At 47.0% G+C, this 72,089-nt stretch overlaps 3 long non-coding RNA genes across 3 annotated transcripts; all 3 read right to left on the minus strand.

Moving 5' to 3' along the window:
- Positions 1–2,303: 2,303 nt before the first annotated feature.
- On the minus strand, positions 2,304–2,738 carry LOC109945479 (uncharacterized). The gene is made up of 3 exons (XR_002268677.2): positions 2,657–2,738; positions 2,535–2,574; positions 2,304–2,458 (listed from the first exon to the last, which is right to left on the minus strand). It is a non-coding gene; the product is annotated as an uncharacterized lncRNA (long non-coding RNA).
- A 52-nt stretch (positions 2,739–2,790) lies between these two features.
- Positions 2,791–26,062, minus strand: LOC103652854 (uncharacterized). The gene is made up of 3 exons (XR_565112.2): positions 25,967–26,062; positions 25,708–25,884; positions 2,791–2,893 (listed from the first exon to the last, which is right to left on the minus strand). It is a non-coding gene; the product is annotated as an uncharacterized lncRNA (long non-coding RNA).
- Positions 26,063–71,686: 45,624 nt separating this feature from the next.
- Positions 71,687–72,014, minus strand: LOC109945480 (uncharacterized). The gene is made up of 2 exons (XR_002268678.1): positions 71,915–72,014; positions 71,687–71,815 (listed from the first exon to the last, which is right to left on the minus strand). It is a non-coding gene; the product is annotated as an uncharacterized lncRNA (long non-coding RNA).
- Between the last annotated feature and the right edge of the window lie 75 nt (positions 72,015–72,089).

Raw genomic sequence — 72,089 nt, forward strand, 5'->3', positions numbered from 1 at the left:
TCTCACAATTGTGATCAAGATTTAGCACTCGCTCCCCCTGACGATGACATCCGTCAAAGTCTTTTTCCCTCATAACTCAAGCATATTCTTCAAGATATATGCCTCATTGTTTATCTGGAATAACGAGAATGGATGAGGTTAAGGTGCTATCATTTTCTGTCTTACACCGCAATTTATACATAGTTGTGCAAAGCAAGTAACATGTCCTTCTATAGGACTTAGTGGATAATATAGTTGCAATAGTATATATTTTAAATATGACACATCGCTCCATGCGTTCATCCATTGCAACATTTATGATGGTGTAACAAAAGTCCATCAAAGATCGTAATCCATCAGAGATTTTTCATCGATCAGATACATCGTTATAGTCTGTCATTCTGGCACAATGGGGATATTTTTACCAGTAACACCTAAACCTTATAGGTTTCTGCCATCAGGGCTTTGAGGATACCACAATTCCACATATGGTGAAATAAACGAGTGTACATACACTCGGTAAAACTCGTGACATGCACATGTGCTTATCAAGCAAACTTCAAGTCCTTTGGTTCCTCATTTCATTCATTCTCGGGCCTATATGGGTCTTTATCCATTTATAGGGATTATCAAACTTTGGTGTTTAACACAGACTTTATTTCTTCTGGAAAGGTTCCATCAAGGAACTACAATCTCATCTAGGAGATATTCTCTCTACATAGGAGAATGTTCATTCATCAGGAATGTATTATTCGGTATGATATTTATATGTTGCATATTTATAATTCAAAGATACGAGTCCTCCTAGGATCTCATGACGGATCTTCAGAATCCTATTAACTGCATATTTTAATTCATGCCATTTACCAGATATATTACATGCGGAACAGTGTTTATTCAACACATATGTGGGATGGGTCTCTCACAAGACCACTTGAACCATCGCATTCACCACACATTATTTCAATAGTGCCCATAAATGTTTGAACTTCAAGCTCGTGTCTTTCATTTTGCGATTATTGGTTTAGCCTCGATTGCATTTATCAGACCCGATAAGAGAGTTTCAAGCACTCATTCCTAGAACTTTGTTTTGGATCCCTTTGCAATCTAGAGAGGCAATATATGTGTCGACACATTTGTCTCCCACATTTAATAATGATCTTCGTCATTTCCCAAAACGAAAGATTCATTGTTCTGTATTCCTAGCACAATGATATTGCGCACATTGCTAGGAATTTCATCATCAAGATGAACCTCTTCGTGAGGTAAATCACCATCAGGGTGAATTCATCGGAGGAGAGTTATTACAGACCACATGAATCTGCAATCAGAACATATGCTTTGACTAAGGCCAATGGATCATATTCACAGGCGTCCCCGAGAATAGATCAAATGGCAATAAGTCAAATGTGGTTATGATATTAATCCCGAGTATATCCACATCTACATCAGGTAGAAGCATTCAAACCAATATCAACGATTTCTAGCAAACTCCATATTCATAGGAGTACACACTAAACGACTTGTTCAGTTTGGCTTTTATGCGTTTAATAGAATATTGAGGCATTACACTATATGGACATACCTCCCCCTAATGCCGAGATGTTCTAAAAGCATACATATAAAATCTTCAACCACAATCATCCAGTTGTGGCCAGTGTATGCTATTGGTTGTGGAGATTTATTTGGGAAATCTTACGCACATTCACTACACGACGGTTCACTTACAGCGACCTACGGTTGGTTGCTAAAACGGCCTTCATCGACCTACGGTTGGTCGCTAAAACCTTTTAGCGACCCATAAGGATGGTCGTTGTAAGTGCAGTCACTAAAGGCTTTAGCAACCGACATCTTTTTAGCGACCGACCGTCCGTTGGTAATATTGTATATTTAGCGACTAACCGTGGGTTGCGGTACTATAGATTTAGCAACCAACCGTAAGTCGTCATACTATACATTTAGCAACCAATAGAAAGTCACCCTTTTTACAGTTTTTATCAATAATAATATACATTTAATTAAGCACCACAAATCACAGATTTTTATACACAAATCATAAAGACATACACAGTTAATCAGTATACCACAGTCATAGATCCATCACATAAACACAAAAGCACCACAATTATATGACAAAAGCATCACAATTATAATATCATTCACAACTAGATCATTTACAGATAGCTAGCTAGATCATTCACAAAAGCTCCAGAGATGATTAGTCACAAAAGCACCACAGCGACATCACTCCAACTTGAAGCAGTTCAAAAGCCCACAACTACATCACTAATGGTTCATATCACTCCAGCTATTGTTCAAAAGCCCACAACTACATCACTCTAGCTGCTCCAGAGCTGATCAGTCACAAAAGCACCAAAGCTACACTAATGCTTCAAGCAGTTCAAAAGCCTTCAGACAACCACTCCAGCTTCTTGTATCCTCCTGTTTTAAGGTACAATCTTTCTTTGTCCAGAACACCCTAGAAAAAAGTACATCAAATTAGTATATTGTTGCTACATTTGCAAATAAAAATACAGTTTTGATGCCTTATCTACCTCCACTAGACGGTGTTGCAGCCTTATGCACCAACTTCAGCTGGTGCAATCAAGGTTAATCATCATTAAGTTGATGGCTCATATAAATCTAAACATTAACAAGATAAGATATAGACTATTACTTTCTTGTACGGCCATGCAACTGACATCATGTAAGCATCAGCCATAGTTTCCACATTGGCACAAGGGCGAGGCAAAATTGTAACTCATTTTAGCACACAAGTTACAATAACTTCACAATATTGCCTTCCAAGGATCTGGCCTCCAACTGTGGTGCTTGGTTTAGTTGAAACAATTGTCCCTTTAGCCACAGGCAAATCAGATCTCAACATAGCATATAATATGACATCTTTTCCAACCTGGTGCAAACTGTCGGCGTTTCGACCCCGGGGGGTCCCTGGACCGACGAGTAAATTGTCGCCGCGTGTCCCAGCCCAGATGGGTGGGCGCGAGACGGAGCACGAAGGGGGAAAAAGGAGACATGCGTAAAGGGGAAACCCGCGGCCTTCATGTTGCCTTGCGCCCAGGTCGGGTGCGCTTGCAGTAGGGGGTTACAAGCGTCCGCGTGGGAGGGAGCGAGAGGCTTATACGCGCTGTCCCGTTCTCCCGCGCGACCAACCTTCCCGTACGAGAGCCCTGGCCCTTCCTTTTATAGGCGTAAGGAGAGGGCCCAGGTGTACAATAGGAGATGTAGCAGTGTGCTAACATGTCTAGCAGAGAGGAGCTAGTGCCCTAAGTACATGCCGTCGTCACAGCTGGAGAGGTTTTGGCACCCTGTTCATGTGATGTTGTGGCTGTCGGAGGAGCGCTGGAGCCTTGCGGAAGGACAGCTGTCGGGGCTGTCGAGTCCTTGCTGACGTCTCCTTGCTTCCGTAAGGGGCTGAGAGCCGCCGTCGTCATGGAGCACGCGGGGCGCCATCATTATTTGTTTACAGGGGCGAGCCAGATGGGACACCGGTCTTGTTCCCCATAGCCTGAGCTAGCTAGGGGTAGGGTAATGATGGCCCCCCTGTGACATGGTCGGTCCGAGCCCTGGGTCGGGCGAGGTGTAGGCTCCTCCGAGGTTGAGGTCGAGTCTGTCTTCCGAGGTCGAGGTCGAGTCCGAGCCCCAGGTCGGGCGAGGCGGAGACCATCGTCTGAGGCCAAGGCTGAGTCCGAGCCCCGGGGTCGGGCGAGGCGGAGTTCGTCGTCTTCCGGAGCCGAGGCCGAGTCCGAGCCCTGGGGTCGGGCGAGGCGGAGTTCGTCGTCTTCCGGAGCCGAGGCCTAGTCCGAGCCCTAGGGTCGGGCGAGGCGGAGTTCGTCGTCTTCCGGAGCCGAGGCCGAGTCCGAGCCCTGGGGTCGGGCGAGGCGGAGTTCGTCGTCTTCCGGAGCCGAGGCCGAGACGGGGGCCGAGTCCGAGCCCTGGGGTCGGGCGAGGCGGAGTTTCCTATGGCACCCGAGGCCGGACTTGGCTGCTGTCAGCCTCACTCTGTCGAGTGGCACAGCAGTCGGAGCGACGCAGGCGGCGTTGTCTTCTTGTCAGTCCAGTCAGTGGAGCGGCGAAGTGACTGCGGTCACTTCGGCTCTGTCGACTGAAGGGCGCGCGTCAGGATAAGGTGTCAGGCCATCCTTGCATTAAATGCTCCTGCGATACGGTCGGTCGGTGTGGCGATCTGGCCAAGGTTGCTTCTCGGCGAAGACTGGGCCTCGGGCGAGCCGAAGGTGTGTCCGTTGCTTGAGGGGGCCCTCGGGCGAGACGTGAATCCTCTGGTGTCGGCTGCCCTTTCCCGAGGCTAGGCTCGGGCGAGGCGAGATCGTGTCCCTTGAGTGGACCAAGCCTTGACTTAATCGCACCCATCAGGCCTTTGCAGCTTTGTGCTGATGGGGGTTACCAGCTGAGATTAGGATTCTTGGGGGTACCCCTAATTATGGTCCCCGACAGTAGCCCCCGAGCCTCGAAGGGAGTGTTGATACTCGCTTGGAGGCTTTTGTCGCACTTTTTTGCAAGGGGACCGGCCTTTCTCGGTTACGTTTCGTTCCGGTGGGTGCGCACGAGCGCACCCGCCGGGTGTAGCCCCCGAGGCCTCGGAGGAGTGATTTGACTCCTTCGAGGTCTTAGCGCGTTTCGTGATGCTTCGGCCGGTCTGGTTGTTCCCTCATGCGAACTGGCCGTAGCCCGGGTGCATAGTCGAGTCCCAAGTTCTCGGGCTGGTATGTTGACGCTGTCAACGGTTTGGCCGGAGCCGGGTTTGCGAGAGCATCCCCCGAGCCTCCGCACAGAGCAAGAGGACGGTCAAGGGCAGACTCGACTTTTTTACATACGCCCCTGCGTCGCCTTTCCGCAAGGAGGAGGGGGGAAAGCGCCATGTTGCCCTAGGAGGGCGCCGGACATGGTGTCTCCAGTGAGTTGCTAACGGGTAATCCGAGTGGACGCCCGTGCCCCATTCGTTAGTGGTCGGCTAGTGGCCCGGAGGCGCGCTCCAAAAGTACCTACGGGTGATTTGCCGGACCCGGTCCCCTTTTGACGGGGTCCGAGGGCTCGATGCCTCCCTCTAGTGGGATTCCGTTACAAGATCGTTCCCGTTGGTCTCGGAAATGTCCTAGGGTACCTCGGGAGCGTAGCCCGAGCCTTGGTTATGTATCAAACGTACCCAGGGTCATCCCTCGCTCTGCGTCTGAGGCGGTTGTTGAACCCTTCGGGGGCCAGCCTACGAACCCCTGATCAGTAGTGGGCGCGGAGCCCAAGTGGCCTGAGGCGGCCGTTGAACCCTTCCGAGGGGCCGGCCTTCGAACCTCTGACCAGTAGTGGGCGTGGAGCCTGAGTGCTCTGAGGCGGCTGTTGAACCCTTCCGAGGGGCTAGCCTTCGAACCTCTGATCAGTAGGGGGGCTCGAGGCCCGCTTCCTTTGCGGGGAAGGATCCCTTTCGTAGTATCCCCTTTCTCGATCCCTGAGGCAAGAGAGAAAAAGAGGAAGTGGAAAAGGATACGAAATCGAATGACGTGGCGCACCTTTTTTGACGCGGTCATTATGGCGGAGGTGAAGCGTCGCCTGCTTCGCCTGCCAAAGGTGCCGCCTGTCCTGCCGTAGAGTTAATGCGACGGGACGAGTGGCTCGCAGGGCGGTCGTTGTGCGTGCGTGAGCCGTTCGAGGAACGGGCGTCTCGCTTTGAGTTTTGAATCCCGCGGCGGGTTCGGGCGAAGTGTTGAACGGGTCTCGCCTGGGCCTTTATATATTCAGGAGAGGGACTGGTGACAGTTCTTTACTCTGTTGCTCGCCTCCCACTTAGGTTTTTGCAACCCGAGGGAATAGCCAGAGAAAGGAAACCGCGCACCCAGCCCTTTCCGCCGGCACCTCTTCTGCTTGGTGATGGCCGACCAGGTGACCATTATTTCGCCGCGCGACCCGTGGCCTTTCTCCACCATCACGACGGATGACCTGGAGGCCCTTGTTGCTGATGGTTTGCTTCACCCTCTCTCCGATGACTCGCAGCCGGAGTGGATGGCCCCTCCGAGCGGAGCCGCCCTGTCCCCGCCGCCGGGGTATGTGGTGAGTTTCGTCTCCTTTCACGAGTGGGGGTTCGGAGTGCCGGCAAGCCGTTTTATGCGGGCGATTCTGCACGTCTACGGGGTGGAGCTGCACAACCTCAGTCCCAACTCCATCTCGCAAGCCGCCATCTTCGTGGCGGTTTGTGAAGGATACTTGGGGATTGCCCCCCACTGGGACCTATGGACCCATCTCTTCTCCGCGAAGCTTTTTGCCTCGCCGACAGGGGAAAGAAGGGTTCGCATGGCGGTGCGGGCCGGTGCTGCATCCTCCAGCTGAGGCAGGCGCGAGCGCTGCAGTACATCCCTACCATCCTCGCGTCTTCGAACAAAGGGTGGCAGCGCCGGTGGTTTTATCTCTGAAATGACGACGGGAGGCTCCCGTCGTTTTCTCAGCGAGTGGTGACCGCCGCCGCCGATAACTGGCGCTACAGGACCCCGCGCGACAGACAGAAGAATCTCCAGCCCCTTTTGAAGGCCCTGGAGGAGCTGCGAGAAGGAGGGCTCACCGCCGCGGGGGTGGTTGCCGCCATTCATCGCCGGAGGGTGCTCCCCTTGACGGAGCGGCGGCTGTCGTTCTGGGAGATGACGCCAGGGGTCGACTTGGAGGGTTTGCAGATGTCCTCAGACCCCCTTCCCACCGACGACCTCCACAGGCGGGTAGCTGGCATGGTGGGGAAGTTAGAGGCCGGCGCCTTTTCCCAGCCCCCGATGCGTCCCGATCGCGGGTGTGTGTCCCTGGTGAGTGTCCGCCCCTTCTTTCTTCCTGTGTTGGATTGCCCTTGGTTCTCACAGTCGAGACTTTTCGTTCATCTCCAGGAGGTAGGGGCTCACAAGCCTTCCCTGCCACCGGTCTCGGAGGACGCGGTGGACCGAGATGCGCGGAGGGTCGCCGCGGAGAAGAGGAAGGAGAAGAAGGACGCGAAGAAGGCTCAGGCCCGCGAGCGGACGCGGGCACGGGACGCCTTGGAAAGGCTTCATCGTCGGCAGGAGAGGGATGGGCTCCCGAGGGAGCCGTCGTCGGAGACGCCTGATGACAACGACGACGATGAAGACGATGATGAAGATGACGACATGGCGGCCCGCCTCGGCCTCAGCCCGGATCTGAGGCTGGGCCAGGGGTCGTCGAGCCAGCCCCCGAGCGGGCTGGCACCATCGGTATCCGGGGCCGGGACGTCGGGGTCCCGGTCCGAAGAACAGGGGCGGACCGAGGGGGTACTTGACCCCTCGGTCGAGATAGTTGAGGTGACCCCGAGGAGTCAGGCCGAGCTGCCTGTTCCCCGAGAACCGTTGCCCGTGCCGACTGCGCAGGAGGGTGATCCTCGGGTCGTCGTGGCTGCGCCTGGGCAGTCCGTCCCTCGGGTGCCTCGGGCGCCCAAGGCAAGGACGGTACCGAAGCCGACAGCGGGGCAGACCTCGGTGGTACCTTCGGGGATCGAGGTTCGAGAGACCTCCCCACAGGCACGATCGATCATGGCCCGGAGTGGGTAATTATCTCAGGATATCTTCGTCCTGGCTCCTCCTCCGTATGTCCTGATCCTGATTTTCTCTTTCTCCTTAGCAAGCGGAGGAACGGTTCGACCAGTCTGGCTACTTGGTGCCTCGGAGGGAGGGGGCGCGGAACCGCGACTCATCCCGGGGAGCGGCAACCTTGTCCCCGCGCGATGCAGTCCCGACGGGTGGCGTCAGTTGCTCTGGTTCCGAACCCATGGGGCCTCGGATCCCCTCTTCGTTCTTGACGATGAGCGAGAGGAGCAATCTTGGGACGGGCTTCGTGAGTGTGCCGAGGCAACGGTGGGGTCGCTTCGGTCGACCTTGGAGGTCCTTTGCAGGGACGTTCCCAAGACCCTCCAGGTAATGATTTCAAGCATACCTTTCACGTGATTAAGGTGTTCTTTGTGACGCCCCGCTTCCTTCCCTTAGGATCTGACGGATCTGAGCGCCGCCAAGTCGTCATTCATCCGCCGCGAGGCCGACGTCTGGGGTTCGCTGCGGTCCCTGAGGACCACGCTTGCCGGGGCCACCGAGTGCCTCTCCCAATAGAGCGCCGAGGTGGCGGACCTTCGGTTGCTCTGTGTCGATCTGAGAGCAGAGGCAGCGGCGGCACGCGTAGAGGCGCAGCGACGAGAGTTGGAGCTTGGCCAGGTCATCGGCGAGCAGGACCAATCTCGGGGCTGAGCCGCCGAGGCTGAAAGCCGGGCTAAGGCTCTTGGAGTCCAGTTAGCCGAGGCGTCCGCTCGGGCCGGGGCCTTTGCGGCAGACCTAGCCGTGGCCCAAGCCGCATCCTCGGAGCAACGCGCCCGAGCTGAAGGTATGTCTTGGCTGTTTTAAGATTTTGATTCGGCTTCGTTCCTCAACTCGTGTCTGAAGTCTTCTGCTTTGGCTGTTCACAGAGCTCGAGTCTGCCCTTGATAAGTCCGCCAAGGCACTTGCTCAGGCGGCCAAGCAGAGGGAGGCCGACCACGCGGCCATGTCCGAGGCCATCTCGGCCTTCTGCCGGGTCTTTGGTTTCGACGACGTCCCCTCGGGAAGCTCCGCTCAAAGTCGCCTGCAGGCCTTGGGTGACCATGCGCACGGCAGACTCTGCGAGGCGCTGCATCACGGCGTCAGGCGGGCCTTCGCAGTGCTTGCTTCCCACTATGACGTGGATCTAGAGCGGGTCAGCGAGGGGTATTGCCTTCCTGATGAGGATGAAGCCGCCCTGTCTGAAGTCCAGAGACTTGACGCGGCCGCCGCGGGTCCAGGCGCGGTGCTGGCGACCACCTTCGAGGCAGAGATCCTCCCGCTTGCGCCGTCGTCCGAGGCCGGGGCGAGTCTCGCCGAGGGTGGAGATGAAGCCGAGGGCGCGACTCCTTCTCTGGGCGACACCTAATTCTGCCGGAGCAGTTTATTTTGAATGCATGTGTGTCTTTTGCGGCCGCCGAGGCCCGAACACTTTATCATCGTAATATAAGGTTATGTTTCTTTTCCTCCTGTTTTGCGTATCCGGACTCGTTCGTCAGTAGCAGGATTGCTTACCCAAGTAAGAGTTATTTTTCGTGGTAGGCGACGAGTGAGGTATCCGTATCCCAGAGGCGTAGGAATCCCTCGGCTCGGTCGGCCTTGCCACTTACATGCACCCTTATTCGTTTCTTGGGGTCCTGTTACTGATATGGCTGGGAGACGCGAAAGTCTTTTTGATGGAAGACTTTTTTTGAGGGAGGGTCGGGTTTTGCCGAGGCAAAGCTGACCCTTCCTTGATGGTTAGACTTTGTATGTGAACAAGGTGTACGAACAACTTGAAAGCATCTTAAGGGTAGAAGCAACGTAGCTGTCGGATGTTCCAAGCGTTGTTGTAGACCTCGCCTTGACTGTTGGCCAGCTTGTATGTCCCGGGCTTCAGAACCTTGGCGATGACGAACGGCCCTTCCCAGGGAGGCGTGAGCTTGTGCCGCCCTCGGGCGTCTTGTCGTAGCCGAAGCACCAAGTCGCCTGCCTGGAGGTCTCGGGACCGAACCCCTCGGGCGTGGTAGCGTCGCAGGGACTGCTGATACCGCGTCGAGTGTAGTAAGGCCATGTCCCGAGCCTCTTCCTGCCGGTCCAGTGAGTCTTCTCGGTTTGTTCGATTGCTTTGGTCGTCGTAGGCCCTCGCCCTCGGGGAACCGTATTCTAAGTATGTGGGCAAGATGGCCTCGGCCCCATAGACTAGAAAGAACGGTGTGAAGCCCGTGGCTCGGCTCGGCGTCGTCCGCAGACTCCAGACCACCGAGGGGAGCTCCTTCATCCATCGCTTGCCGAACTTGTTGAGGTCGTTGTAGATCCTCGGCTTGAGTCTTTGCAGAATCATGCCGTTGGCTCGTTCTACCTGCCCATTCGTCATGGGGTGAGCCACGGCGGCCCAGTCCACCCGGATGTGGTGATCCTCGCAGAAGTCCAGGAACTTTCTGCCGGTGAACTGGGTGCCGTTGTCGGTGACGATGGAGTTCAGGACCCCAAAGCGATGGATGATGTTGGTGAAGAACGCCACCGCCTGTTCGGACCTGATGCTGTTTAGGGGCCGGACCTCGATCCACTTGGAGAATTTGTCGATGGCGACCAGCAGGTGCGTGTAGCCCTCGGGTGCCTTCTGCAAGGGACCGACGAGGTCCAGACCCCACATAGCAAACGGCCAGGTGATGGGTATTGTCTGCAGAGCCTGAGCGGGGAGGTGGGTCTGCCTTGCATAGAATTGACACCCTTGGCAGGTGCGGACAATTCTAGTGGCGTCGGCCACCGCGGTCGGCCAGTAGAAACCTTGTCGGAAAGCGTTTCCAACAAGGGCTCGAGGCGCTGGGTGGTGACCGCAAGCCCCCGAGTGTATTTCTTGTAAGAGCTCCTAGCCTTCGGTGATGGATATGCATCGCTGGAGGATGCCTGAGGGGCTGTGGTGGTAGAGCTCCTTCTCGTCCCCCAGCAAGACGAACGACTTGGCGCGCCGCGCCAGTCGCCGAGCTTCGGCTCGGTCGAGGGGCAGCTCCCCTCGGTGGAGATATTGCAGGTATGGGGTATGCCAGTCTCGATTAGGCGGGACCCCATTTCGCTCTTCCTCGATGCGCAGTGCCTCACCTTCGGGGGCCGAGGGTGCCTCGGGCTGAGCCAAGGGTGCCTCGGGCTAGGCCGAGGCCTTCTCGGGCTTGGGCGTGTCGTCGGTATTGACTGAGGGTTGATGTAGGTCTCGGGAGAAGATGTCCAGAGGAACCGTTGTCCGCCCCGAGGCTATCTTAGCTAGCTCGTCCGCAGTCTCGTTGTATCGTCGGGCGATGTGGTTGAGCTCGAGCCCGTAGAACTTGTCCTCCAGGCGCCGAACCTCATCGCAGTAGGCCTCCATCTTCGAGTCGCAGCAGTGGGAGTTCTTCATGACTTGGTCAATGACAAGCTGCGAGTCACCGCGAGCGTCGAGGCGTCGGACCCCTAGCTCAATGGCGATGCGCAACCCGTTAACCAGAGCCTCGTACTCAGCCACGTTGTTGGACGCCGGGAAATGGAGGCGCAACACGTAGCGGAGGTGTTTCCCGAGGGGTGAGATGAAGAGCAGGCCCGCGCCCACTCCTGTTTTCATCAGCGACCCGTCGAAAAACATGGTCCAGAGTTCCGGTTGGATCGGAGCTGCTGGAAGCTGGGTGTCGACCCATTCAGCCACAAAGTCCGCCAAGACTTGGGACTTGATGGCCTTCCGAGGGGCGAACGAGATTGTCTCTCCCATGATTTCCACCACCCACTTTGCAATCCTACCCGAGGCCTCTCGGCACTGGATGATCTCCCCCAGGGGGAAGGATGACACCACAGTCACCGGATGAGACTCGAAGTAGTGTCGCAACTTCCGCCGCGTCAGGATCACCGCGTACAGCAGCTTCTGAATTTGTGGGTAGCGGATCTTGGTCTCGGACAGTACCTCACTGATGAAGTAGACCGGCCTCTGGACGGGCAATGCATGCCCCTCTTCTCGTCTCTCAACCACGATCGCGGCGCTGACCACCTGAGTGGTAGCGGCGACGTAGATCAAGAGGGCTTCTCTGGCAGCGGGGGGCACCAAGATGGGCGCGTTCGTGAGGAGCGCCTTTAGGTTCCCGAGGGCTTCCTCGGCCTCATGGGTCCAAGTGAAGCACTCGGCCTTTCTTAAGAGGTGGTACAGAGGTAGGCCTCTTTCGCCGAGGCGCGAGATGAAGCGTCTCAGAGCCGCAAGGCATCCCATGACACTCTGTATGCCTTTCAAGTCCTTGATGAGCCCCATGTTGGTGATGGCCGCGATTTTCTCCAGGTTGGCGTTGATGCCCCGCTCGGAGACGATGAACCCCAAGAGCATGCCTCGGGGGACTCCGAAGACGCACTTCTCGGGATTGAGTTTTACGCCTTTCGCCTTGAGACACCGGAATGTCGTTTCAAGGTCGGAAAGGAGGTCGGAGGCTTTCCTCGTCTTGACTACGATGTCGTCGACGTAAGCCTCGACCGTTCGACCAATGTGTTGGCTGAACACGTGGTTCATGCACCTTTGGTATGTCACACCCGCATTCCTCAAACCAAACGGCATAGTAACATAGCAGTACATGCCAAAAGGTGTGATGAAAGAAGTCGCGAGCTGGTCGGACTCTTTCATCCTGATTTGGTGATACCCTGAGTAGGCATCGAGGAAAGACAAGGTTTCACACCCAGCAGTGGAATCCACGATTTGATCGATGCGAGGCAGAGGGTAGGGGACCTTCGGACATGCTTTGTTTAGACCAGTGTAGTCTACACACATCCGCCATTTCCCCCCTTTCTTTCTCACAAGCACAGGGTTGGCAAGCCATTCGGGATGGAATACCTCTTTGATGAACCCTGCAGCCATCAACTTGTGGATCTCCTCGCCTATGGCTCTGCGCTTTTCTTCGTCGAATCGGCGCAGAGGCTGCTTCACGGGTCGGGCTCCAGCTCGGATATCCAGTGAGTGCTCGGCGACCTCCCTCGGTATGCCAGGCATGTCCGAGTGTAACACCCGGGTTTTAGGGGTCCAAAGCCCGGGCGTAAACATAATCACCAGGTGTGCTGGGACCAAGTCTCACACATATGATGAATCATGGCACAGGATCGAATGTCACATCTTTACTATATAATCGGAGTTCTATACAAAATAAATAAATAATTACATTATATGGAGACAACGGTCCAGCAACCCGAAGTTGACTGGGAGACGACGACCTAGACCACTCACGAACTCATCGCAGCATCCTCCATGAGCATCATCCTGCAGTACCTGGTCTTGACCTGTGGTGTATGTGAGACAGCAAGAGTGAGCTCACATACGTTCAGCGCTCAACAAGTTGTGGGGAATAATGTGCATGAACTCGCCAAAGGTGGGAGCTCACGTGAAGTGTAAGGCTTACCAAAGAAGATGGTTAGAGCTGAGCATTGCTTTTAAAGTTGGTCAAAATTTTATTAGCAGTTACTAAGTATAAGTAAATACCAAACCCAATTAAGTAGTAGAACAAAAATAACAACTTCACCCGCGATGCAATGCATATGACAAATTGAATTTAGTTCCATAATTTAATCATCAGAGAGTCCTGAGCTGCTCATGACCGTGAGCTCGGCTAGTATACCAGTTTTACACTCTGCAGAGGTGGTACCCTTTACCCACAAGTCATGTTACCCATCTGCCAAGAGATCGCGACTTCCCATACACCTCTACCGAGGAGGCGAGGCAGGGTAACACTACGAGGCCTTTACAAAGTTCCACTAGCTTCAGAAAACCCGCTACAGTTTATAGGAAGCTCCAATGCAGGAATCCCTTGCAGGACCGCCATCACAGCAAAATCCTCCCGAGGGCCTCCCCAGGAATCCCTTGCAGGATCGCCATCACAGCAAAATCCTCCCGAGGGCCTTCCCAGGAATCCCTTGCAGGACCGCCATCACAGCAAAATCCTCCCGAGGGCCTCCCCACACTGACCACTCCCCTACTGCCCTTGCCCCTTTCGGGTAAGGTAGTCCTCCACTAGCTTTCCTAATTAGTCAGCCAAGGGCGTCCCATTAAACCCTTGTGGTGGCACGTGGTTCTCAAGTTAAGCTCTATGTTCCAATTAACATTTAATGATCTTGTCATGAACATAAATAGAATAACAACATAATTGGAACATAGATGTAATGAAATATTAACCCAAAACCATATAAAGCAGTAGCAGAACTACCCAAGTGATTCAGGGGTAAACAAGGTATTCAGGACGAACGAACTAGGGTGACCTATTGGGTCCCATCAAAATTAACCTATGCAGATCATTATGATAAATCAGAACATGAGTGGGTAAAGGAAGTGATCAAGGGCACAACTTGCCTGAGACTTGAGATTCCAGGTACCAGGATGATCTTCAGGTGACTCGTGACCTCACGCTAGTCGTAGCAATACAAACAAACAGGGTATAGACAAAATTAACATCACACCAAACATAAGAATACACTGCGTAAAAATAATCTACGCGAAGCTACGAGACTAACGCAACTTGAACGGGTCGAATCGGAATTAAAACGGAGGAGATACGAATTTCCTAAGGTTTTATGTGTTTAAAATAGGAGTAAGTGAGTAATAAATTTTCTTACTGTTTTCATGTCAAAACAGATACTCTAAGTGAAAGAGAATAATATTACAGAATTTTAGCAACTGGAATGAAGTAATTTGGACTAAAAATGGATTTTCTATGAATTTATCAAGTTATAGTAATTATTTTCATATTAAAAAAAATCCATTTCTAATTCATGTATTCGATTTAAAACAGTTCTGGGTCGGGCCACATTTTCCAGGAAAGTCAGGGGGTCACGGGGTAAAATCCCAAGACACAGTGAACAGACAAGATGGACGGCGGGTTGATTCACCAAATCACAGAGGTCTCTTTTGCAAAAACACTACGGCGAAGGGGTATTGTTCAATAAGGACCGTTGGATCAAAACCGGCGGCTTAGATTAAATTATCTTCACCCCGAACCGGTACGTGATTCAAGCCGATGGATCTAGGATCAAAGGTCAGGATTTTAAACGGTCGCGATTCGATCAGAGGCGTCCATGGTCAGATCAACGGCCATCACCAATCCTACCCTGAAATGGTATATACGTCTGATCTCGACCGTAGATTAGTATCCAACGGCCCTGCGCCCTTCTTCCTCCCTGCTAAGGCCCGAGGCGGCGCCGCTCCCAGGCAACCACGCCGGAGTACGTGCGCTGGCGTTCCCAGTGCCCCAAACCCACAATCTAAAATCCTATAGATTCTGCACGGAGAGAAGCTGGCAACGAAATTCACGGTCGGATTCATACCACTGGTTGGAGCGAGGATGGTTCTGCGGTTCTGCCCATGGCGCAAAGTAAATCGGAGGAGGTGGTGACGTCGCGGCGAGAAATCCTTGCTCCTCCAGTTACGGTTTTCGCCCCACCAGGATCCGATTCAACCAAGCATGCTCCTGCGACCCCCCCCCCCCCTGTTCAGTCCCAGAGGGACCGATGAGGGCGCACGAGAGGAACGGCGTTTGCGGCTCCCGCGGTGGAACTCGACACGAACACCCCCAGGTCAAATTTCCCAGCACCAATGACTTCGATCTCCAATGGTGAGGCCGCGCAGTACATTGGGTTGGGGAGGACACCGATTTATACTCTAGACTAAGTCCGAGCAGGAGGGCGAAAGGTGGGCGAAGCTCGCCGCGGATCTCGCGTCCTCTGTTGACGTGCAGCACGAAGTGATGACAGATGGGCCCCATCGGTCGGTCTCAAGAACATGAGAGCGCGCTGGGGCAAGGAGTGGCAAACGGGGCCCACATGCTAGTGAGATGATGGGGAGCGCGCGGGTGAGAGTGGGCCGGCCGGATGAAACAGAGGTGGGCCGAGGCAGGGGTTTGGGTCCATGCAGCAGTTTATTCTTTGCTCTTTTTTTTTTTCTGTTTCTTATTTCAGATTTTTGTTGAATTTGTCTCAAGTTTTGAACTTCAATTTCTGAAACTACTTCAGGTCTAAATTTCAACATGTTTTTGTAGAAACATTTCATTTATTTCTACAACATTCATTTAAATATTTTAAATTTCCTAGTTATTGAAAGGCATAACCCACTTGTTTTGTTATGAGAAATTGTATTATGACTATATATCTAATTCACATGTTTTAATGATATCATTACATATTTTTGAGACTAAAGGATAGTCTCAACTCATCCTACCTAGAGAATATATATATATTCTAAGTTAAGTTAACCCAAAGAAAAGTTCAACACAGAAGCCAAATATAATTTAGTTTTTAAGTTTATCTTCCCACTTCTTCATGTTAAATTTTGAATTCCGGTTGGGTCTAAATATTCAGATTCCCATTATTATGCACTTATTACAAAAAGACAACATCATGCCATGCATTTATCTATTTTATCTTGTTCATAAAGGATGAGCACCCCTATTTACATATTTTAACCCTACTTTCTTATCGCCTAAGAATTGGGTATTACAAATCCTACCCCCCTTAAAAATAATCTCGTCCTCGAGATTAGTAGAAAAGGGATGTTAAAAGGTTTATTTAAAGTTTAGCCTTTAACTTCTAATTAGTTTATGAATAAGAAGTTTCATGTTATTTAGAAAGTGGTTATGAAAGCATGGGTATATAAGTATATAGTCATTTTATTATGTAGGACGAAAGATGGGTAGGTTAGGGCAAGAATAACCTGGTGTAAGAAAGTTTATGGTGAGAAAGAACTCCTTGTTGGGTGGTAATGTATCTGAAGATCGAGTTTGACTTCACTCCTTCCTTGACGAGGTTGATTTTTTTCCTTCTCCGGTCTTGGTCTCATTGATTCAAGGTTAGTGTATATCATCAGAGTTGGGGAATATGGTTAAGATGGTTATGGATGAGATAGACTACATGGTGTAGGTCAAAAGTTTGTTTGATGTTAGGTGGGGATAGGTAGATCATGCAATCCATCAAGACTCTATTGGTTGGGTTGGTCTCTCATTCTTTATTTAGTGTAGGGTGAACTAAGTTAAAACATGTGGAGAGGGTCTAATCTATTTCACAAGTATTAACTGGTCCATTAAGTAACTCACTTTAGATTAGATCATATTAGGTTAGATGGGATCTAGATTAGATTGGTATGACTAGCTTGACTAGATAGGATCTAATTAATTTGCATTAGATCATGGTTGTTAAACTAGCGCGGGATAAATATGCTTATTGGGGTAAGATGAATCCATAAGGATAAGGTAGAATCTTTTGAGGTCAGATAGATCTATTAGGATAAGATAAATCTTTTCAAAATAAGATAAGAATCTATTTTTTTAGGATAAGATGGATCTATGAGTGTAGGATAGACTTTTTCAAGATAAGATGGATTTTGCTATGCTAGATTCTTTGATGAGGGATAACCTAGTTCATTTAGATATTTTTATCGCCGTTTTTTTCTATATGTATATGCAGATGTGATTGTGGACATTACTCCACAACTAATCACACTCAATCAAAGATCCAAATCAAACAAGTATCATAAGAACAAACATCAAGCATACAAATACCTATAAAAATAGTTTTGTTTTTGTTCCTAAGAGTAGGTCTCCTATTCCTAAAGGTCACTTTAACCACAGGATTTCAAAGTGTGAAATCCAAGTTTGTCTTTAGAAGTGAAAATGTAAGAATAATCAGAGTAAAGCGGAAATAGATGAGAGAAGATTAAGATAAGTTTAGAAAGAATCAGAGTAGTAAAGGTAAGTAGATAATGGTTGTCCAGTTCTATCTAGGTTTCGTCCTACAGTCAACATTCCTCTGATACCACTTCTGTAACACCCGGGTTTTAGGGGTCCAAAGCCCGGGCGTAAACATAATCACCAGGTGTGCTGGGACCAAGTCTCACACATATGATGAATCATGGCACAGGATCGAATGTCACATCTTTACTATATAATCGGAGTTCTATACAAAATAAATAAATAATTACATTATATGGAGACAACGGTCCAGCAACCCGAAGTTGACTGGGAGACGACGACCTAGACCACTCACGAACTCATCGCAGCATCCTCCATGAGCATCATCCTGCAGTACCTGGTCTTGACCTGTGGTGTATGTGAGACAGCAAGAGTGAGCTCACATACGTTCAGCGCTCAACAAGTTGTGGGGAATAATGTGCATGAACTCGCCAAAGGTGGGAGCTCACGTGAAGTGTAAGGCTTACCAAAGAAGATGGTTAGAGCTGAGCATTGCTTTTAAAGTTGGTCAAAATTTTATTAGCAGTTACTAAGTATAAGTAAATACCAAACCCAATTAAGTAGTAGAACAAAAATAACAACTTCACCCGCGATGCAATGCATATGACAAATTGAATTTAGTTCCATAATTTAATCATCAGAGAGTCCTGAGCTGCTCATGACCGTGAGCTCGGCTAGTATACCAGTTTTACACTCTGCAGAGGTGGTACCCTTTACCCACAAGTCATGTTACCCATCTGCCAAGAGATCGCGACTTCCCATACACCTCTACCGAGGAGGCGAGGCAGGGTAACACTACGAGGCCTTTACAAAGTTCCACTAGCTTCAGAAAACCCGCTACAGTTTATAGGAAGCTCCAATGCAGGAATCCCTTGCAGGACCGCCATCACAGCAAAATCCTCCCGAGGGCCTCCCCAGGAATCCCTTGCAGGATCGCCATCACAGCAAAATCCTCCCGAGGGCCTTCCCAGGAATCCCTTGCAGGACCGCCATCACAGCAAAATCCTCCCGAGGGCCTCCCCACACTGACCACTCCCCTACTGCCCTTGCCCCTTTCGGGTAAGGTAGTCCTCCACTAGCTTTCCTAATTAGTCAGCCAAGGGCGTCCCATTAAACCCTTGTGGTGGCACGTGGTTCTCAAGTTAAGCTCTATGTTCCAATTAACATTTAATGATCTTGTCATGAACATAAATAGAATAACAACATAATTGGAACATAGATGTAATGAAATATTAACCCAAAACCATATAAAGCAGTAGCAGAACTACCCAAGTGATTCAGGGGTAAACAAGGTATTCAGGACGAACGAACTAGGGTGACCTATTGGGTCCCATCAAAATTAACCTATGCAGATCATTATGATAAATCAGAACATGAGTGGGTAAAGGAAGTGATCAAGGGCACAACTTGCCTGAGACTTGAGATTCCAGGTACCAGGATGATCTTCAGGTGACTCGTGACCTCACGCTAGTCGTAGCAATACAAACAAACAGGGTATAGACAAAATTAACATCACACCAAACATAAGAATACACTGCGTAAAAATAATCTACGCGAAGCTACGAGACTAACGCAACTTGAACGGGTCGAATCGGAATTAAAACGGAGGAGATACGAATTTCCTAAGGTTTTATGTGTTTAAAATAGGAGTAAGTGAGTAATAAATTTTCTTACTGTTTTCATGTCAAAACAGATACTCTAAGTGAAAGAGAATAATATTACAGAATTTTAGCAACTGGAATGAAGTAATTTGGACTAAAAATGGATTTTCTATGAATTTATCAAGTTATAGTAATTATTTTCATATTAAAAAAAATCCATTTCTAATTCATGTATTCGATTTAAAACAGTTCTGGGTCGGGCCACATTTTCCAGGAAAGTCAGGGGGTCACGGGGTAAAATCCCAAGACACAGTGAACAGACAAGATGGACGGCGGGTTGATTCACCAAATCACAGAGGTCTCTTTTGCAAAAACACTACGGCGAAGGGGTATTGTTCAATAAGGACCGTTGGATCAAAACCGGCGGCTTAGATTAAATTATCTTCACCCCGAACCGGTACGTGATTCAAGCCGATGGATCTAGGATCAAAGGTCAGGATTTTAAACGGTCGCGATTCGATCAGAGGCGTCCATGGTCAGATCAACGGCCATCACCAATCCTACCCTGAAATGGTATATACGTCTGATCTCGACCGTAGATTAGTATCCAACGGCCCTGCGCCCTTCTTCCTCCCTGCTAAGGCCCGAGGCGGCGCCGCTCCCAGGCAACCACGCCGGAGTACGTGCGCTGGCGTTCCCAGTGCCCCAAACCCACAATCTAAAATCCTATAGATTCTGCACGGAGAGAAGCTGGCAACGAAATTCACGGTCGGATTCATACCACTGGTTGGAGCGAGGATGGTTCTGCGGTTCTGCCCATGGCGCAAAGTAAATCGGAGGAGGTGGTGACGTCGCGGCGAGAAATCCTTGCTCCTCCAGTTACGGTTTTCGCCCCACCAGGATCCGATTCAACCAAGCATGCTCCTGCGACCCCCCCCCCCTGTTCAGTCCCAGAGGGACCGATGAGGGCGCACGAGAGGAACGGCGTTTGCGGCTCCCGCGGTGGAACTCGACACGAACACCCCCAGGTCAAATTTCCCAGCACCAATGACTTCGATCTCCAATGGTGAGGCCGCGCAGTACATTGGGTTGGGGAGGACACCGATTTATACTCTAGACTAAGTCCGAGCAGGAGGGCGAAAGGTGGGCGAAGCTCGCCGCGGATCTCGCGTCCTCTGTTGACGTGCAGCACGAAGTGATGACAGATGGGCCCCATCGGTCGGTCTCAAGAACATGAGAGCGCGCTGGGGCAAGGAGTGGCAAACGGGGCCCACATGCTAGTGAGATGATGGGGAGCGCGCGGGTGAGAGTGGGCCGGCCGGATGAAACAGAGGTGGGCCGAGGCAGGGGTTTGGGTCCATGCAGCAGTTTATTCTTTGCTCTTTTTTTTTTCTGTTTCTTATTTCAGATTTTTGTTGAATTTGTCTCAAGTTTTGAACTTCAATTTCTGAAACTACTTCAGGTCTAAATTTCAACATGTTTTTGTAGAAACATTTCATTTATTTCTACAACATTCATTTAAATATTTTAAATTTCCTAGTTATTGAAAGGCATAACCCACTTGTTTTGTTATGAGAAATTGTATTATGACTATATATCTAATTCACATGTTTTAATGATATCATTACATATTTTTGAGACTAAAGGATAGTCTCAACTCATCCTACCTAGAGAATATATATATATTCTAAGTTAAGTTAACCCAAAGAAAAGTTCAACACAGAAGCCAAATATAATTTAGTTTTTAAGTTTATCTTCCCACTTCTTCATGTTAAATTTTGAATTCCGGTTGGGTCTAAATATTCAGATTCCCATTATTATGCACTTATTACAAAAAGACAACATCATGCCATGCATTTATCTATTTTATCTTGTTCATAAAGGATGAGCACCCCTATTTACATATTTTAACCCTACTTTCTTATCGCCTAAGAATTGGGTATTACACCGAGGGACTCCACGCAAAGACTTCGGCGTTTGCACGGAGAAAGTCGACGAGCACTGCTTCCTATTTGGGGTTGAGCTCGGAGCCAATCCGGATCTGCTTGGAGGCGTCGTTGCTGGGGTCAAGAGGGACGGATTTGACCGTCTCTGCTGGCTCGAAATTGCCGGCATGGCGCTTCACGTCTGGCGCCTCCTTGGAGAGGCTCTCCAGGTCGGCGATGAGGGCCTCGGATTCGGCGAGGGCCTCGGCGTACTCCACGCACTCCACGTCACATTCATACGCGTGTCGGTACGTGGGGCCGACGGTGATGACCCCGTTGGGGCCCGACATCTTGAGCTTAAGGTAGGTGTAGTTGGGGACGGCCATGAACTTAGTGTAGCATGGCCTCCCCAGCACTGCGTGGTAGGTTCCTCGGAACCCGACCACCTCGAACGTGAGGGTTTCCCTTTGGAAGATGGAGGGAGTCCTGAAGCAGACAGGCAGATCGAGTTGTCCAAGTGGTTGGACGCGTTTCCCGGGAATGATCCCGTGAAAAGGCGCCGCGCCTGCCCGGACCGAGGACAGATCGATCCGCAGGAGCCCGAGGGTTTCGGCGTAGATGATGTTGAGGCTGCTGCCTCCGTCCATGAGGACCTTGGTGAGCCTGACGTTGCCGATGACGGGGTCGACAACGAGCGGATATTTCCCCAGGCTCGGCACACGGTCGGGGTGGTCGCCCTGGTCGAAGGTGATGGGCTTGTCGGACCAGTCTAGATAGACTGGCGCCGCCACCTTTACCGAGCAGACCTCCCGACGCTCTTGCTTGCGGTGCCGAGCCGAGGCGTTCGCCACTAGCCCACCGTAGATCATGAAGCAGTCATGGACCTCGGGGAACTCCTCTGCCTTGTGATCCTCCCTCTTGTCGTTGTTGTGGGCCCTGCTATCTTCTGCAGGTGGCCCGACCTTGTGAAAGTGGCGCCGAAGCATGACGCACTCCTCGAGGGTGTGCTTGATGGGCCCCTGATGATAAGGACACGGCTCCTTGAGCATCTTGTCGAAGAGATTGGCACCTCCGGGAGGTTTCCGAGGGTTCTTGTACTCAGCGGCGGCGACAAGGTCCGCGTCGGCAGCGTCGCGTTTTGCTTGCGACTTCTTCTTGCCTTTCTTCTTGGTGCCGCGCTGAGTGGACGCCTCGGGGACATCTTCCGGCTGGCGGCCCTGGGGCTGCTTGTCCTTCCGGAAGATGGCCTCAACCGCCTCCTGGCTAGAGGCGAACTTGGTGGCGATGTCCATCAGCTCGCTCGCCCTGGTGGGGGTCTTGCGACCCAGCTTGCTCACCAGGTCGCGGCAGGTGGTGCCGGCGAGGAACGCGCCGATGACATCCGAGTCGGTGATGTTAGGCAGCTCAGTGTGCTGCTTCGAGAATCGCCGGATGTAGTCCCGGAGAGACTCTCTCGGCTGCTGGCGGCAGCTTTGGAGATCCCAGGAGTTCCCAGGGCGCACGTATGTGCCCTGGAAGTTGCCGACGAAGGCTTGGACCAGGTCGTCCCAGTTGGAGATCTGCCCCGGAGGCAGGTGCTCCAGCCAGGCTCGAGCGGTGTCGGAGAGGAACAGGGGGAGGTTGCGGATGATGAGGTTGTCATCGTCCGTTCCACCTAGTTGGCAGGCCAGCCGGTAGTCCGTGAGCCACAGTTCTAGCCTCGTCTCCCTCGAGTACTTTGTGATAGTAGTCGGGGTCCGGAACCGGGTCGGGAACGACGCCTGTCGTATGGCCCGGCTGAAAGCCTGTGGACCGGGTGGTTCAGGCGAGGGACTCCGATCCTCCCCGTTGTCGTAGCGTCCCCCATGCCTAGCGTGGTAGCCTCGGCGCACCCTCTCGTCGAGGTGGGTTCGACAGTTGCGGTGGTGGTGCTCGTTGCCGAGGCGACCCGGGGCCGCAGGCGCTGTGTTGCGCGTGCGCCCGGTGTGGATCGAGGCTTCCCGCATGAATCGGGAAGTCGCGGCGCGATGCTCCGAGGGGTACCCCTACCTTCGGGAGGCAGAGCTTTCGACCCGTCGGACCGCGGCATCCTCCAGGAGATTGTTGAGCTCTCCCTGGATACGCTGCCCTTCGGTGGTCGATGGTTCCGGCATCGCGCGGAGTAGTATCGCTGCCGCAGCCAGGTTCTGGCTGACCCCACTAGAAGCCGGTGGCGGCCTTGCCCTGACGTCGTCGGCAATGCGGTGCTGGATGCCCTGGGGTAGATGACGCGCTTCTCCGGCCGGAGCTTGGTCTGCCCATTCCTGCCCGATGTTCCGCCGGAATGGCTCAAGTGTTCCTACTCCCTAGTCGAGCCTGGTTTGCATCTCGCGGATTTGCTCGAGCTGTGCGTCCTGACCCCCCGCAGGGACTGGGACCACAGCTAGCTCCCGAAGGATGTCAACGCGAGGCGCAGGCCTAGGGGATCACCGTTTTTCGGTATACCAAGATGGTTGCCTTCGCCGGGACCCCCTAGATCGACGTGGAAACATTCACGACTTGGGCCGCAGTCCTCGTCGCCGAAGCTGCGGCTACCGTCGGAACAATCGGAAAGGCAGTAGTCGCATGCGGTCATGAAGTCCCCCATGGCACTGGGGTTACCGAGTCTGGAGAAATCCCAACAAAAGTCGGGCTCGTCATCTTCCTCGGAACCCGAGGGTCCGTAGGTCGAGACGGCCGTCAGCCGGTCCCAGGGTGACCGCATACCATACCCCAGAGGGTTTGGACATGCCTCTATGAAGGCTTCCACCGAAGCGAAGTCGCTTGGTGGGTCGAGGCTGAATCCAAAAGGCACGAGATGGGAATCGGTCGGTACCTCTTGGTCGACGGGCGGTGACGAAGTCGCGTCAGGGGCAGACTGCACCGTCATCTCGGGTACGAGGGTGACGCCCAGTAAGTCCCTTGCGAGCGTGCTGGCATCGTCTGTCCGCTTGGAGTTGGCGTGTTGCGGGGAAACGACGCTCGTCTTCGTCTCAAACGCGAGGTCGACGCCTGACGTGTCCCCCGTTGGGGCGCCGGTGTCGACTCGCTCGACAGCCGACGAGATGCTGCCTCCTACTTGGCCTTGGTTGCCCCGCCTCCTCCTCCGTCGGCGGGGGAGGCGACGGGACAAACCCAAATGTTGTTCTTCCGCCACGTGGGGAAGACGTCGTTGATTCCGCCGCCGGCGGGTGGGTTGTCGGCCGCCATTGTCGCTGTCGCGCGGCGGAGGAAGGAGTATCATGTCGTAGCTGCCATCGAGGGACATGAACTCAAGACTCCCGAAACGGAGCACCGTCCCAGGCTGGAAAAGTTGCTGGAGACTACCCATCTGGAGCTTGACGGGAAGCTGTTCGTCAACACGCAGCAGGCCCCTACCTGGCGCACCAACTCTCGGCGTTTCGACCCCGGGGGGTCCCTGGACCGTCGAGTAAATTGTCGCCGCTTGTCCCAGCCCAGATGGGTCGGCGCGAGACGGAGCACGAAGGGGGGAAAAAGGAGACAAGCGTAAAGGGGAAACTCGCGGCCTTCGTGTTGCCCTGCGCCCAGGTCGGGTGCGCTTGCAGTAGGGGGTTACAAGCGTCCGCGTGGGAGGGAGCGAGAGGCTTATACGCGTCGTCCCGTTCTCCCGCGAGGCCAACCTTCCCGTACGAGAGCCCTGGCCCTTCCTTTTATAGGCATAAGGAGAGGGCCCAGGTGTACAATAGGAGATGTAGCAGTGTGCTAACGTGTCTAGCAGAGAGGAGCTAGTGCCCTAAGTACATGCCGTCATGGCAGCTGGAGAGGTTTTGGCACCCTGTTCATGTGATGTCGTGGCTGTCGGAGGAGCGCTGGAGCCTTGCGGAAGGACAGCTGTCGGGGCTATCGAGTCCTTGCTGACGTCTCCTTGCTTCCGTAAGGGGCTGAGAGCCGCCGTCGTCATGGAGCACGCGGGGCGCCATCATTATTTGTTTACCGGGGCGAGCCAGATGGGACGCCGGTCTTGTTCCCCGTAGCCTGAGCTAGCTAGGGGTAGGGTAATGATGGCCCCCCCTGTGACGTGGTCGGTCCGAGCCCTGGGTCGGGCGAGGCGGAGGCTCCTCCGAGGTTGAGGTCGAGTCTATCTTCCGAGGTCGAGATCGAGTCCGAGCCCCGGGTCGGGCGAGGCGGAGACCATCGTCTGAGGCCAAGGCTGAGTCCGGGCCCCGGGGTCGGGCGAGGCGGAGTTCGTCGTCTTCCGGAGCCGAGGCCGAGTCCGAGCCCTGGGTCGGGCGAGGCGGAGTTCGTCGTCTTCCGGAGCCGAGGCTGAGTCCGAGCCCTGGGGTCGGGCGAGGCGGAGTTCGTCGTCTTCCGGAGCCGAGGCCGAGATGGGGGCCGAGTCCGAGCCTTGGGGTCGGGCGAGGCGGAGTTTCCTATGGCGCCCGAGGCCGGACTTGGCTGCTGTCAGCCTCACTCTGTCGAGTGGCACAGCAGTCGGAGCAACGCAGGCGGCGTTGTCTTCTTGTCAGGCCGGTCAGTGGAGCGGCGAAGTGACTGCGGTCACTTCGGCTCTATCGACTGAAGGGCGCACGTCAGGATAAGGTGTTAGGCCATCCTTGCATTAAATGCTCCTGCGATACGGTCGGTCGGTGTGGTGATCTGGCCAAGGTTGCTTCTCGGTGAAGACTGGGCCTCGGGCGAGCCGAAGGTGTGTCCGTTGCTTGAGGGGACCCTCGGGCGAGGCGAGATCGTGTCCCTTGAGTGGACCGAGCCTTGACTTAATCGCACCCATCAGGCCTTTGCAGCTTTGTGCTGATGGGGGTTACCAGCTTAGATTAGGAGTCTTGGGGGTACCCCTAATTATGGCCCCCGACACAAATGATTAAGAATAATTCACTTCAATGTTTTTGAGGGTTTATGAAAATAAAGGTTAGAAAATGTATGAAATGAATGAGAGCATTACAAGATCATCATGTTTAGAGTGTGAAGCTTCAGCAAAGTGCCTTGTAGATCTTGGTGAGTTTGCACCTTGCATCTGATGAAATATTTGATCATCCTCATCATCTAATTCCTCATCTTCAGAAGCACAATATTCTTCACTGTCTTCCTCATCCTCAGCAGCAAACTTGTTCCTCATCACCTTAAGAAACACAATTCCATAGCATAGTACAAGGAATCTAGAAAATTAGGACAAAGCAGCATGTATGAAATATATTGAATACCTTATGTTGAAATGAAGTAGAGCCGCGATGTGACATGGGCTCTTCACTTGCCCGGTCTGGTTGAGCCCTTTGCTCAATTTGAGTCTGTAGCTCAAGTACACACTGTTCTAAAGCAGCCTTCTCACTTTGAACCTTTGTACGAGCAGGAATCTCCATTTGTAGTCTTGTTGCAGTATAAGACTTCAACCCTGGAGTGGCAATATCTTGAGGAGTAGGGCCTAAACCCAAAACACGAACATATCATTTTGGCTCTTTCGTTCCACAAACAACAGAGAATGCATCACCCTCTTGAATTGACCGGTCCTTTAACTCTGGATATACTCCAAGAACATCATTAAGTTGGTCCTATAGAGAATTAAAGATGATTCACATCATAAAAGGTAATTCAAATAGAAATGCATATTGTACTAAAAATTAACAACAAAGCCTTACAATTATTGGTTTTGCCTGTTCTGTAGGAACTCCATTTTTTGTTATATGGGTTTGGATAAAGTTTTCATCTCTTCGTGGAGGACGTCCTAGTTTCACAGCATGCAAACATACTTTGTTATTTGGTGCCCACATTTTAGTAAACAATGAATGATTATCAAGTGAGTAACAATGCAGTATGACTTCTATCTCCATATTCACCCTTCGAACTTAAGGTATCACATTTCACAAAGGAAAAAATGTAACATGCAAGTTCATTGAAAACAGCAAGGAAAACAGCAATCTATTTTTGAGGACTACAACCTCAATAGATGGTGAAAGGGAAACGTGCCCTTGGGCAATTTCTATAATGTTTTGGTGATTAAGTGCCCAACACATTTAATTAAGTTCTAATGTGCCAAATAAAGTGAGAAGTGCAAATCAAGGAAAAAGGTATGTTTCTAGACTTGGTGAATTGTTTTGTGTATTAACATGGTTATCCAAGTGCTAGAAATAGTGACTAAAGAAGAAGAGAAGCAAAGGGAAAAGCTTGGCTGTGTGCAGCAAAGTTCAAGTTTGGCCTGGCACACCGAACTGTCCGGTGGTGCACCGGACAGTGTCCGGTGCGCCAGGCTGGTCTCCAGTGAAAAGTGCCGCTCTCGGGATTCGACGACGGTGTACGACTATAATTCATCGGACAGTCCAGTGGTGCACCGGACTGTTCAGTGAGTCATACGCGGCAAACTCGTCGCCCTCGGGAAAAGCAAAGGGGCGACGTGGCTATAATTCACCGGACTGTCCGGTGGTGCACCGAACTGTTCAGTGAGCCAACGGTCGTCTGCACCAACGGTCGGCCGCGCAATCTTCGCGGGACACGTGGACTGCTCCAATGGTCAACTGGTACACCGGACTGTCCGATGTGCACCGGACAATGTCCGGTGCGCCAGTCAGCCCAGAGGAGCAACGGTCGGATATGCCAAATTTGGAAGGAGATCATGCATCAGACCGTCTACAGGACCTGTCCGGTGGCGCACCGGACTGTTTGGTGTGCCACCCGACAGAAGGCAAGTTTGGCCTTCCAAGTTGGCCTCCAACGGCTCCTAGCTGCATTGGGGCTATAAAAGGGACCCCTAGGCGCATGGAGGAGTCACCCAAGCATTCATTAAGTATTCTAAAGCATCCAGACTCTACTCGGTGTGCTGTGTATTTGGGTCTTGTGTGTTGCTCTTCCCAACCTTACTCTGTGCTTTCTTTGTGATCTCAATTGTAAGGGCGAGAGGCTCCAACTTGTGGAGATTCCTCACAAACGGGAACTATACTCTAAAGGAAAAACCGTGGTATTCAAGTTGATCATCGGATCAATTGAAAGGGGTTGAGTGCAACCCTCGTCCATTGGGACGCCACAACGTGGAAGTAGGCAAGTGCTACTTGACCGAACCACGGGATAAAAATCGTGTGTCTTGTGTTGCTTTCTCTGTGATTGTTTTGTCCACAAGAACCCGTCTCTCAACCACTTAGTCGTACTAACACTTTAAATTAAGTTTTTGTGGCTATTAGTGTTTGATTTTACAGGATCACCTATTCACCCCCCTCTAGGTGCTCTCATTTGGTATCAAAGACATATTCTTCATCTAAGGGACTAACCGCCCGAAGAGATGGATCCTAAGGGAAAGGGGATGGTGGTCAACGACAAGGAGAAGGAGTCTCTCTTCAACGAGCCAAGGGACGACAAGCCCACTGACTCAGGATCGAGTCACAAGAAGAGGGACGAGAAGAAGAAGAGGCACATCAAGAAGATCATTTACTACGACAGCGACACCTCCTCTTCTTCACCAAGAGACGACGATGTCGATGACTCATCGAAAAAGAGAACGGTTAATCAAAACTACTCTTTTGACTATTCTCGCATGCCGTACAATTCAAATGTGCATTTACTATCTATTCCTCTAGGAAAACCTCCACACTTTGATGGAGAGGACTACTCATTTTGGAGTCATAAAATGCGTAGTCATCTATTTTCTCTCCATCCTAGCATTTGGGAAATAGTGGAAAATGGAATGCATTTCGATAGTACGGATAACCCTGTGATTATTAATGAGCAAATCCATAAGAATGCCCAAGCTACTACTGTGTTGTTAGCATCTCTTTGTAGGGAAGAGTATAATAAAGTAAGTGGCTTGGACAACGCCAAGCAAATCTGGGACACCCTCAAGATCTCACATGAGGGAAATGATGCTACAATGATCACCAAAATGGAACTGATGGAAGGCGAGCTAGGGAGATTCACCATGGTCAGGGGAGAAGAGCCAACACAAACTTACAACAGGCTCAAGACCCTGGTCAACAAGATCCGAAGCTACGGAAGCACAAGATGGATGGATCATGACGTCGTCCGACTCATGCTAAGGTCATTTACAGTAATTGACCCCCATCTTGTTAACCTTATTCATGAAAATCCAACAGAGACCAAGATGACGCCCGAGGAAATTCTCGGAAAATTCGTGAGCGGGCGTATGATGGTGAAGGAGGCGCGATACGTGGATGATGCTCTTAATGGCCCACTACCCGTCTACGAGCCTCAAACTGTTGCCTCAAACCAGCAGCAGGGAGAAGCTACCAAGCAAGGTGGCACAAGTGGAGGCTGCTGGCCTCAATGAAGATGAAATGGCGCTTATCATCAAGCGTTTCAAGACCGCACTAAAAGGACGCAAGGAGTACCCCAACAAGAATAAAACAAGGGGAAAGTACTCCTGCTTTAAATGCGGTAAGACTAGTCAGTTTATTGCTCAATGTCCCGATAATGAGAATGACCAGGCACAAGAAAGACACGGCAAAAAGGAGAAGAAGAAGAAGTACAAGAAGGCGAAGGGCGAGGCGCACCTTGGAAAGGAGTGGGACTCTGACTGCTCTCATCCGACTCCGACAATGAGGGACTGGCTGCCTCAACCTTCGACAAGTCTTCGCTCTTCCCCAATGAACGCCATACGTGTCTCATGGCCATGGAGAAGAAAGTAAGTATTCGAGATACACCTAAGTACTATTCTTCTAGTGATGAGGAATCTTCTGATGATGAAGTAGATTACTCTAGTTTTTTTAAAGGTTTAGATAGAGCTAAGGTATAAAAAATTAATGAATTAATTGATGCTCTAAACGAAAAAGATAGATTGTTAGAAAAACAAGAGGACATTTTATATGAGGAACATGAAAAATTTATTAGTGTGCAAAAATACCTTGTCTTAGAAATTAAGAGAAATGAAATGTTATCCTCTGAATTGTCTATTTGCCATGAATCGGTCTCTAGTTTAAAGAGTTTAAATGATGAATTAAATGCTAAGCTAGAGGAAGTCAAAACTAGTTCATGTGTTGAGCATGTCATTATTTGTAATAGATGTAAGGATTTTGATATTGATGCTTGTGATGAACACCTTGTTTCTATTACCAAATTAAATGATGAGGTGGCAAGTCTTAATGCTCAACTTAAGACTTGCAAAATTAATTTTGATAAATTAAAATTTGCTAGGGATGCCTACACCGTTGGTAGACTCCCCTCAATTAAGGATGGGCTTGGTTTTCGAAAGGAAGCCAAGAACTTAACAAGCCAAAGGGCTCCCATTCCCAACAAGGAGAAAGGGAAGGATCCTATGGTTAGCAATTCTCAAAGGAACCATGCCTTCATTTATGATAGGAAAATTGCTAACCATGCTCATTATAACAGGAGTTATGATCATGATGTTTTTAATTCACATGCTATGTTTGCCTCTAGTTCTACTTTTGTGCATGGTAGAAGTAGGCCTAGGAGAAATCTTGTTGTGCACCATGTACCTAGGAAAATGTGCAATGAATCTACTACTATTTTCCATGCTTGCAACACTTCTTTTGTTCTTTCATGTAAGAATGCAAAAGTAGTGGCTAGGAAATTGGGATCCAAATGCAAGGGAGACAAAGCTTGCATATGGGTTCCAAAAACTATTGTGACTAACCTTGTAGGACCCAACAAGAGTTGGGTACCTAAAACCCAAGCTTAAATTCCTTGCAGGTTTATGCATCCGGAGGCTCTAGCTGGATAATCGACAGCGGATGCACAAACCACATGACGGGGGAAAAGAAGATGTTCACCTCCTAAGTCAAGAACAAGGATTCCTAGGATACAATTATTTTTGGAGATGGGAACCAAGGCAAGGTCAAAGGTTTGGGAAAGATAGCCATCACCAACGAGCACTCCATTTCGAATGTATTTCTAGTAGAGTCGCTTGGTTACAACCTTCTATCTGTAAGTCAATTGTGACACATGGGTTACAATTGTCTTTTTACAAGCGTTGATGTATCTGTCTTTAGAAGGAGTGATGGTTCATTAGCTTTTAAGGGTGTATTAGACGACAAACTCTACTTAGTTGATTCTTCGAAAGAGGAGGCCGATCTAGATGCATGCTTAATAGCTAAGACTAGTATGGGCTGGCTGTGGCATCATCATCTAGCACATGGTGGGATGAAGAACCTTCATAAACTTCTAAAGGGAGAACATGGGTTAGGACTAACCAATGTTTGTTTCGAGAAAGATAGACCTTGTGCAGCTTGTTAGGCAGGGAAATAGGTGGGAAGCACTCATCACAACAAGAATGTGATGACAACATCAAGACCACTGGAGCTTCTTCACATGGACCTCTTCGGACTCGTTGCCTACCTTAGCATCGGGGGAAGTAAGTATGGTCTTGTAATTGTTGATGATTTTTCCCGCTTCACTTGGGTGTTCTTTTTGCAGGATAAATCAGAAACCCAAGGGACCCTAAAGTGCTTTCTAAGGAGGGCTCAAAACGAATTTGAGCTCAAGGTGAAAAAGATAAGAAGCGACAACGGGTCCGAGTTCAAGAATCTGCAAGTGGAGGAGTATCTTGAGGAAGAAGGCGTCAAGCACGAGTTCTCCGCTCCCTACACACCATATCAAAACGGTGTGGTAGAGAGGAAGAACAGGACACTCATCGACATGGCGAGAACGATGCTTGGATAATTAAAGACGCCCGAGCGGTATTGGTCGGAAGCTGTGAACACAGCTTGCCACGCCATAAACCGGCTCTCCCTACATCGCCTTCTCAAGAAGACTTCGTATGAACTCCTTACCGGTAACAAACCCAATGTTTCCTACTTTCGTGTATTTGGGAGCAAATGTTACATTCGGGTGAAGAAAGGTAGACATTCTAAATTTGCTCCCAAGGCAGTAGAAGGGTTTTTACTAGGGTATGACTCAAATACAAAGGCGTATAGAGTCTTCAACAAATCATCGGGTTTGGTTGGAGTCTCTAGCGGCGTTGTATTTGATGAAACTAATGGCTCTCCAAGAGAGCAAGTTGATCTTGATGACATAGATGAAGATGATGTTTCGACGGCCGTAATGCGCATGATGGCGATAGGTGATGTGCGACCACAGGAACAACAAGAGCAAGATCAGCCATCTTCCTCCATAATGGTGCATTCCCCAACTCAAGACGGTGAACAGGTACCTCAAGAAGAGGAACAGGATCAAGGGGGAGCACAGGAAGAACAAGTGATGGAGGAAGAAGCACCACGGGTTCCTCCAACTCAAATCTGAGCAACGATCCAACGACATCACCCCGGTGACCAGATTCTGGGTGACATAAGCAAGGGAGTAACTACTCGCTCAAGATTAGCTAACTTTTGTGAGCATTACTCGTTTGTCTCCACGGTTTCAGGGTAGAAGAGGCCTTGTAGGATCCGGATTGGGTGTTGGCCATGCAGGAAGAGCTCAACAACTTCAAGAGGAATGAAGTTTGGAGCCTGGTGCCACATCCAAAGCAAAATGTTGTGGGAACCAAGTGGGTGTTCCGCAACAAGCAAGACGAGCACGGGGTGGTGACAAGAAACAAGGCTCGACTTGTGGCAAAAGGTTATGCCCAAGTCGCAGGTTTGGATTTCGAGGAGACTTTTGCTCCTGTGGCTAGGCTAGAGTCTATTCGAATATTATTAGCCTATGCCGCTCACCACTCTTTCAGGGTATTTAAATGGACGTGAAGAGCGCTTTCCTCAATGGGCCAATAAAGGAGGAGGTATACGTGGAACAACCCCCTGGCTTTAAGGATGACAGGTACCCCGACCATGTGTTCAAGCTCTCTAAGGCGCTCTATGGACTTAAGCAAGCCCCAAGAGCATGGTATGAATGCCTTAGAGATTTCTTAATTGCTAATGCTTTTAAGGTTGGGAAAGCTAATCCTACTCTTTTTACAAAGACTTGCAATGGTGATCTCTTTGTGTGCCAAATTTATGTCGATGACATAATATTTGGTTCTACTAATCAAAAGTCTTGTGAGGAGTTTAGCAGGGTGATGACTGAAAGGGAAATGTGCCTTTGGGCAATTTCAATTATGTTTTGGTGATTAAGTGCCCAACACATTTAAATAAGCTCTCATGTGCTAAATAAAGAGAGAAGTGATAATCAAGGCAAAGTTATGGTTCTAGACTCAGTACATTAGTTTTTGTGTGTACTAATATATTTGTCTAAGTGCTAGAATCAGAGAAAAGAGAAGAAGAAAAGGACTTAGCTGAAGCAGCCAAGACTCAGCTCGGTCTGGCACACCGGACTGTCCGGTGGTGCACCGGACATTGTCTGGTGCGCCAGGCTGGCTTCCGGCAAACTGGCCGCTCTCGGGAGAAATTGGCGGCGTACGGCTATAATTCACCGGACTGTCCGGTGTTGCACCGGACTGTCCGGTGAGCCAACGGCTGCCAGAGCAACGGTCGGCCGCGCAATCCGCGGGCGACGCGTGGCCCTAGCCAACGGTCGACAGTGTCCGGTGCGCCAACCATCCCGAAGTTGCAACGGTCGGCTGCGCCAGAAATGGAAGGAAATCGCGCACCGGACATGAACAGTGGCTGTCCAGTGCTCCACCCGACAGAAGGCAAGATTAGCCTTCCAAGAATGCATCCAACGGCTCCTAGCTGCCTTTGGACTATAAAAAGGACCCCTAGGCGCATGGAGGAGCCACCCAAGCATAATTTGAGCATTCTAAGTCTTCCACACTCCGTCTCCGCGCACTTGATCGACTGTGATAGTGATTTGAGCTCTGTTCTTGTAGTGAACTAGTTGTGCTTCATTTTGAGCTCAAGTCTTGGCTTGTGTGCGTGTGTATTGCTGCGGATTTGTGTGTGTTGCTTCCCATCCTTACTCTTGTGCTTTCACCGTGTTCTTTATTGTAAGGGCGAGAGACTCCAACTTGTGGAGATTCCTCGCGAACGGGAAAAGTGATAAGCAAAGAAAAGTCGTGGTATTCAAGTTGATCATTGGATCACTTGAAAGGGGTTGAGTGCAACCCTCGTCCATTGGGACACCACAACGTGGAGGTAGGCAAGTGTTATACTTGCCGAACCATGGGATAAACTCGCGTGTCTTTTGTGATTGTTTTTCTGTGATTCTTGTGTTCGCAAGAGCTCGCTACTTAGCCATACTAACACTTAACCAAGTTCTGTGGCTATTAGTTGTTGAATTTTACAGGATCACCTATTCACCCCCCTCTAGGTGCTCTCAATTGGTATCAGAGCCGTTCTCTTCACGAAAGGGACTAATCGCCCGAAGAGATGGATCCTAAGGGAAAGGGGATGGTGGTCAATGATAAGGAGAAAGAGTCCATCTTCAACGAGCCGAGGGACGACAAGCCCACTGACTCAGGCTCGAGTCATAAGAAGAAGGACGGGAAGAAGAAGAGGTGCATCAAGAAGATCGTCTACTACGACAGCGACGAGTCTTCTTCTTCCCCAAGAGACGACGACTAAGACGAGAAAAAGAAATCGGTTAACTCAAATTTTTCATTTGATTATTCTCGTATTCCTTATAATTCCAATGCCCATTTGCTTTATATTCCTCTTGGTAAACCTCCACACTTTGATGGAGAGGACTACGCTTTTTGGAGTCACAAAATGCGTAGTCACCTTTTCTCTCTCCATCCTAGTATTTGGGAGATAGTTGAGAATGGAATGCAATTTGATAGTACCGATAACCCTGTGTTTATCAACGAACAAATTCATAAGAATGCACAAGCTACCACTGTTTTGTTAGCATCACTGTGCAGGGACGAATACAATAAGGTGAGCGGCTTGGACAACGCCAAGCAAATATGGGACACCCTCAAGATATCACATGAGGGGAACGACGCCACCATGATCACCAAAATGGAGTTGGTGAAAGGCGAGCTAGGAAGGTTTGCCATGATCAGGGGAGAGGAGCCGATGCAAACGTACAACAGGCTAAAGACCCTGGTCAACAAGATCAGGAGCTATGGAAGCACGAGATGGACGGACCACAACGTCGTCCGACTTATGCTCAGGTCTTTCACTGTTATTGACCCTCATCTTGTGAACCTCATCCATGAAAATCCTAGGTACACAAAGATGACGCCCGAGGAGATACTCGGAAAGTTTGTGAGCGGGCGTATGATGGTCAAGGAAGCAAGATACGTTGATAATGCATTGAATGGCCCAATGCCCATCTATGAGCCCCAGCCCGTTGCACTCAAAGCAACAAGCAGCAGCAGGGAGGCGCTATCTAGCAAGGTGGCACAAGTTGAGGCTGCCGTGCTAAACGAAGATGAGATGGCCCTCATCATCAAGCGCTTCAAGACGACGCTAAAAGGACGCAAGGAGCATCCCAACAAGAGCAAAGCAAAGGGAAAGCGCTCCTGTTTTAAATGTGGTAAGACTGGTCATTTTATAGCAAATTGTCCCGATAATGCTAATGATCAGGAACAAGAAAAGAGCGGGAAGAGGGAGAAGAAGAAGGCCTACAAGAAGGCGAAAGGCGAGGCACATCTTGGCAAAGAATGGGATTCGGATTGCTCTTCTTCCGACTCCGATGACAAAGGACTCGCCGCCTCGGCCTTCAACAAGTCATCTCTCTTCACCAACGAGCGTCATACTTGCCTCATGGCAAAGGAGAAAAAGGTAAGCACTCGAGATACCCCTAAGTATACTACTTCAAGTGATGATGACTCTAGTGATGATGAAGTAGATTACACAAGCCTATTCAAAGGTTTAGATAGAACTAAAGTAGATAAAATCAATGAATTGATTGATGCTTTAAATAAAAAATAGACTTTTAGAAAAGCAAGAGGATATTTTATATGAAGAGCATGATAAGTTTGTAAGTGTGCAAAAGTCTCTTGTTTTAGAGGTTAAAAGGAATGAAATGCTTCCTTCGGAATTATCTGCTTGTCATGAAACTATGTCTAGCTTAAAGAGTATTAATGATGATTTAAATGCTAAGCTAGAAGTAGTTAATAAATCTAGTTCTTGTGGCATGTTGTCATTTGTAATAGGTGTAAGGATTTTGATGTTGATGCATGTGTTGAACACCTTACTTCTATTACAAAATTAAATGGTGAAGTGGCAAGTCTTAATACCCAACTTAAGACTTGCAAAAATGACTTTGATAAGTTAAAATTTGCTAGGGATGCCTACACCGTTGGTAGACATCTCTCAATTAAGGATGGACTTGGCTTTCGAAAGGAAGCCAAGAACATAACAAGCCAAAGGGCTCCCATTCCCATCAAGGAGAAAGGGAAGGCCCCTATGGCTAGTAGTATTCAAAAGAATCATGCTTTCATGTATAATGATAGAAAATTTTCTAGAAGTTCTCATTATAATAAGAATTATAATGCTTTTGAGTCACATGCTATGATTGCTTCAAGTTCCAATTTTAATGGTAGGCCTAGGAGAAACTTTGTGTCTCATGCTCCTAGGAGAATGTGTAATAAACCTATCTCTGTCTTTCATGCTTGCAACACTACGTATGTATTGTCATGTAAAAACGAAAAAGTAGTTGCTAGAAAGATGGGGTCCAAATGCAAAGGAGACAAGACTTGCATTTGGGTCCCAAAGACTATTGTAACTAACCTTGTAGGACCCAACAAGAGTTGGGTACCTAAAACCCAAGCCTAATTTGCCTTGCAGGTTTATGCATCCGGGGGCTCAAGCTGGATTATCGACAGTGGATGCACAAACCACATGACGGGGGAGAAGAAGATGTTCACTTCCTACGTCAAGAACAAAGATTCCCAAGATTCGATCATCTTTGGAGATGGGAATCAAGGCAAGGTTAAAGGACTAGGAAAGATAGCCATTTCATCCGAGCATTCCATATCAAATGTGTTTTTAGTTGAATCGCTCGGGTACAATTTATTATCTGTGAGTCAACTATGTAATATGGGATATAATTGTCTATTTACCAACATAGATGTGTCTATCTTTAGAAGGAGTGATGGTTCATTAGCTTTTAAGGGTGTACTAGACGACAAACTCTACTTAGTTGATTTTTCGAAAGAGGAGGCCGATCTAGATGCATGCTTAATTGCTAAGACTAGCATGGGCTAGCTGTGGCATCGCCGTATAGCACATGTTGGGATGAAGAACCTTCATAAACTTCTAAAGGGAGAACATGTGTTAGGTCTAAACAATGTATGTTTCGAAAAAGATAGACCTTGTGCAGCTTGTCAAGCAGGTAAACAGGTGGGAAGTACTCATAAGAGCAAGAATGTGATGACCACATCAAGACCTCTGGAGCTACTTCATATGGACCTCTTCGGGCCCGTTGCCTACCTCAGCATCGGGGGAAGTAAGTATGGTTTTGTTATTGTTGATGATTTTTCCCGCTTCACTTGGGTATTCTTTTTGCAGGATAAATCAGAAACCCAAGGGACCCTAAAGCGCTTTCTAAGGAGAGCTCAAAATGAATTTGAGCTCAAGGTGAAAAAGATAAGAAGCGACAACGGGTCCGAATTCAAGAACTTACAAGTGGAGGAGTACCTTGAGGAGGAAGGAATCAAGCACGAGTTCTCCGCTCCCTACACACCACAGCAAAATGGTGTGGTAGAGAGGAAGAACAGGACACTTATAGACATGGCAAGGACGATGCTTGGAGAATTCAAAACGCCCGAGCGGTTTTGGTCGGAAGCTGTGAACACAGCTTGCCACACCATAAACTGGGTCTACCTTCATCGCCTCCTCAAGAAGACCTCGTATGAACTTCTAACCGGTAACAAACCCAACGTTTCATACTTTCGTGTATTTGAGAGTAAATGTTATATTCTAGTGAAGAAAGGTAGAAATTCTAAATTTGCTCCCAAAGCTGTAGAAGGGTTTTTGCTAGGTTATGACTCAAATACAAAGGCATATAGAGTCTTCAACATATCATCGGGTTTGGTTAAAGTCTCTAGCGATGTTGTATTTGATGAGAGTAATGGCTCTCCAAGAGAGCAAGTTGATCTTGATGATATAGATGAAGATGATGTTCAGACGGCCGCAATACGCACCATGGCGATTGGAGATGTGCGACCATAGGAACAACAAGAGAAAGATCAACCTTCTTCCTCAACGATGGTGCACCCCCCAACTCAAGATGATGAACATGTTCATCAAGAAGAGGCATGTGATCAAGGGAGAGCACAAGAAGAACAAGTAATAGAGGAAGAAGCACCACGTGCCCCTCAAACTCAAGTCTGGGCAACAATTCAAAGGAATCACCCCGTCAATCAAATTCTGGGTGACATAAGCAAGGGAGTAACTACTCGCTCACGATTAGCTAATTTTTGTGAGCATTACTCGTTTGTCTCTTCTATTGAGCCTTTCAGGGTCAAAGAGGCCTTGCAAGATCCGGACTAGGTGTTGGCCATGCAGGAGGAGCTCAACAACTTCAAGAGAAATGAAGTTTGGAGCCTAGTGCCACGTCCAAAGCAAAACGTTGTGGGAACCAAGTGGGTGTTCCGCAACAAGCAAGACGAGCACGGGGTGGTGACAAGAAACAAAGCTCGACTTGTGGCAAAAGGCTATGCCCAAGTCGCAGGTTTGGATTTTGAGGAGACTTTTGCTCCTATGGCTAGGCTAGAGTTTATTCGCATTTTGTTAGCCTATGCCGCTCACCATTCTTTCAGGTTGTTTCAAATGGATGTGAAGAGCGCTTTCCTCAATGGGCCAATCAAGGAGGAGGTGTACGTGGAACAATCCCCTGGCTTTGAGGATGACAGGTATCCTGACCACGTTTTTAAGCTCTCTAAGGCGCTCTATGGACTTAAGCAAGCCCCAAGAGCATGGTATGAATGCCTTAGAGATTTCTTAATTGCTAATGCTTTCAAGGTTGGGAAAGCCGATCCCACTCTTTTCACTAAGACTTGTGACAGTGACCTTTTTGTGTGCCAAATTTATGTCGATGACATAATATTTGGTTCTACTAATCAAAAGTCTTGTGAGGAGTTTAGCAAGGTGATGACACAGAAATTTGAGAAGTCGATGATGGGCGAGTTGAACTACTTCCTTGGATTCCAAGTGAAGCAACTCAAGGACGACACCTTCATCTCCCAAATGAAGTACACTCAAGATCTTCTCAAGCGGTTTGGGGGGGGGGTGAATAGGTGATCCTGTAAAACTTGAACTTTAATGCCACAAAACTTAGTTAGGAGTTAGCACAATAAAGCCAAGTGGCTAGAGAAGAATTCTTGCAAGACACGATAACCACAAGAAGATCAATCACATATAGACACAGTGGTTTATCCCATGGTTCGGCCAAGTTCAACACTTGCCTACTCCACGTTGTGGCGTCCCAACGGACGAGGGTTGCAATCAACCCCTCTCAAGCGGTCCAAAGACCCACTTGAATACCACAGTGTTTTGCTTTGTTTACTATATCCTGCTTGCGTGGAATCTCCACAACTTGGAGCCTCTCGCCCTTACAATTTGATGTTCACAAAGAATCACGAAGTAAGGGAGGGATGAGCAACGCACACAAGACACCAAAATCAGAGCAACAATACGCACACAAGTCACAACACGAGCTCTCAACACAACTCAAAGAGTTCTCTACTCAAATGGAGCTCTAGTTGCTATCACAAAGAATAGAATGCGCGAAATTGAAGTCTTGGTGCTTAGGAATGCTTAGAGAATGCTTGGTGTGCTCCTCCATGCGCCTAGGGGTCCCTTTTATAGCCCCAAGGCAGCTAGGAGCCGTTGAGAGCATTCCAGGAAGGCAATTCTTGCCTTCTATTGCCTGGCGCACCGGACAGTCCGGTGCACCACCGGATACTGTTCGGTGCGGATTTCTTTCCTTCTTTGGCGAAGCCGACCATTGACGGTTCAGAGCCGTTGGCGCACCGGACACTGTCCTGTGCACACCGGACAGTCCGGTGCCCCCTTCTGACCGTTGGCTTTGCCACGCGTCGCGCGCGGATTATGCGGCCGACTGTTGGCTCACCGGACAGTCCGGTGCACCACCGGACAGTCCGGTGATTTATAGCCGTACACCGCCGTCGAAGTCCCGAGAGCAGCCAGTTGACAGACGCCAGCCTAGCGCACCGGACACTGTCCGGTGCACCACCGGACAGTCCGGTGCACCACCGGACAGTCCGGTGCACCCAGACCGAGCAGCCTTTTGGCTGTACACAACCAACTTCTCCAAAATTGTTTCTCCTGTTTCTAGCACTTAGACACAATACATTAGTCTTCAAAACAATGTACTAGGTCTAGAAACATACCTTTAATCTTGATTTGCACTTCTTGAGTCCTTGGCACAATTTAACACTTAGGCACTTGTGTTGGACACTTAATCACCAAAATACTTAGAAATGGCCCAAGGGCACATTTCCCTTTCAATCTCCCCCTTTTTGGTGATTTATGCCAACACAATAAAAAGCAACTAAAAGAAGTGCAACATCAATGCAAATGAAAACTCAATTTTGTTTTGATTCAAATTTGGCATATTTGGATCATTCTTTGCCACCACTTGGTTTGTTTTTGCAAATCAACCTCAATTTCCTATCTCTAAGTCAAACACACTTGTTGAGACATAAAGAGAGTTGTTCCAAGAGAAATTGATCAAAGATTTCAAAAACTCCCCCTTTTTCCCATAATCAACCATTCTCCCCATAAGAGGCCAACTTTTAACAAAAGAGACAATAAGAGATTTTTGACAAATCAAAAGCTCTATTCTACTATTTTCACAATTCTCAAGTGGTAGCTGATCCATTTGTTGCTTTGGCCTTATTTTTCTCCCCCTTTGGCATCAAGCACCAAAACAGGATCCATCTTGGCCCTTTAACCCTATTGCCTCACCAAAATCTTCAACTAAGAGTAGACAGGCAATAAGAGTACAAAGATGAACTTGGAATCAGTTACTCTTTCATCGGAGTGCAGTGGAAGTCTTGTATGGTCCAAGTCCACCTTTTCCCTTTCAAACCTCCTTTGAGACTAAATTAAACAAACTCAAGCACAAAGTTAGCCTCAAAGGGTCAAGTTGTAGCACATCTCCCCCTAAATATGTGCATCACTTGCAAATGGACTTGTGAGGTCCGGGGAGTGCTTGTACAACTTGAGCACCATAAATAAACAGCAAAATGCATTAAGGAACATGATCAAGGCATAAAACACATGTATGCTATAAATCAATCCAGGTTCCGCGAATCTAAGACATTTAGCTCACTACGCAGCCTGCAAAAGGTCGACTCATCTAGAGGCTTGGTAAAGATATCGGCTAGCTGGTTCTTGGTGCTAACATAAAACACTTCGATATCTCCCTTTTGCTGGTGGTCTCTCAAAAAGTGATGCCGGATGTCAATGTGCTTTGTGCGGCTGTGTTCAACAGGATTATCCGTCATGCGGATAGCACTCTCATTATCACATAGGAGTGGGACTTTGCTCAGATTGTAGCCAAAGTCCCTGAGGGTTTGATGCGTCACGATGCCCGATCTTCACGACGTAGGATCAATCTTCAGATAACTAGCTTCGAAGAAGCCAAGATAACTTGCTGCAAGCAGCGATAACTAGTGCAACCTGACAAATAAAACTCGAAGCCAACCACCGTCTTTAACCGGCAGCCTGAATCGAGGATTCGCCCAACCACACTCTCAAAGAACCAACCAACACAGCCTACAATCAATCGAGGAAACCTCGAAGGGAGTAGGAGCACCAATTGGGAGCGGATGAAGCTGCCGCTTCTGCAATCCCGCGAAGGAATTCATAAGAGCAAAGGGGTAGAGATCACTCTCAATATTTGTTAGCACATAGCTGAACAAAAGGGTTCTGTTTTAGATTATCATAAGCTGCCTTACATCATAGACATAGAGGGGTATTTATACTAGTAACAACCAGCCTTAGCGAGGTATAAACATGAAACAAAAGTATTTTCACGTGCTAATGTGAAGGAGCCTCTTCGGGAGATCTGCAGAGCTGATTTCCGTGTGGCTGTTTGACTTCTGCGCAGCCTTCAGTATTTTGACAATAACTTCTTCTAGGAATCTTCAAATGACGTGGGACTGGTTGCATTGGAAAGCTAACTTGATAAGCTTTCTCACCATATATAGCATGCTTAATGAAACTTCGTAGAATGGTGCAGTTTAATACGAAAACTTGGTCATCAAGCAGACTGTTGACCTTCTGACCAGTCAGCACTAAAGTAGGTCGGCTGCCTTTCTGGTAGATTTGATTAAGTCGGCTTTAGAAGCATTGGAAACTAGACTTCAAGAGCTTTCCAAAAAGTACTTATGGGCCTTCATAGCTTTTGGGAATCAAAAGATATGACTGTTTCTTCTGGGCAGTTCTGTTGCGCTGGACTGACTCGGACATAGCTCTTCTTGCTGATTCGCCTTTGATATGTTTTGTCCTTCGTCTTTGGTGAACCTAAGTAATACCAACATACACGATTTAGGTAGCATAAAGTTCTCATTAGTGTTTAATTGAAATTCATAAAGTAGCGCGTGCACCTCTTGTTGTAGCTTCTTAGCTCGGCTACGTGTAATTGGTCCATCAAAGACTTGGGTTGGTGATGATGTTGGTTGTACTTGAGTTGATGTAGTATGACTTGGGGGTTGTAATGTATTGCTTAATGGCATGGTCATACCATCCTCCTCCCCTTGAAAAGGAGTCGTCCTCGACTCTGAAATGTCTTCACTCGTATATGGTAAGTGATAGTCGCCTAGAGGGGGGGTGAATAGGGCGAAACTGAAATTTACAAATATAAACACAACTACAAGCCGGGTTAGCGTTAGAAATATAAACGAGTCCGAGAGAGGGCGCAAAACAAATCCCAAGCGAATAAGCAAGTGAGACACGGAGATTTGTTTTACCGAGGTTCGGTTCTTGCAAACCTACTCCCCGTTGAGGAGGCCACAAAGGCCGGGTCTCTTTCAACCCTTCCCTCTCTCAAACGGTCCCTCGGACCGAGTGAGCTTCTCTTCTCTAATCAAAGCCGGGAACAAAACTTCCCCGCAAGGGCCACCACACAATTGGTGCCTCTTGCCTTGATTACAATGGAGTTGTGATCTCAAGAACAAGTGAGAAAGAAAAGAAGCAATCCAAGCGCAAGAGCTCAAATGAACACGGCAAATCACTCTCACTAGTCACTAGGGCTTTGTGTGGAATTGGAGAGGATTTGATCTCTTTTGTGTGTCTAGAATTGAATGCTAGAGCTCTTGTAGTAGTTGAGAAGTGGAAAACTTGGATGCAATGAATGGTGGGGTGGTTGGGGTATTTATAGCCCCAACCACCAAACTTGACCGTTGGCTGGAGGCGTCTGCTCGATGGCGCACCGGACAGTCCGGTGCACACCGGACAGTCCGGTGCCCCTGCCACGTCATCACTGCCGTTGGATTCTGACCGTTGGAGCTTCTGACTTGTGGGCCCGCCTGGGTGTCCGGTGCACACCGGACTTGTACTGTTTGATGTCCGGTGCACCGGCATGGGCGATTCTGACTTCTGCGCGCGCTGTGCGCGCATTAAATGCTCCGCAGGGAGCCGTTGGCGCCGAAAAGAGCCGTTGCTCCGCTGGTACACCGGACAGTCCGGTGCACACCGGACAGTCCGGTGAATTTTAGCGGAGCGGCTGCCGCGCGAACCCGAGGCTGGCGAGTTCTGGAGACCGCGCTTCCTTGGAGCACCGGACATGTCCGGTGCACACTGGACAGTCCGGTGAATTATAGCGCGCCGGCTTCCGAGAATTCCCGAGGGCGAAGAGTTTGAGTCTGAGTCCCCTGGTGCACCGGACAGGTACTGTTCACTGTCCGGTGGCACACCGGACAGTCCGGTGCGCCAGACCAGGGGTGCCTTCGGTTGCCCCTTTGCTCCTTTATTGAATCCAAAACTTGGTCTTTTTATTGGCTGAGGGTGAACCTTTTACACCTGTATAATCTATACACTTGGGCAAACTAGTTAGTCCAAGGATTTGTGTTGGGCAATTCAATCACCAAAATTATTTAGGAACTAGGTGTAAGCCTAATTCCCTTTCAATCTCCCCCTTTTTGGTGATTGATGCCAACACAAACCAAAGCAAACAGAGATATGCATAATTGAACTAGTTTGCATAATGTAAGTGTAAAGGTTGCTTGGAATTGAGCCAATATAACTACTTACAAGATATGCATGGAATGTTTCTTTCTTATGTAACATTTTGGACCACATTTGCACCACAAGTTTTGTTTTTGCAAATTCTTTTTGTAAATCCATTTCAAAGATCTTTTGCAAATAGTCAAAGGTAAATGAATAAGAGTTTGTAAAGCATTTTCAAGATTTGAAATTTTCTCCCTCTGTTTCAAATGCTTTTCTTTTGACTTAACAAAAACTTCCTCTAAAAGAGATCCACCTCTTAGTGTTCAAGAGGGTTTTGATATACCATTTTTGAAATACTACTTTCTCCCCCTTTTGAACACAATAGGATACCAAATGATAAATACTTTTGGAAAGCACTAAGTTTTTGAATTTGGTGGTGGTGGTGCGGTCCTTTTGCTTTGGGCTCATTTCTCCCCCTTTTTGGCATGAATCGCCAAAAACGGAATCATTAGAGCCCTTTAAGTGCTTTTCTTCCCCTTTGGTCATAAATAAATGAGTTAAGATTATACCAAAGACGAAATCCGGTCCTTTTGCTTTGGGCTTTTACTTTCTCCCCCAAAGACAAGGTCCTTTACTTGGAGTGATGGCGAAGGATGAGTTACGGAGTGGAAGCCTTTGTCTTCGCCGAAGACTCCAATTCCCTTTCAATATACCTGTGACTTGGTTTGAAATAGACTTGAAAACACATTAGTCATAGCATATGGAAGAGATATGATCAAAGGTATTTAAATGAGCTATGTGTGCAAGCTAGCAAAAGAAATTTCTAGAATCAAGAATATTGAGCTCATGCCTAAGTCTGGTAAAAGATTGTTCATCAAGAGGCTTGGTAAAGATATCGGCTAATTGATCTTTAGTGTTAATGTAAGAAATCTCGATATCTCCCTTTTGTTGGTGATCCCTAAGAAAATGATACCGAATGGCTATGTGCTTAGTGCGGCTATGCTCGACGGGATTGTCGGCCATTTTGATTACACTCTCATTATCACATAGCAAAGGGACTTTGGTTAATTTGTAACCATAGTCCCGCAGGGTCTGCCTCATCCAAAGTAATTGCGCGCAACAATGGCCTGCGGCAATATACTCGGCTTCGGCGGTGGAAAGAGCGACCGAATTTTGCTTCTTTGAAGCCCAAGACACCAAGGATCTTCCCAAGAACTGGCAAGTCCCCGATGTGCTCTTCCTATTAATTTTGCACCCCGCCCAATCGGCATCCGAATAACCAATCAAATCAAATGTGGATCCCCGAGGGTACCAAAGCCCAAACTTAGGTGTGTAAGCCAAATATCTCAAGATTCGTTTTACGGCCGTAAGGTGGGATTCCTTAGGGTCGGATTGGAATCTTGCACACATGCACACGGAAAGCATAATATCCGGTCGAGATGCACATAAATAAAGCAATGAACCAATCATCGACCGGTATACCTTTTGATCGACGGATTTACCTCCCGTGTCGAGGTCGAGATGCCCATTGGTTCCCATGGGTGTCTTGATGGGCTTGGCATCCTTCATTCCAAACTTGGTTAGAATGTCTTGAGTGTACTTCGTTTGGCAAATGAAGGTGCCCTCTTGGAGTTGCTTGACTTGGAATCCTAGAAAATACTTCAACTCCCCCATCATCGACATCTCGAATTTCTGTGTCATGATCCTACTAAACTCTTCACATGTAGACTCGTTAGTGGACCCAAATATAATATCATCAACATAAATTTGGCATACAAACAAGTCATTTTCAAGAGTTTTAGTAAAGAGTGTAGGATCGGCCTTGCCAACTTTGAAGCCATTAGCAATAAGGAAATCTCTTAGGCATTCATACCATGCTCTTGGGGCTTGCTTGAGCCCATAAAGCGCCTTAGAGAGCCTATAGACATGGTTAGGATACTCACTGTCTTCAAAGCCGGGAGGTTGCTCAACATAGACCTCTTCCTTGATTGGTCCGTTGAGGAAGGCACTTTTCACGTCCATTTGATAGAGCTTAAAGCCATGGTAAGTAGCATAGGCCAATAATATGCGAATTGACTCAAGCCTAGCTACGGGTGCATAGGTTTCACCGAAATCCAAACCTTCGACTTGGGAGTATCCCTTGGCCACAAGTCGTGCTTTGTTCCTTGTCACCACACCATGCTCATCTTGCTTGTTGCGGAAGACCCATTTGGTTCCTACAACATTTTGGTTAGGACGTGGAACCAATTGCCATACCTCATTCCTCGTGAAGTTGTTGAGCTCCTCTTGCATTGCCACCACCCAATCCGAATCTTGAAGTGCTTCCTCTATCCTGTGTGGCTCAATAGAGGAAACAAAAGAGTAATGTTCACAAAAATGTGCAACACGAGATCGAGTAGTTACCCCCTTATGAATGTCGCCGAGGATGGTGTCGACGGGGTGATCTCGTTGGATTGCTTGGTGGACTCTTGGGTGTGGCGGCCTTGGTTCTTCCTCGTCCTCCTTTTCTTGATCAATTGCATCTCCCCCTTGATCATTGCCATCATCTTGAGGTGGCTCATCTTCTTGATTTTGCCCTTCATCAACTTGAGCTTCATCCTCATTCTGAGTTGGTGGAGATGCTTGCTTGGAGGAGGATGGTTGATCTTGTGCATGTGGAGGCTCTTCGGATTCCTTAGGACACACATCCCCAATGGACATGTTCCTTAGCGCTATGCATGGAGCCTGTTCTTCACCTATCTCATCAAGATCAACTTGCTCTACTTGAGAGCCGTTAGTTTCATCAAACACAACGTCACATGAGACTTCAACTAGTCCAGTGGACTTGTTAAAGACCCTATATGCCCTTGTGTTTGAGTCATAACCAAGTAAAAAGCCTTCTACAGTTTTAGGAGCAAATTTAGATTTTCTACCTCTTTTAACAAGAATAAAGCATTTGCTACCAAAAACTCTAAAGTATGAAATGTTGGGCTTTTTACCTGTTAGGAGTTCATATGATGTCTTCTTGAGGATTCGGTGAAGATATAACCGGTTGATGGCGTAGCAGGCGGTGTTGACCGCTTCGGCCCAAAACCGGTCCGGTGTCTTGTACTCATCAAGCATGGTTCTTGCCATGTCCAAAAGAGTTCGATTCTTCCTCTCCACTACACCATTTTGTTGTGGTGTGTAGGGAGAAGAGAACTCATGCTTGATGCCCTCCTCCTCAAGGAAGCTTTCAATTTGAGAGTTCTTGAACTCCGTCCCGTTGTCGCTTCTTATTTTCTTGATCCTTAGGCCGAACTCATTTTGAGCCCGTCTCAAGAACCCCTTTAAAGTCTCTTGGGTTTGAGATTTTTCCTGTAGAAAGAATACCCAAGTGAAGCGAGAATAATCATCCACTATTACAAGACAATACTTACTCCCGCCGATGCTTATGTAAGCAATCGGGCCGAATAGATCCATGTGGAGTAGCTCAAGCGGCCTGTCGGTCGTCAAGATGTTCTTGTGTGGATGATGGACTCCAACTTGCTTCCCTGCCTGGCATGCGCTACAAATCCTGTCTTTCTCAAAATGAACATTTGTTAATCCTAAAATGTGTTCTCCCTTTAGAAGCTTGTGAAGATTCTTCATCCCGACATGGGCTAGTCGGCGGTGCCAGAGCCAACCCATGTTAGTCTTAGCAATTAAGCAAGTGTCGAGTTCAGCTCTATCAAAATCTACCAAGTATAGCTGACCCTCTAACACTCCCTTAAAAGCTATTGAATCATCACTTCTTCTAAAGACAGTGACACCTATATCAGTAAAAAGACAGTTGTAGCCCATTTGACATAATTGGGAAACAGAAAGCAAGTTGTAATCTAAAGAATCAACGAGAAAAACATTGGAAATAGAATGGTCAGGAGATATAGCAATTTTACCAAGTCCTTTGACCAAACCTTGATTTCCATCCCCGAATGTGATAGCTCGTTGGGGATCTTGGTTTTTCTCATATGAGGAGAACATTCTTTTCTCCCCTGTCATGTGGTTTGTGCACCCGCTGTCGAGTATCCAACTTGAGCCCCCGGATGCATAAACCTACAAAACAATTTTAGTTCTTGACTTTAGGTACCCAAATGGTTTTGGGTCCTTTGGCATTAGACACAAGAACTTTGGGTACCCAAACACAAGTCCTTGACCCCTTGTGCTTGCCCCCAACATATTTGGCAACTACTTTGCCGGATTTGTTAGTCAAAACATATGATGCATCAAAAGTCTTAAATGAAATGCTATGTTCATTTGATGCATTAGAAGTTTTCTTTCTAGGCAACTTGGCACGGGTTGGTTGCCTAGAGCTAGATGTCTCACCCTTATACATAAAAGCATGATTAGGGCCAGAGTGAGACTTCCTAGAATGAATTCTTCTAATTTTGCTCTCAGGATAGCCGGCAGGGTACAAAATGTAGCCCTCGTTATCCTGAGGCATGGGAGCCTTGCCCTTAACAAAGTTAGACAAATTTTTAGGAGGGGCATTAAGTTTGACATTGTCTCCCCTTTGGAAACCAATGCCATCCTTAATGCCAGGGCGTCTCCCATTATAAAGCATGCTACGAGCAAATTTAAATTTCTCATTCTCTAGGTTGTGCTCGGCAATTTTAGCATCTAGTTTTGCTATATGATCATTTTGTTGTTTAATTAAAGCCATATGATCATGAATAGCATTAATATCAACATTTCTACATCTAGTACAAATAGATACATGCTCAACAATAGATGTAGAGGGTTTGCAAGATTTTAATTCAACAACCTTAGCTTGTAATATGTCATTTTTAGTTCTAAGGTCGGAAATTGTAGCATTGCAAACATCAAGATCTTTAGCCTTAACAAGCAATTTCTCATTTTCAATTTTAAGGCTAGCTAGGGAAGCATTCAACTCATCAATCCTAGCAAGTAAATCAACATTATCATCTCTAGGATTTGAAGTTGAAACATTGCAAACATGAGAATCAACCTTAGCATTTAAACTAGCATTTTCATTCCTAAGGTTGTCAATCATCTCACGACAAGTGCTTAGCTCACTAGATAATTTTTCACATTTTTCTACTTCTAGAGCATAAGCCTTTTTAACCTTAACATGTTTCTTGTTTTCTTTAATTAGACAATCTTCTTGGGAGTCCAAAAGGTCATCTTTTTCATGAATAGCACTAACCAATTCATTCAATTTTTCCTTTTGAGCTATGTTAAGGTTGGCAAAAAGGGAACGCAAATTATCTTCCTCATCACTAGCATTATCATCACTAGAAGATTCATATTTAGTGGAGGAGTTAGATTTAACCTTCTTTTTGCCGTCCTTTGCCATGAGGCACTTGTGGCCGACGTTGGGGAAGAGGAGTCCCTTGGTGACGGCGATGTTGGCGGCGTCCTCGTCGTCGGAGGAGTCGCTTGAGCTTTCGTCGGAGTTCCACTCCCGACAAACATGGGCATCACCGCCCTTCTTCTTGTAGTACCTCTTCTTCTCCTTTCGCCTCCCCTTCTTGTCGTCACCTCGGTCACTGTCACTAGATATAGGACATTTAGCAATAAAATGACCGGGCTTACCACACTTGTAGCAAACCTTCTTGGAGCGGGACTTGTAGTCTTTCCCCCTCCTTTGTTTGAGGATTTGGCGGAAGCTCTTGATGACGAGCGCCATTTCCTCATTGTCGAGCTTGGAGGCGTCGATTGGTTGTCTACTTGGTGTAGACTCCTCCTTCTTGTCCTCCGTTGCCTTGAAGGCTACCGGTTGCGCCTCGGATGTGGATGGTTCGTCAAGCTCGTTGATTTTCTTGGAGCCTTTGATCATGCATTCAAAGCTCACAAAATTCCCGATAACTTCCTCGGGGGTCATTTTAGTGTATCTAGGATTACCACGAATCAATTGAACTTGAGTGGGGTTAAGGAAAATGAGAGATCTTAGAATAACCTTAACCACCTCGTGGTCGTCCCACTTTATGCTCCCGAGGTTGCGCACTTGGTTCACCAAGGTTTTGAGCCGGTTGTACATGTCTTGTGGCTCTTCCCCTTGGCGAAGACGAAAACGACCGAGCTCCCCCTCGATCGTTTCCCGCTTGGTGATCTTGGTGAGTTCATCACCCTCGTGCGCCGTCTTGAGTAGGTCCCAAATCTCCTTTGCATTTTTCAACCCTTGCACTTTGTTGTATTCCTCCTTGCTTAGAGAGGCAAGGAGTATGGTTGTGGCTTGAGAGTTGAAGTGCTCGATTTGGGCCACCTCATCCTCATCATAGTTTTCATCCCCTACGGATGGTACCTGCGCACCAAACTCAACAACATCCCATATGCTTTTGTGGAGCGAGGTTAGATGAAATCGCATTAAATCGCTCCACCTAGCGTAATCTTCACCATCAAAAGTTGGTGGTTTGCCTAATGGGACGGAAAGTAAAGGTGTATGTTTTGAAATGCGAGGGTAGCGTAGGGGGATCTTACTATACTTCTTGCGCTCTTGGCGCTTAGAAGTGACGGAGGGCGCATCGGAATCGGAGGTCGATGTTGATGAAGTGTCGGTCTCGTAGTAGACCACCTTCCTCATCCTCTTGTGCTTGTCGCCTTTCCGATGCGGCTTGTGGGAAGAAGATTTTTCCTTCTTCTCTTTGTGGTGAGAAGAAGATTTCTTCTCCTTCCCTTTGTTGGAGGAGCTCTTCTTCTTCTCCCTCCTTTTGGTGCGGGACTCTTCCGATGAAGTGCTCCCGTGGCTTGTAGTGGGCTTTTCGCCGGTCTCCATCTCCTTCTTGGCGTGATCTCCCGACATCACTTCGAGCGGTTAGGCTCTAATGAAGCACCGGGCTTTGATACCAATTGATAGTCGCCTAGAGGGGGGGTGAATAGGGCGAAACTGAAATTTACAAATATAAACACAACTACAAGCCGGGTTAGCGTTAGAAATATAAACGAGTCCGAGAGAGGGCGCAAAACAAATCCCAAGCGAATAAGCAAGTGAGACACGGAGATTTGTTTTACCGAGGTTCGGTTCTTGCAAACCTACTCCCCGTTGAGGAGGCCACAAAGGCCGGGTCTCTTTCAACCCTTCCCTCTCTCAAACGGTCCCTCGGACCGAGTGAGCTTCTCTTCTCTAATCAAAGCCGGGAACAAAACTTCCCCGCAAGGGCCACCACACAATTGGTGCCTCTTGCCTTGATTACAATGGAGTTGTGATCTCAAGAACAAGTGAGAAAGAAAAGAAGCAATCCAAGCGCAAGAGCTCAAATGAACACGGCAAATCACTCTCACTAGTCACTAGGGCTTTGTGTGGAATTGGAGAGGATTTGATCTCTTTTGTGTGTCTAGAATTGAATGCTAGAGCTCTTGTAGTAGTTGAGAAGTGGAAAACTTGGATGCAATGAATGGTGGGGTGGTTGGGGTATTTATAGCCCCAACCACCAAACTTGACCGTTGGCTGGAGGCGTCTGCTCGATGGCGCACCGGACAGTCCGGTGCACACCGGACAGTCCGGTGCCCCTGCCACGTCATCACTGCCATTGGATTCTGACCGTTGGAGCTTCTGACTTGTGGGCCCGCCTGGGTGTCCGGTGCACACCGGACTTGTACTGTTTGATGTCCGGTGCACCGGCATGGGCGATTCTGACTTCTGCGCGCGCTGTGCGCGCATTAAATGCTCCACAGGGAGCCGTTGGCGCCGAAAAGAGCCGTTGCTCCGCTGGTACACCGGACAGTCCGGTGCACACCGGACAGTCCGGTGAATTTTAGCGGAGCGGCTGCCGCGCGAACCCGAGGCTGGCGAGTTCTGGAGACCGCGCTTCCTTGGAGCACCGGACATGTCCGGTGCACACCGGACAGTCCGGTGAATTATAGCGCGCCGGCTTCCGAGAATTCCCGAGGGCGAAGAGTTTGAGTCTGAGTCCCCTGGTGCACCGGACAGGTACTGTTCACTGTCCGGTGGCACACCGGACAGTCCGGTGCGCCAGACCAGGGGTGCCTTCGGTTGCCCCTTTGCTCCTTTATTGAATCCAAAACTTGGTCTTTTTATTGGCTGAGGGTGAACCTTTTACACCTGTATAATCTATACACTTGGGCAAACTAGTTAGTCCAAGGATTTGTGTTGGGCAATTCAATCACCAAAATTATTTAGGAACTAGGTGTAAGCCTAATTCCCTTTCAGTAAGAGGTCAGCAACATTGAACGTGTTGCTCACGCCATAGCTCGGTGGAAGATCTATCTTGTATGCATTATCATTGATCTTGGCAAGAACACGAAATGGACCATTCCCTCGTGGCTCCTGCAATAAAAGCAATCTAACCGAAGAATTTGGTACACAAAGCTTATTAGCTCTAAACAAAAATCCATCATGTATATAATATTTTTCCCAACCTTTTCCATCTTTACAATGAATGTATGGTTCTGAAAATTCAGGATCATCATTATACATTTCTTTCAAATTTTCAAGACCCAAAACTTTTACCTCTAGTTGATTCAACAACACATTCCTTCGAGATAAGGCATCAGCGACCACATTGTCCTTACCTTTCTTATATTTCACAATGTATGGAAATGTTTCGATAAACTCAACCCATTTGGCATGGCGACGGTTTAGTTTGGCTTGCCCTTTCAAATACTTCAAAGCTTCATGATCGGAATGAATAACAAATTCTTTTGGCCATAAGTAGTGCTGCCATGTTTCAAGCGCTCGGACCAAAGCATACAATTCTTTGTCATACACAAAATAATTTAATTGATCACCTCCCAATTTTTCACTAAAATATGCTATATGCTTTCCTTGTTGCATTAAAACTCCTCCTATCCCAATCCCACTAGCATCACATTCTACTTCAAAAGTTTTAGTGAAATCAGGAAGAATAAGTACAGGTGCTTCAGTCAAACGTTTCTTCAATTCTTGAAAAGCATCTTCTTGTGAGTTTTCCCATTTAAATTCAACACCTTTCTTTGTCAATTCATTTAAAGGGGAAGCGATGGTACTAAAATCTCGCACAAATCTTCTATAAAAACTAGCAAGACCATGAAAACTTCTTACTTGACTTACATTCGTTGGAGCTGGCCAATCCTTGATGGCTTTCACCTTGGATTCATCCTCCTCTATTCCTTTTGCTGAAACAACAAAGCCAAGAAACACAACATGGTCTGTGCAAAAACTGCACTTCTCAAGATTAGCAAATAATTTCTCCTTTCTAAGCTCATCTAAAACTTGTCGAATGTGTTTCACATGTTCATCAAAAGACTTGCTGTAAATTAGAATATCATCGAAGTAGACAACAACAAATTTTCCAATGAAAGTTCTTAAGACATGGTTCATTAATCTCATAAAGGTACTAGGAGCATTAGTCAACCCAAAGGGCATTACTAACCATTCATACAACCCAAATTTTGTTTTAAATGCAGTCTTCCATTCATCTCCAGTTTTCATTCTTATTTGATGGTATCCACTTCTCAAATCAATTTTAGTAAAAATTGTGGAACCACTTAATTCATCAAGCATATCACCTAGTCGTGGAATAGGATGGTGATAGCGAACGGTAATATTATTTATAGCTCTACAATCAACACACATCCTCCAAGATCCATCTTTCTTAGGTACTAAAATCACAGGAACAGCACAAGGGCTTAAGCTTTCACGAACAAAACCTTTATCAAGAAGTTCTTGTACTTGCCTTTGTATTTCCTTAGTTTCTTCGGGATTGGTTCGATATGGTGGACGGTTAGGTAGTGCAGCCCCTGGAATAAGATCGATTTGATGCTCAATCCCTTGAATTGGAGGTAGTCCAGCCGGTGTTTCTTGTGGAAATACGTCTTCATAGTCCTGCAAAAGATCAGCCAAAACACTAGGAAGAGATGTTATGTCGTTAGGAGAAGTCAAAACATCTTTGTTCACTAGTACAAAGAGCACTTGATATGGGTTGTTCCTCACTTCTCTCAGCTCGGATTTTGTGGCTAGCATAACTAGATGTTCTCCCTCTTCCTTCTTTTTATCTTTGGAATTTGGCTTGTAGCACTCACTCACCGAATTGTGGATGACACTCAATTTCTTTTGCTCTTCTCCTCCTCTACTTGCTGTACTAATTTCAGTTTTCTTTTGTAAGTGTTCAGCCATGATTTGTTGAGGGGTCATAGGCTTGAGTACAAACTTTCTCCCTTTCAGATCTAGCGTATATTGATTTGTTCTTCCATAATGTTGAGAATATCGGTCATATTGCCAAGGTCTTCCTAGCAGCATGTGACTCACAGCCATGGGTGCAACATCACACTCCACTATGTCAACATACTCTCCAATCTTGAACGGAACTTTCACTTTACAACCAATCTTGATATCTCCCGATTCATTCAGCCATTGGACATGATATGGATGAGGGTGTCGCTGCAACTTCAAACCAAGCTTTTCAACCATCTCACGACTTGCAAGATTATGGCAGCTCCCTCCATCAATGATCACCTTTACTACTTTGTCTTGCACTTTTGCTCGTGTTTGAAAAAGATTATGTCGCTGTCCAATTTCAGCTTCTTTCATTTGAACACTCAAGATTTGTGTAACCACAAGAGTAGTACCATGCTCAAATTCACATCCCGTATGTTCTTCAGATTTATCAATGTCATCTTCATTTCCTGCTTCAGCTTCCTCTTCACTAGCTGATGTATATTCTCCATCATCAGTCACAAGGATCACACGATTATTTGGACACTCCTTTATGACATGACCACGACCTCCACACTTGAAGCACTGAATACCACTACTCTTGGTTGTTGAACCCACTGATGTTGAAGTGGATGCGGCTGGTTTATAACTCGTGTTTGGAGCAGCACCATTCTTTCCACTAGAATTGCCTTGAATATTGGATCGCAAGCCTCCAGTTGAACCTTTTGTTGCTGAGGATGCAGCAGTAAACCTTGAGATCGATTTGCTTCCTCCAGTCATGGTTCATGCACCATATGACAAGGGCTTGCTGCTCTTAGCATCTTGTTGCAACTGGCGTTTAGCTTTGGTGGCCTGATGTACCAAATCAATAAGACTTTGGTACGGCTGAAACTCAACAATACGCTGAATGTTGCGGTGTAACCCAGCCATGAAACGTGCAATGGTTTGCTCTTCGTCTTCATACACATTGGCTCTAATCATGGCCTTCTCCATCTCCTTATAATACTCCTCAACAGAGAAACTTCCTTGTCTCAAATTCTGCAATTTATCAAAAAGATCACGCCGATAATGCTTCGGCACAAAACGAATTCTCATTTCTCGCTTCATCTCTTGCCAAGTAATAATAGGGTCATCTCCATCTTCTTCACGATCACGAAGAAGTTGCTCCCACCAAATCAGAGCATATCCTTCAAACTCAAGAGATGCCATTGCAAGTTTCTTCTCCTCTGAATAATTATGTAGGTGGAAGATTTTCTCCACCTTCAATTCCCATGTGAAATAATCTTCAGGATCAGATCTACCATCAAATTTTGGCATGGTAAACTTAAGTTTCCCAAATCTCTCTTCTTGGTTGACGCCTCTATGATGACGGCGACCGTAGCGATGTTGGGACTGACCATCATCATTCCCAAATTCAGATTCTTCACTGTCATTATTTCTTCGATTCCGGCCTCTTCCTCTACCATGTGCAACACCTTGATTTCTCCTCCCATGTTCACTTGCTCTTCTAGAATAATTGACTTCATCTTCTTCTCCATCTTCATTATGGTTTCTTACACCGTCGGGAAGTCGATGACGACTTCTGATTTCAGCCATAAGTGTCTGAAGATCTTGTGCCAACAGATCTTGCTTGGCTTCTATGCTTTGTTTGAGTTCATTGAATTGTATCAGGGTGACACATTCTTCAATCTCAACGTTGGGATCCATCTTCCTGCGAAGTTAGTGGCAACAAGGCAACAAATATAGGTGGAATATGAAGCTATATAGAATCTCACAACCTCACCACTCTTACCAACCAAAGCTCTTATGAGTTCCTTGCGGGTTGCAAGAAAATGTGTGGTGGTAACAAGAAAGTGGTGGTTAAGCGAATACAAGACCAGAGTACCGATTACGATGGCTTATATGTGGAGCTTGGTGGGGATTAATAAACAAGGGATACAATCTGAATTCTAGTTGTTGTTAAGTTAAATAACCATCCGATTAGAAGTTCCCTGCCTAGTGCTGACCACAAGATACGAGTGATGTAAATAGATCAAACACACGCGCAAGAAATTTTAGATTTGATGCAGACAAGGAGTATGAATGGAATGCAAGTGTTGCAATCAGATCCAACCAAAATTTTGCACCAAATGACAATAGCAAACTGGTTGAATAACTTGATAAAATTTTCAGCACTTGTGCACATAAACAAACTGATTGTTCTACTTTTCTTTCACAATCTTGTTCAACACTTTTCTTTGGTACTTTTCTTTCTTCTCTTTTTTTTGATACTTTTTTTATAGAACTAAACACAGAGATCTGATATGATATTGCACACTTTATAATACTTAACAAAGAACTCAACCAGCAGCTATAACTTAAATATGATCAAAGTTAACGCGAAGGAAATGATGAGTTTTTTTTTAGAATACTCTTTTTGTGGATATTTTCAGATATATATAAGAGGCTCAAAGGAAACACAAAGGATAGAGTGACCAGCAACTAAACAAAGATTCTAAGGACTGAAACTTAACAAAACTCACTGGAACAACAGATTGAAAGAAAAGGCTATGGCAAAATATTTTATGGCTTTTTGGTGGATAGGACGAACACAAAATATATGTAGCTAAGGGTAAAGAATCCTACCGTGGCAACTGAGGCTTTGATACCAGATGATACGTCACGATGCCCGATCTTCACGACGTAGGATCAATCTTCAGATAACTAGCTTCGAAGAAGCCAAGATAACTTGCTGCAAGCAGCGATAACTAGTGCAACCTGACAAATAAAACTCGAAGCCAACCACCGTCTTTAACCGGCAGCCTGAATCGAGGATTCGCCCAACCACACTCTCAAAGAACCAACCAACACAGCCTACAATCAATCGAGGAAACCTCGAAGGGAGTAGGAGCACCAATTGGGAGCGGATGAAGCTGCCGCTTCTGCAATCCCGCAAAGGAATTCACAAGAGCAAAGGGGTAGAGATCACTCTCAATATTTGTTAGCACATAGCTGAACAAAAGGGTTCTGTTTTAGATTATCATAAGCTGCCTTACATCATAGACATAGGGGGGTATTTATACTAGTAACAACCAGCCTTAGCGAGGTATAAACATGAAACAAAAGTATTTTCACGTGCTAATGTGAAGGAGCCTCTTCGGGAGATCTGCAGAGCTGATTTCCGTGTGGCTGTTTGACTTCTGCGCAGCCTTCAGTATTTTGACAATAACTTCTTCTAGGAATCTTCAAATGATGTGGGACTGGTTGCATTGGAAAGCTAACTTGATAAGCTTTCTCACCATATATAGCATGCTTAATGAAACTTCGTAGAATAATGCAGTTTAATACGAAAACTTGGTCATCAAGCAGACTGTTGACCTTCTGACCAGTCAGCACTAAAGTAGGTCGTCTGCCTTTTTGGTAGATTTGATTAAGTCGGCTTTAGAAGCATTGGAAACTAGACTTCAAGAGCTTTCCAAAAAGTACTTATGGGCTTTCATAGCTTTTGGGAATCAAAAGATATGACTGTTTCTTCTGGACGGTTCTGTTGCGCTGGACTGACTCGGACATAGCTCTTCTTGCTGATTCGCCTTTGATATGTTTTGTCCTTCGTCTTTGGTGAACCTAAGTAATACCAACATACACGATTTAGGTAGCATAAAGTTCTCATTAGTGTTTAATTGAAATTCATAAAGTAGCGCGTGCACCTCTTGTTGTAGCTTCTTAGCTCGGCTACGAGTAATTGGTCCATCAAAGACTTAGGTTGGTGATGATGTTGGTTGTACTTGAGTTGACGTAGTATGACTTGGGGGTTGTAATGTATTGCTTAATGGCGTGGTCATATCAGGGTTTGCCTCATCCAAAGTAGTTGCGCGCAACACTGTCCTGCGGCAACATACTCGGCCTCAGCGGTGGATAGGGCAACGGAAGTTTGTTTCTTAGAACTCCACGACACTAGGGACCTTCCTAAGAATTGGCACGTCCCTGATGTACTCTTCCTATCGACCTTACATCCAGCATAGTCGGAGTCTGAATATCCAATCAAGTCAAAGGTAGACCCCTTTGGATACCAGATCCCGAAGCAAGGCGTAGCGACTAAATATCTAAGAATTCGCTTCACGGCCACTAAGTGACACTCCCTTGGATCGGATTGAAATCTAGCACACATGCATACACTAAGCATAATATACGGTCTACTAGCACATAAATAAAGTAAAGACCCTATCATAAACTGGTATGCCTTTTGATCAACGGACTTACCTCCTTTGTTGAGGTCGGTGTGTCCGTCAGTTCCCATTGGAGTCTTTGCAAGCTTGGCATCCTTCATCCCAAACCGCTTGATCAAGTCTTGCGTGTACTTCGTTTGGGAGATGAAGGTCCCATCCTTGAGTTGCTTCACTTGGAACCCAAGGAAATAGCTTAACTCATCCATCATCGACATCTCAAACTTTTGAGTCATTACCCTGCTAAACTCTTCACAAGACTTTTGGTTAGTAGAACCAAATATTATGTCATCGACATAAATTTGGCACACAAAAATATCACCATCACAAGTCTTAGTAAAAAGAGTTGGATCGGCTTTCCCAACCTTGAAAGCATTAGCAATTAACAAGTCTCTAAGGCATTCATACCATGCTCTTGGGGCTTGCTTAAGTCCATAGAGCGCCTTAGAGAGCTTACACACGTGGTCGGGGTACCGTTAATCCTCGAAGCCAGGGGGTTGCTCCACGTACACCTCCTCCTTGATTGGCCCGTTGAGGAAAGCGCTCTTCACATTCATTTGGAACAACTTGAAAGAATGGTGAGTAGCATAGGCTAACAATATGCGAATTGACTCTAGCCTAGCCACAGGAGCAAAAGTCTCCTCAATGTCCAAACCTGCGACTTGGGCATAACCTTTTGCCACAAGTCATGCCTTGTTCCTTGTCACCACCCCGTGCTCGTCCTTTTTGTTGCGGAACACCCACTTGGTCCCTACAACATTTTGCTTGGGACGAGGCACCAGTGTCCAAACTTCATTTCTCTTGAAGTTGTTGAGCTCTTCCTGCATGGCCAACACCCAGTTCGGATCTAGCAAGGCCTCTTCTACCCTAAAAGGCTCAATAGAAGAGACAAAAGAGTAATGCTCACAAAAATTAACTAATCTAGAGCGAGTAGTTACTCCCTTGCTAATATCACCCAAAATCTGGTCGACGGGATGATCCCTTTGAATCGTCGCTCGAACTTGGGTTGGAGGTGCCGGTTGCGCTTCTTCCTCTATCACATGAACATCTTGTGCTCCCCCGTGATCACACGCCTCTTCTTGATGATCCTGTTCATCGTCTTGAGTTGGGGGATGCACCATTGTTGAGGAAGAAGGTTGATCTTGCTCCTTTTGTTCCTGTGGTCGTACATCACCAATTGCCATGGTACGTATTGCGGCCGTCGGAACATCTTCTTCATCTACATCATCAAGATCAACAACTTGCTCTCTTGGAGAGCCATTAGTCTCATCAAATAAAACGTCGCTAGAGACTTCAACCACACCCGATGATTTGTTGAAGACCCTATACGCCTTTGTATTTGAATCATAACCTAACAAAACCCCTTCTACAGCTTTGGGAGCAAACTTAGAATTTCTACCTTTCTTCACTAGAATATAACATTTGCTCCCAAATACACAAAAGTAAGACACATTGGGTTTGTTATCAGTTAGAAGCTCATATGAAGTCTTCTTGAGGAGGCGATGAAGGTAGACCCGGTTTATGGCGTGGCAAGCTGTGCTCACGGCTTCCGTCCAAAACCGTTCGGGCGTCTTGAATTCACCAAGCATCGTCCTCGCCATGTCTAGTAGCGTCCTGTTCTTCCTCTCTACCACACCATGTTGTTGTGGTGTGTAGGGAGCGGAGAACTCGTGCTTGATTCCTTCCTCCTCAAGATACTCCTCCACTTGAAGGTTCTTGAACTCGAATCCATTGTCGCTCCTTATCTTCTTCACTTTGAGCTCAAACTCGTTTTGGGCTCTCCTTAGAAAGCGCTTGAGGGTCCCTTGGGTTTCAGATTTATCCTGCAAAAAGAATACCCAAGTGAAGCGGGAAAAGTCATCAACTATAATAAGACCATACTTACTTCCTCCTATGCTTAGATAGACGACGGGTCCAAAGAGGTCCATATGAAGTAACTCTAGGGGTCTTGATGTTGTCATCACATTTTTGGCATGATGAGAGCTTCCCACCTGTTTACATGCTTAACAAGCTGCACAAGGTCTATCTTTTTCGAAAGTTACATTGGTTAGACCTATCACGTGTTCTCCCTTTAGAAGCTTGTGAAGGTTCTTCATCCCCACATGTGCTAAACGGCGATGCCACAGCCAGCCCATGCTAGTCTTAGCAATTAAGCATGCATCTAGACCGGCCTCCTCTTTTGCAAAATCAACTAAATAAAGTTTGCCGTCTAGTACACCCTTAAAAGCTAATGAACCATCACTTCTTCTAAATACAGACACATCTACATTTGTGAATAAACAGTTATATCCCATATTACAAAGTTGACTCACAGACAACAAGTTATATCCAAGTGACTCAACTAAGAACACATTAGAAATAGAGTGCTCGGATGAAATCGCAATTTTTCCTAACCCTTTCACCTTGCCTTGGTTCCCATCACCGAATATGATTGAATCTTGGGGATCCTTGTTCTTGACGTAGGAAGAGAACATCCTCTTTTCCCCCGTCATGTGGTTTGTGCATCCGCTGTCGATAATCCAGCTTGAGCCCCCAGATGCATAAACCTGCAAGGCAAATTTAGGCTTGGGTCTTAGGTACCCAACTCATGTTGGGTCCTACAAGGTTAGTTACAATAGTCTTAGGGACCCAAATGCAAGTCTTGTCTCCCTTACATTTGGCCCCTAATTTCCTAGCAATTACCTTCTTATTCTTTCTACAAATAGCAAAGGAAGCATTGCAAGCATAATAAATTGTAGAAGGTTCATTCATTACTTTCCTAGGAACATGAACAATATTTCTTCTAGGCATATGATGAACAACATTTTTCCTAGCCAAATTTCTATCATGCATAATAGAAGAACTAGAAGTAATCATGGCATGAGAATCAAAAGCATCATAACTTTTATAAACATTCCTAGAATGTCTCCTATCATGATACATGAAAGCATGGTTCTTTTGAGCACTACTAGCCATAGGGGCCTTCCCTTTCTCCTTGGCGGAGATGGAAGCCTTATGACTTGTTAAGTTCTTGACTTCCCTCTTGAAGCCAAGACCATCCTTAATTGAGGGGTGTCTACCAATCGTGTAGGCATCCCTTGCAAATTTTAGTTTGTCAAATTCACTCTTGCTAGTCTTAAGTTGGGCATTAAGACTAGCCACTTCATCATTCAATTTAGAAATTGAAACTAGGTGTTCACTACAAGCATCAACATTAAAATCTTTACACCTATTGCAAATTGCAACATGTTCTACACAAGATGTTGATTTATTAGCTATTTCTAACTTAGCATTCAAATAATCATTTATGCTCTTTAAGCTAGAAATAGAGTCATGGTATGTAGACAATTAACAAGAAAGCATTTCATTCCTTTTAATTTCTAAAGCAAGGGATTTTTGTGCCTCTACAAACTTATCATGTTCTTCATACAAAAGATCCTCTTGCTTTTCTAATAACCTATTCTTATCATTCAATGCATCAATTAATTCGTTAATCTTATCAACCTTAGTCCTATCTAGGCCCTTGAATAAACATGAATAGTCTATTTCATCATCGCTAGATTCTTCATCACTTGAGGAAGCGTAAGTACTAGTATCACGAGTGCTTACCTTCTTTTCCCTTGCCATGAGACAGGTGTGATGCTCGTTGGGGAAGAGGGCCGACTTGTTGAAGACGGTGGCGGCGAGTCCTTTGTTGTCGGAGTCGGACGACGAACAATCCGAGTCCCACTCCTTTCCAAGGTGTGTCTCGCCCTTAGCCTTCTTGTAAGCCTTCTTCTTTTCCCTCTTGTTCCCTTGTTCCTGGTCACTATCATTATCGGGACAATTAGCGATAAAATGACCAATCTTACCACATTTGAAGCATGAGCGCTTCCCCTTCGTCTTGGTCTTGTTGGGATGCTCCTTGCGACCCCTTAGCGTCGTCTTGAAACGCTTAATGATGAGGGCCATCTCTTCTTCATTGAGTCCCGCCGCCTCAACTTGTGCCACCTTGCTAGGTAGCACTTCCTTGCTCCTCGTTGCTTTGAGAGCAACGGTTTGAGGCTCGTGGATTGGGCCGTTCAACGCATCGTCAACGTATCTTGCCTCCTTGATCATCATCCGCCCGCTTACAAACTTTCCAAGTATCTCCTCAGGCGTCATCTTGGTGTACCTAGGATTCTCACGAATATTGTTCACAAGATGTGGATCAAGGACAGTAAAAAACCTTAGCATTAGGCGGACGACGTCGTGGTCCGTCCATCGCGTGCTTCCATAGCTCCTTATTTTGTTGACGAGGGTCTTGAGCCGGTTGTACGTTTGGGTTGGCTCCTCGCCCCTGATCATTGCGAATCTCCCAAGTTCGCCCTCCACCAAATCCATCTTGGTGAGCATGGTGATGTTGTTTCCCTCATGTGAGATTTTGAGGGTGTCCCAAATCTGCTTGGCGTTATCCAAGCCGCTCACCTTATGGTATTCATCCCTACACAATGAAGCTAGAAGAACAGTAGTAGCTTGTGCATTTTTGTGAATTTGCTCATTAATAAACATTGGACTATCTGTACTATCAAAGTGCATTCCATTTTCTATTATCTCCCATATACTTGGATGGAGAGAGAACAAGTGGCTACGCATTTTGTGACTCCAAAATCCGTAGTCCTCTCCATCAAAGTGGGGGGGGGGGTTTACCGAGGGGAATGGAAAGCAAATGAGCATTGGAACTTTGCGGAATACGAGAATAATCAAAGGAAAACTTTGAATTAACCGTCTTCTTTTTCTCGTAGTCGTTGTCGTCGTCCTTTTGGGAAGAGGAAGATTCGTCGCTGTCGTAGTAGACTATCTCCTTGATGCGCCTTGTTTTCTTCTGCCTCCCGTCTTTTCTTTTGTGGCCCGAGCCTGAGTCAGTAGGCTTGTCATCCTTTGGATCATTGACAAAGGACTCCTTCTCCTTATCATTGACCACCATCCCCTTGCCCTTAGGATCCATCTCTTCGGGTGATTAGTCCCTTTCTTGAAGAGAACGGCTCCGATACCAATTGAGAGCACCTATAGGGGGGGGTGAATAGGTGATCCTGTAAAACATGAACTTTAATGCCACAAAACTTAGTTAGGAGTTAGCACAGTAAAGCCAAGTGGCTAGAGAAGAATTCTTGCAAGACACGATAACCACAAGAAGATCAATCACAGATAGACACATTGGTTTATCCCGTGGTTCGGCCAAGTTCAACACTTGCCTACTCCATGTTGTGGCGTCCCAACGGACGAGGGTTGCAATCAACCCCTCTCAAGCGGTCCAAACACCCACTTGAATACCACTTTGTTTTGCTTTGTTTACTATATCCCGCTTGCGAGGAATCTCCACAACTTGGAGCCTCTCGCCCTTACAATTTGATGTTCACAAAGAATCACGGAGTAAGGGAGGGATGAGCAACGCACACAAGACACCAAAATCAGAGCGACAATACGCACACAAGTCACAACACGAGCTCTCAACACAACTCAAAGAGTTCTCTACTCAAATGGAGCTCTAGTTGCTATCACAAAGAATCGAATGCGCGGAATTGAAGTCTTGGTGCCTAGGAATGCTTAGAGAATGCTTGGTGTGCTCCTCCATGCGCCTAGGGGTCCCTTTTATAGAACCAAGGCAGCTAGGAGCCGTTGAGAGCATTCCAGGAAGGCAATTCTTGCCTTCTGTCGCCTGGCGCACCGGACAGTCCGGTGCACCACCGAACACTGTCCGGTGCGGATTTCTTTCCTTCTTTGGCGAAGCCGACCGTTGACGGTTCAGAGCCGTTGGCGCACCGGACACTATCCGGTGCACACCGGATAGTCTGGTGCCCCCTTCTGACCGTTGGCTTTGCCACGCATCGCGCACGGATTACACGGCTGACAGTTGGCCCGGCCGACTGTTGGCTCACCGGACAGTCCGGTGCACCACCGGACAGTTCGGTGATTTATAGCCGTACACCGCCGTCGAAGTCCCGAGAGCAGCCAGTTGACAGACGCCAGCCTGGCACACCGGACACTGTCCGGTGCACCCAGACCGAGCAGCCTTTTGGCTGTACACAGCCAACTTCTCCAAAATTGTTTCTCCTGTTTCTAGCACTTAGACACAATACATTAGTCTTCAAAACAATGTACTAGGTCTAGAAACATACCTTTAATCTTGATTTGCACTTCTTGAGTCCTTGGCACAATTTAACACTTAGGCACTTGTGTTGGACACTTAATCACCAAAATACTTAGAAATGGCCCAAGGGCACATTTCCCTTTCAGTCTTGTGAGGAGTTTAGCAGGGTGATGACACAAAAATTTGAGATGTCGATGATGGGCGAGTTGAACTACTTCCTTGGGTTCCAAGTGAAGCAACTCAAGGACGGCACCTTCATCTCCCAAATGAAGTACACTCAAGATCTTCTCAAGCGGTTTGGGATGAAGGACGCCAAGCCCGCGAAGACACCAATGGGAACCGACGGACATGTCGACCTCAACAAAGGAGGTAAGTCCGTTGATCAAAAGGCATACCAGTCTATGATAGGATCCTTGCTTTATTTATGTGCTAGTAGACCGGATATTATGCTTAGCGTATGCATGTGTGCTAGATTTCAATCTGATCCAAGGGAGTGTCACCTTGTGGCCGTTAAGCGAATTCTTAGATATTTAGTTGCTACGCCTTGCTTCGGGATCTGGTATCCAAAGGGGTCTACCTTTGACTTGATTGGATACTCAGACTCTGATTATGCTGGATGCAAGGTTGATAGGAAGAATACATCAGGGACGTGCCAATTCCTAGGAAGGTCCCTGGTGTCTTGGAGTTCTAAGAAACAAACCTCCGTTGCCCTATCCACCGCTGAGGCCGAGTACGTTGCCGCAGGACAATGTTGCGCGCAACTACTTTGGATGAGGCAAACCCTCCGGGACTTTGGCTACAATCTGAGCAAAGTCCCACTCCTATGTGACAATGAGAGTGCAATCCACATGATGGATAATCCTGTTGAACACAGTCGCACTAAGCACATAGACATCCGACTTCACTTTTTGAGAGACCACCAGCAAAAGGGAGATATCGAAGTGTTCTATATTAGCATCGAGAACCAGCTAGCCGATATCTTTACCAAGCCTTTAGATGAGAAAACCTTTTGCAGGCTACGTAGTGAGCTAAATGTCTTAGATTCGTGTAACTTGGATTGATCTATAGCATACATGTGTTTTATGCCTTTGATCATGTTACCTTATGCATTTCTGAGATTTGTTGTTTATTTATGGTGCTCAAGTTGGGATCCCCGGACCTCACAAGTCCATGTGTGAGTAATGCACATATCTATGGGGAGAACTGCTACAACTTGACCCTTTGAGACTAACATTTGTGCTTGAGTTTACTTGATGTCGTCTCAAAGGTGAATTGAAAGGGAAAGGTGAATTTGGACCATGCAAAGACTTCCACTGCACTCCGGTATAAGTGTACTACCCTCCAAGTTCATTCTTAAGCTGCTATTGCCTTTTTGCTCTTAATTGACATTTTTGGTGAAGCAATGGGGTTAATGGGCCAATAATGATCCCATTTTTGGTGCTTAATGCCAAAGGGGGAGAAATTAAGGCTAAAGGAAATGGATGAGCTACCACTTGGAATTTTGAAAATAGTAGAGATAGAACTTTTGATTTGTCAAAATACTCTTATTGTCAAAATTTGGTCTCTTGTGGGGAGAATTTATGATTATGGGAAAAAGGGGGAGTTTTTGGATCTTGATCATTTTCACTCCTGGATTATCTCTCTTTGTGCCTAAACATGTGTGTTTGACTTAGAGATAGGAAAATGATTTTGATTTGCAAAAACAAACCAAGTGGTGGCAAAGAATGATCCAAATATGCCAAATAAGAGTTAAAAACAATTTGGTCTTCAATTTGAATCAATGTTGCATGTTTTGCATTGCTTTTGGATGTGTTGGCATAAATCACCAAAAAGGGGAAGATTGAAAGGGAAATGTGCCTTTGGGCAATTTCAATTATGTTTTGGTGATTAAGTGCCCAACACATTTAAATAAGCTCTCATGTGCTAAATAAAGAGAGAAGTGATAATCAAGGCAAAGGTATGGTTCTAGACTCAGTATATTGGTTTTGTGTGTACTAATATATTTGTCTAAGTGCTAGAATCAGAGAAAAGAGAAGAAGAAAAGGACTTGGCTGGAGCAGCCAAGACTCAGCTCGGTCTGGCACACCGGACTGTCCGGTGGTGCACCGGACAGTGTCCGGTGCGCTAGGCTGGCTTCCGGCAAACTGGTCGCTCTTGGGAGAAATTGGCGGCGTACGGCTATAATTCACCGGACTGTCCGGTGAGCCAACGGTTGCTAGAGCAACGGTCGGCCACGCAATCCGCGGGCGACGCGTGGCCCTAGCCAACGGTCGGCTGGGGGCACCGGACTGTCCGGTGTGCACTGGACAGTGTCCGGTGCGCCAACCAGCCCAAAGTTGCAACGGTCGGCTGCGCCAGGAATGGAAGGAAATCGCACACCGGACATGAACAGTGGCTGTCCGGTGGCACACCGGACTGTCCGGTGCGCCACCCGACAGAAGGCAAGATTAGCCTTCCAAGAATGCCTCCAACGGCTCCTAGCTGCCTTGGGACTATAAAAGGGACCCCTAGGCGCATGGAGGAGCCACCCAAGCATACTTTGAGCATTCTAAGTCTTCCACACTCCGTCTCCGCGCACTTGATCGACTGTGATAGTGATTTGAGCTCCGTTCTTGTAGTGAATTAGTTGTGCTTCATTTTGAGCTCAAGTCTTGGCTTGTGTGCGTGTGTATTGCTGCGGATTTGTGTGTGTTGCTTCCCATCCTTACTCTTGTGCTTTCACCGTGATCTTTATTGTAAGGGCAAGAGACTCCAACTTGTGGAGATTCCTCGTGAACGGGAAAAGTGATAAGCAAAGAAAAGCCGTGATATTCAAGTTGATCATTGGATCACTTGAAACGGGTTGAGTGCAACCCTCGTCCATTGGGACGCCACAATGTGGAGGTAGGCAAGCGTTATACTTGTCGAACCACGGGATAAACTCGCGTGTCTTTTGTGTTTGTTTTTCTGTGATTCTTGTGTTCACAAGAGCTCGCTACTTAGCCATACTAACATTTAACCAAGTTTTGTGGCTATTAGTTGTTGAATTTTACAGGATCACCTATTCACCCCCCTCTAGGTGCTCTCAATGACTCAAAAGTTTGAGATGTCGATGATGGGCGAGTTGACCTACTTTCTTGGATTCCAAGTAAAGTAACTCAAGGACGGCACCTTCCTCTCCCAAACGAAGTATACTCAAGATCTTCTCAAGCGGTTTGGGATGAAGGATGCCAAGCCCGTGAAGACAGCAATGGGAACCGACGAACATGTTGACCTCAATGTAAGTCCGTTGATCAAAAGGCATACTGGTCCATGATAGGGTCATTACTTTATTTATGTGCTAGTAGATCGGACATTATGCTTAGTGTATGCATGTGTGCTAGATATCAATCCGATCCCAAGGAATGTCACCTTGTGGCCGTTAAGTGAATTCTTAGATATTTAGTTGGTATGCCTTGCTTCGGGATCTGGTATCCAAATGGGTCTACCTTTGACTTGATTGGATACTCAGACTCCGATTATGCCGGGTGCAAGGTTGATAGGAAGAGCACATCAGGGACGTGCCAATTTCTAGGAAGGTCCCTGGTGTCTTGGAGTTCCAAGAAACAAACATCCATTGCCCTATCCACCGCTGAGGCCGAGTATGTTGCCGCAGAACAGTGTTGCACGCAACTACTTTGGATGAGGCAAACCCTCCGGGACTTTGGCTACAATCTGAGCAAAGTTCCACTCCTATGTGACAATGAGAGTGCAATCCGCATGGCAGATAATCCTGTTGAACACAACCGCACTAAGCACATAGGCATCAAGCATCACTTTCTGAGGGACCACCAGCAAAAGGGAGATATCGAGGTGTACCACATTAGCACCAAGAACGAGCTAGCCGATATCTTTACCAAGCCGTTAGATGAGAAAACCTTTTGCAGACTGCGTAGTGAGCTAAATGTCTTAGATTCACGTAACTTGGATTGATCTATAGCATACATGTGTTATATGTCTTTGATCATGTTACTTTATGCGTTTATATGATTTGTTGCTTATTTATGGTGCTCAAGTTGTGCAAGGGATCCCCGGACCTCACACATCCATGTGTGAATGATGCACATATTTATGGGGAGATGTGCTACTTGACCCTTTGAGACTAATCTGTTTGTTTGAGTATACTTGATGTAGTCTCAAAGGTGCATTGAAAGAGAAATGTGGACTTGGACAATGCAAAGACTTCCACTGCACTCCGGTATTAGTGTAATTAACTCCAAGTTCATACTTATGATCTTCTTTGCCTTTTGCTCTTAGTTGACATTTTTTGGTGAGGCAATGGGGTTAAAGGGCCAATAATGATCCCGTTTTGGTGCTTAATGCCAAAGGGGGAGAAATTAAGGCCAAAGCAAATGGATCAGCTACCACTTGTGAATTTCAAAAATAATAGAGTTAGAATTTTTGATTTATCCAAAATACTCTTATTGCAAAAATTGGTCTCTTGTGGGGGAGAATTTTGATTATGGGAAAAGGGGGAGTTTTTGGCACTTGATCATTTTCACTCTTGGAATAACTCTTTATGTGCCCAAACAAGTGTGTTTGACTTAGAGATAGGAAAAAGAATTTGATTTGCAAAAACAAACCAAGTGGTGGCAAAGAGCAATCCAAATATGCCAAATTATAGTAAAAAACAATGTGGTCTTCAATTGCATTGATGTTGCACTTCTTTTGGTTGCTTTTGGTTGTGTTGGCATAAATCACCAAAAATGGGGAGATTGAAAGGGAAATGTGCCCTTGGGCAATTTCTATATTGTTTTCGTGATTAAGTGCCCAACACATTTAATTAAGTTCTAATGTGCCAAATAAATTGAGAAGTGCAAATCAAGGAAAAAGGTATGTTTCTAGACTTGGTGAATTTTTTGTGTACTAACATGGTGTTAGGGACTTGTGCTCAAATGCTTCGGCTTAAGAACAAGGCAACATAAAATGTTAAATATCAAAACCCTTCGTCCTTCGAAGCATTATTTCCCCTTGGATATAATGGATTTCGGACGAAGGTTATGAAGGTCACACCTTCATAATCATAATAAAAGATAAGAAAAGATTTATGCATAAAATATGGAAAATAACATGACTACTTTGAACATTATTATTAATTTATTTCTATTTATTTTACTTATATAAACGACAACAAATTACAAATGTACCTTCGGCTTGAAGGAAAGTAGGGGCACAAGCGAGATGCCAATGCTAAATCAGCGTGAACAGTACGGGAGTACTGTTCATCTATTTATAGGCACGGGACGCAGCCCATGTAAAATTACATTAATGCCCTTTGCTTTTGTCAATAACTCTATAGTAATTCTCCGAGGTCTAATTTGGCTTTTCATCTTTAAGTCGGTTCCCCTTTTCTGCTGTCATACCGAAGCTTTTCTGCACATAGCTTCGTGATCGTTTCATCCTTCGTCACGAACGTCTTCCATTTCAGTCAAGCTTCGTCTTGACCATGCTTTTGTATACTCACAACCTGATTCCGAAGATACCTGCTCGCATACTTGTAAAACATTGTCAAATTATGTTTTTGAGGACCTTCGGAAGCCGAAGGCCCCCAACAGTAGCCCCTCGCAATATTAATTTGCTGTAATGATAAATTCATATTGCGATATGGACGAAGGCCTTAAGCCGAATGTCCGAAAAACACCTTCTTTTTGCTAGAATAGCAACAGTCTTTGACAAGCGGGACCCTCCAGTTTTCAACGCATTGGGTGTATAAATAAGAGCTCATCCCTGGTTTATTTGACACGCTCTCTTGCCAACTGCTTTTACTCACCCAACTATTAGCCTGCGCGTAACAACACTTGCTTGGCCTTTTGGATTTTTAAGCTTCGGTTTCGAGAGCACTTTCTCAGCGTTTGCAAGGATGTCTGAGGATAAAAAAGTTGTTAGTGATTCGAAGCTAAGTCTTTCTGAGGAAATGCATCTGGGCTTTCTTCAATCAATGTCGAAGACTAATACAGAGAAGATTACTAAAGAAATTTTGGAGGGTTTGTCTGAAGATACTTGTGACAGTGATAGTTATGATGTAGAAAGTGAGGGTGAAGACTCCGAAGATCGACCGTGGCGACCGAGTCACACAGTTTTCAGCAAATCGAGCATTAAGCAGAGTCATCTTGATACCATGAAAGGAAGGTATTTTCGAGACATGTCTATTGTGAGGGCGGATATTGGGGAAAAAACTGTGCCTACTCCCGAAGAAAATGAAGTCGTGGTATTCCGAAGCTTCTAGAAAGCTGGACTACGATTTCCCTTAAGCAGTTTTGTTGTGGAAGTACTGAAGGTATTTGAAGTCTACCTTCACCAACTCACTCCCGAATCAATCATAAGAATGGGCATCTTCGTCTGGGCCGTGAGGAGCCAAGGTTTGGAACCAAATGCTAAAAGTTTTTGCAACATACATGAGTTGTTGTACGAGACGAAACCTTGGGGCAAAGAGCAGTATCACAACAATTTTGGCTGCTATAGCTTCGGCGCCCGATCTGGGTCAAGTTGCCCCGTGCCAACCTTTCGGAAAAGATGGCCCGACAACTGGATGACATAATGGTTTTATGTGAAGAATGATTTAAAAATCCGGGAAGATATTAAAGGTATCATTATGCGCCCTGTTTGGCAACGCTTCGGCCTTCGGAGGCCGAAGGTGGTGATGGATGAAACAACAGAAAAATGCCAAAGAGCCTTCGGCGCAGTGTGCTCTTTTATTGGGACAAGGGATTTAATGCAAGAACATATTGCCTTCAGAGTATGGCCACTTGCAGATAACTGGGAAATGCCGAAGGAAACCGTTAAAGAACCTGACGAAGGTGGACTAGTCCGGCTAAAATACACATTCAAGTACGGAGATAAATTCGTTGAGCCAGATGATGACTGGCTAAAAAGCATTGAGACTGTAAGTGATGAACTGCTTGGGGTATACTCAAAGGCCGAAGATACTGCATTATCAGCGGCCTTCGGAGGCCGAAAGAAGAAGAGGCTCAATCGAGTATTTGACGCAATTGGGTTTGTCTACCTCGACTACCATTATCCAGTGCGGGGTCAAAAAAGAAAGAATACTTCCTCTGCGAAGGAAACTACTTCAGCCGCTCCTAGTGAGCCGGCGCCGAAGAAGAAAAGGGTAAAGGTTCTCACACACCGGCCACGTTATAATGAACTGGCCACAGTGCCTGAGTTCGCCGGTGAGACCTCTTCGGCCACCGAAGCTAAAGAATCAACTCTGCCAGAAATTGAAGAGTTGGCTGAAGTACCAGCAACAGAAAAGATAGAAGAACCAAGGACTGAAGAAGCAAAAACATTAGAAGTTTTAAGTCCTTCAGCAAAAATTGAGATAGGAAAAAGCCAGAAGGGTCCAACAGTGACCCCGAAAAGAAAAAGGATGGTTAATGTGTTAGATGTTTTGGAGACAATTAAATCTTCAAGCATAACTCCAAAAAAAACTGTTGAAACTTCTGAAATGTCTACTGAAGCCTTTGTTGCTGAAGCTTCGAAGCAACAATTTGAAACTGAAGCTGGGCCTTGACACCCAATAGACAATTTCTTTCTAACTTGACACCCAATAGCACTTGAAAGTTGTCTAGCACTTTTACCAATAGGCTAACCTCGATCATTGAGTAAAATTTTGATTTTTGGCATTTCAGGTGACCTTGAGAATATTCCCTCCATCTTAGTTATGCCCCTTGCAGGCCTCTTTTTTGTAGCATTGATTGGATCATCCTCGGTAACTTCAACTTAAGCAAATGAAAAGCACACATTGGTAACTGTTAAAAGAAGTTGCATGTACTAAATGATATACATGATATATAAATATGAGGATTATGAGTCATCACCATTGTCGGTGAGAAAATCTCCCACCGTCTGCAAATCAGCAATCGCTTGTTCGTCTTGAGGTTGAGCATTTTGTCTTTGTGGCCTTGGTTGCAAGTTTGGAGGTTTAGTTGTTGGAACACTTGTCTTCTGTTTTTTCTACAAGCAAATGGCATGAATGTTATGCAGTTAACTGCT

Source organism: Zea mays, chromosome 4 (genome assembly GCF_902167145.1).
Source record: "Zea mays cultivar B73 chromosome 4, Zm-B73-REFERENCE-NAM-5.0, whole genome shotgun sequence".
Taxonomy (NCBI): domain Eukaryota; kingdom Viridiplantae; phylum Streptophyta; class Magnoliopsida; order Poales; family Poaceae; genus Zea; species Zea mays.